We start from the raw sequence: 72,089 nt of genomic DNA, 5'->3' as shown, positions 1-72,089 counted from the left end.
TTAGGGTATTAAGGTCTCTGGTGCCTTTACCGCATCTTTTGCCTGAAGAAAAAGCCAGTCGAAAGCTTGCATGAAATGTTTTGCCAATAAAAGTATGGCTGTTTTGTGGGTTTTGTTTTAGCTCATTATTTGAATAGAAATGTATCTCTGAATGTCCAGCAGGTGGCAGCAGATACAAAGGAAGATGCCATTGTGTGTTTATGTGCTGGTCATCTGCCTATTTATGACTACCCTATGCATTTCATAGGGTTTGTTGGTTTTGTTTTGTGTTTTAGCAAGGAATATTTAGAGATGCCACTTTCTTCCTCTGAAAAATAGCCTACATCACCCAGTGTTTGTTGGTAGGCTCCCATCCAACCAGGGTTGCCCCTCCTTAGCTCCCAATATCAGACAGGATCTGGTGGCTTTGGGGTATTTAGGGCATTTAACCAAGATAATAAAATAATAATAAAATTTATTTATATTTCCCGCTTCTCCCTTCGGATCAATTGCTTGGTTAAAAAGTGTGGTTGTGGTGGTCCAATAGAATGCTCCCAAGTCTTGGATATGGTGAAATGGTTATTGTGAAAGATGACGAGATCATTCCACCCCTTAATTACACATAAAACTTGTTGCCCTCCAGGTCTGTAGGACTGCAACTCCCAGATTATCTTGGCGCAGGAAATAACATCAACAATCTGAGATGTGTGGGCTACAGAGGGACGAGAGAATAATGCGAGAGAAACTAGAAGGAAATAAGTGGGTAAGGTAAGAGATTTTTGGATAGAAAGGAACTGAATAAAATATTTAATAAAATATTTTAAAATTAAAACAAAGAAAATAAATTGAAATAGTTAAAGAATTCCCCTACCTTGCATCAAACATTGATCAGAATGGAGACTAGTCAGGAAATCAGAGACTGTGAATGGGAAGGGCAGCTATGAACGACCTAGACAAGATCATAAAGAGTAAAGATATACAACTGAACATGAAAGTTAGAATCATCCAATCCATTGTATTTCCTATTACCATGTACAGAGGGACAGTGAAGAAAGCAGATAAGAAAAATCAATTCATTGGAGATGAGGGACCGGAGAAGAGTGCTGAGGAAACCGTGGATGTTCAAAAAGACAAACAAATGGCTCCTTGAGCAGATTAAGCCTGAACTCTCTCTGGAAGACAAGACGATTAAAGTGAGGCTGTTTGTAGTTTAGCCACATCATGAGAAGGCATGACTCATTAGAAAAAAAACAATAATGCTAAGGAGTTTATCACACAAAGATTGGGAGTTTATTCCGTGAATATCCTGGAAAAATTATGCAAAACAATTTCACATGACATCGCACAAAACCTGCCATTAAAGTGGCCACAAAGAAACATTAACATGCATCTTTTTACTTTCGGGATTTCAGTGACAATGCATTTCCAATATCATTTATTTGCATAATTGCGTGTGATAATCATTCTCTCAATTGCCTGCCATTTTTGTTTTATTTGCAGGATGCTTTTGATGTGCTTCAATCTCTCTTTAATGCCAAAATTAGCCCCAGTCTGATAAACTCCTAAGAAACATTGAAAGCAGCAGAAAGAGAGGTAGACCACACGCTAGATGGACATACTTAATTAGGGAGGTCATGGGTATGAATTTACCAGACTTAAGCAGAGCAATGGAGGACAGGGAGTCTTGGAGATGTCTCATCCACCGGGTCACCATGAATCAGGGTTAACTCGAAGGCCACTAACAACAAGAACAAAAGGACCTACAGTGGGAGTGTAGTGCAGAACATCTGGAGAGCATCATGTTGCCCATGCTTAAAGCTTGAAAGTTCATAATCAGTTGTAGGAGATTTGGGGAAAGATGCTTTTCTTGCATGCCTGTATTACTGACAAACATCTCCTCATTTTAATAAATCCTCCATCACATGCTGCAATGTGGACATTCCTGAAAAGGTTACATCACTGGAAAAGTAAATTGAAGTGCCAAGTTAAAGCTGCAGGCATGCTATCTAAAACAAGGTTAATGTTTAGCTTCATAATGTGTAAATGAAGGACAGGGTCAGGCTACACTGCTCTCTGGTTGGCAGTGGTTGTCAGAATTTCTGTTTCCTGGCAAAGAAAAGCTGGGTTAGATGTGTCCAATCTGATCCATCACCACTGAAAAAATATGGTGATATTTGTTTCAATTGTGGATCCTTATCTTTTGTTGATAATGTTTGTTTTTAATCCTTGTCTAATTGTATTTTGTGGCTTTAGTTTGGTTGTACTCTGCCTTGGATAATTTATAGATCTCTGAAATATGAGTACTGGAACATAAGCTTATCAATATCCAAGGCCAGGGGGTGCCAGGAGTTTACACTGCACCAGGTGACATCCTAAGTGGGGTGTGTATGTGACACCACTGCTCCTCAAACATCTGCCCTTTGGCAGAAAGGAGCTGTGGCATTTGCCTGTTAAAATGCTGTAAGAGATGGTGTGAGTGGTGTGAGGCTCAGTGAGAGGAGAAAGGAGAGTCCCCAGGGTTTTTTTAAAAATTATTATTAAATTAAAATTTCAAATTTCAATATATATATATATATTATTTTTTAAATTAAATTTTCTTTAAAAACATCACATTTTACTAAAATTTTACTTTAACCACATGGGACTATATATATGTAAGCACATTTATGCTGTGCATATGATATTGGGATTTAAAGGTATAATTTTAATTTTGCTAGTTGTTTATGTCACAGCTATTACCACGGCATTCAGTGATATATGGGAATTACAATTTATGAGTAAATTAGTATGAAAAATATGATTAAAGATTTTTTATGGGTGTAGTATGAGAAGAGGTCAATGATGTTTGTGTGTAAGACACCATGAATTACTGTCCCAGGTGACACCAACCCTAGTGATGTCACTGTTTAGGACAACTGCCAATGATAGTCAAGCAGGTAGTAATAATATCAGGGTGGACATGTCAAAGCATCATTATCAAATTTGCAGATGACATCAAATTAGGAGAGGTAGCTAATGCCTCAGAGGAGAGGGTCAACATTCAAAGTGACTTTAATGGATTAGAAAGCAGGGCCCAAACTAACAAAGTGAATTTCAACAGGGAAGATATTACACTTAGGCAGAAAAAAAATGAAACCTACAGATATAGGATTGGGGGATATCTGGCTTGACAAGAGTACATGTGAAAGGGATCCAGGAATCCTAGTAGACCACAAGTTGAAAAGTTGAGTCAACAGTTCAATAACATCAAAAATCCACCAAACAGTGTTACATTTTTTACACCAACCAAAATGCACAATATACATGTTGCAAACTATCAAAGCTTTCAAACTGGCCTCTTCATCAAGCAAGGTGTTAAAACCATACAGGAGAGAAACAAGTAAAGATATTAGTCATAAGCCTGTATTTTGCTGTTTTTGTTCTTAGTTGAGATGGTATGGAGGGGGGTATCTCTTGCAGGCTCATAACTCCTCCTTCTGGCCATGTGGCTACTGGGAGATTCTCAGTCCAGAAATTGTAACATCCATTCGCAACTTCCTTTGCAATCCAGTATGTCTCCATCAGTTCAGTATGTTTCCTGGAGTCAACAGTGCGATGTAGCAGCTAAAAAAGCCAATGTGATTTTAGGCTGCATCAATAGAAGTAATTCTGCTCTGGTCAAGGCCCACCTGGAATCCTGTGTCCAGTTCTGGGCACCACAATTAAAAAAGGACATTGAGAAACTGGAGCGTGTCCAAAGGAGGGTGACTAAAATGGTGAAGGGTCTGGAAACCATGTCCTATAAAGAACGACTTAGGGAGCTGGGGATGTTTAATCTGATGAAAAGAAGGTTAAGAAGGGACATGACAGCTCTGTTTAAATATCTGAAGTGATCACAGACTGAAGATGAAGCAAACTTGTTTTCTGTAGCTCCAAATAGGACCTGCAATCCAATATCATATCATAAAATCATAGACTTGGAAGAGACCACCTGCATGTAGAGTTTTTCTGTGCCAATGTGAACCAGTGGCAAGTGTGAGCCATTGGCTGCTGGTCCACAGAGAGAAATTCCAGTTGTAGCCAATGGGCAGAAATCTAGTACTGGTCCATATCACATTAGGAAACCCCCCAGAAAAAACTGCTGGTCCCCTATATTAGATAGTATGAGAAACACTGCTCTATCCATCATAGCTAATGTAGGGCAAGGGGAGACACATGCACCACTAGTCTGGGTCAGTTTTCTCTTATGTAAAGGAGGACTATGCGTAGACATTGGCACATGTATAAAACCCTTTTTTCACTCTGTTCAGCCCAGAGCTGGAGGTTGAACACTTGCAAATAATAATTATTTTTTTAATGTAAGGAATTGTACTGCAGATCGGATGTGCCATGCTAAAAGTAGCAATGCCATGTCTGGGGAAGAGGGAGTAGAAGAAAAAGCTTTTTTTGGATTGAGCCATCTGTGACAAATCAATGCACCACTTATAAGGAGAGAAAGAGCTCTTTAAAAAGCTATTGTTTGTTCAATATGCAAATTGTATTAAATGGGATGACTGCTCTAGCGTGTGCTGTATTTGATTAAACTTTGATTTACATTGCTAACCTATTTAAGTAAGTACAACTTTTCAAACTTCAAAGGGGATGATTGTGTAAAATATTAACATGTTTTACTGGCTGCACTCCACAAAAGCTTAAGCCAAAGAAAAGTGTGAGTTTCTGAGATGCCACAAAATGCTTTGTTTTTTGGCATCACAGCTTTAAAATTACTTATTGATGAGCAGTTTTGTCTGTTGAGGAGTCACCCCATATATACAAAGGCTATAGCTTGTGAAACCTTAAGTTGGAAGGAACTGGTTAGTCTTAAAGATGGCACAAGACCCCTCACCATTTCATTTTTTGTATACTGAAAGAAGCTCTCATGGCTATCCCTTTGAAAAATGGCTATTTATAAGCATTATGTATCACCAGTGGTACAGTGGTTTGAGTGCTAGATGACAACTCTGGAGAACAGGGTTCGAATCCTCACTCAGCCATGAAACCAACTGGGTGCCCTTGGGCAAGTCACACACTCTCTCAGCCTCAGAGGATGGCAATGGCAAGCCCCCTCTGAAGAAACTTACAAACCCATGATAGGTTTGCCTTGAGGTTGCCATAGGTCGGAAATGACTGAAGGCACACAACAACAGTCACTTTATAATTTAACAAAGATCAACACCATCTTGCCTAAGAAAACGCTATGAAAGTCGTGGGGCTGCCATAAATCGACATGTGCACACATGCGCGTGCGCACGCTGCGCACACACACACAGCCAAATAAGCTGAAAATGTGGTTTAAAAGAAGCCATTTGGGGAAACAAAATCCCAGTCCATCAGCATGGCATCAAACTGGGCCCTTTGAAATGTGTGAAGAAGCAAAGCAGGGTACTCTTTCAGTTGTCACAGAAGGGGATCAGCATTAAAAAAAAAAAAAACAGGAACAACAAGCGTTGTTGTTGTGTGTTTTCAATTAGTTTCTGAATTATGGTTGCCCTCTCATCATCCTTAATTTCCCATCACCATGTATGGATGTGAGAGCTGGGCAGTGAAGAAGATTGATAAAAAGGAAATCAATTAATTTGAGGTGTGATGATGAGGATACCGTAGATTGCCAAAAAGGCAGACAAATTAGTCCTTGATCAGATCAAGCCGAACTCTGCCTGGAAGCCAAGATGATCAAACTGAGGCTGCCGTACTTTGGCCACATCATGAGAAAGCACGACTCATTGGAAAAGACAATAAAGCTAGGAAAGGCGGAAGGAGATAAAGACCGCATGACAGATGGTTAGACTCAATCAGGGAGGTCACCAGCCAGAACCTGCAGGACCTGAGTAGAGCGTCTTATTTATAGGGCCACCATGAGTTGAAGGCAGTTAACAACACAATCATCCTCCATACCCTAAAGCAGTTGTTCTCAAACTTTCATTCTTCAGATGTTTTGGACCTCTGGACCGCCCAGAATCCCCGATTGTTGGCTAAACTGGCTAGGATTTCTGGGAGTTGAACATATGGAGGCCCAAAGTTTGGGAAAAGTAACCAGAGTTTGCCTGATCTTGGGAGCTGAGCAGGGTCAGACCTGGTTAGTACTTGAATGGGAGACCTCCAACGATTCCCAGGTGCTGTATGCTATATTACAGAGGAAGGAACTAACAAAAGCATCCTAGAGTATTCCTTGCCCATGAAATCCTTATGAACTTCATGGGGTTGCTATGAGTTAGAGCAGCAATTTCCAAACTTTGGTCCTCCAGATGCTTTTGACTTCAGCCCCCAGAATCCTTAACTATTGACCAAGCTGGCAGGGGCTTCTGGGAGCTATAGTCCAAAACCCCTGGAGGCCCGAGTTTGGGAGTCACTTAGAGGCACAAACATATACAACCAATACTCTGTGGGTGAAAGAACTGAGGAAGAAACAACTGAACCAGGGATTCAGCAGCCAGTTGGAGCTTCAGCCATATCGATCAATCAATGATGTTTGATTCTGCAGTATCTAATCATGTAGGCTCTTTCCAATTTCAAGGATCCAGTCAAAGACCCCACTTCTAGTTATGTGCTCTTGCATGTCTTTAAGTTATTCACCTAATCTCGTTGCTGTTTTCAGTTGAGGAATGTCCGGTTATTACGTCCGAACACTTGCTGCTGTTTTGGGCAGTTTTGTGCTTTAAAATCAAGCACAGCGATCTTCCTGGCCTGTTTTCTGGGAGGCAAGCCCCACTAAATTCTTGCTTCCAAGATTGCTGTCAAAACTATTCCCAGCCCAAAGGCACAAGGCCAAGGTCAGAAAACACCAAAATCGGATTAAAATGCTCCTTTATTTTCTACTATCTCATTTTAGAAAAATACGTTGGCCAAGAAATGCTTGGGGGAGTTTGACCCAAGCCATCCTCTCTAAGAGGCAATCATTTCACCCTGTGTTCTGCTTTGTTGCTGGATAGACCAAGGCTGCATCCACACTGCAGAAATAATCCAGTTTGATACCATATTCACTGCCATGGCTTAATGTTATGGGATCGTGGGAACTGTAATTTTTTGTGGCACCAGTGCCCCTGATAGTAAAGGCTAAATGTCTCACAAAGCTACAATTCCCAGAATTTCAAAGCCTAGAAATATGGCAGTGAAAGTGGTGTCAGCCAGGATTATTTCTGCAATGTGGATGCAGCTCTAGTTCCCACACATGAATACTTACTGGTAGGGAACTTTTGCAAAGTACCAGGCTTCTAGTTTTCTCTGGTCAGCTATACTGTAACGATATATTTCTATGCAAAGGGATCTTGTAGCACCTTTGAGACTAAGGCTGCATCTGCACTGCAGAATTAATGCAATTTGGCACTGCTTTAACTGCCAGGGCTCAATGCTATGGACTCCTGGGATCTGTAGCTTTATGAGATATTTAACCATCACTGTCAGAGAGGACTGGGGCTACAAGAAACTACAAATCCCAGCATTTCATACTATTGACCCATGGCAGTTAAAGGGGTGTCAAACCACATTATTTTTACAGTGCAGAATGCAACTTAACCCAGCTATGAAAGAGGTTGCAGTATAAACTTTAGTAGACTTAAGCCTACTTCCTCAGATGCATCTGAGAAAGTAGACAAAATCTATTTTTCTTTTTTCTCCTTTCTCAGGATGATGAGACATCCTCCTTTTCCAGGACATGTCCTCCATTTCAACCTTCTGTCCAGGAGGAATGTCCTCCTTTGTAGTTTAGGATCTGTAACATCTTTGCCTCGTGGAGCTTTGAGAATCATATATTTGGTGCATTTTGGGATATCACTGCCATCTTTGGTATCACTGTTCTGTGGATGCTGGATGTTATTGTACTTTGCTATATGACCAACCCATCTGGATATTCTTTTGCACAGTACAGTCCAAAACATACTAGAAAAATAATCCAGTCTGAGGCCACTTTAACTGCCCTGGCTCAAGGCTAGGGGATCCTGGGAATTGTAGTTTATTGTGGCTATATAGCTCTCTCTGAAAGAGAAGGCTAAATGTCTCACAAAACTACAGTTCCCAGAATTCCTTAGCACTGAGCCTGGACAGTTAAAGTGGTCTCAAACTGTATTATTTCTCCAGTGTGTTTTGGGCCATAGTCACTCTCAAAGGTGGTACAAGACTCCCTCTGCATATTGATATTCTCAATAGTTTCCAAACAATTGGACTTCAGCTCCCAGAATTCCTCACTGCTGGCCAAGCTAAGTGGGGTTTCTGGGAGTTGAAGTCCAAAACCCCTGGAGCAGCAAAGGTTTGGGAAGCACTGTAACTATCTAAAGCAGTGGTCCCCAAAGTGTGCCCTTTAAGAGATTTGGGACTTCAGCTCCCAGAAGCCTCAGCCATGTTGGCCAATAGTGTGGGATTCTGGGAGCTGAAGTCCAAAACCCCTTAAAGAGTCTGTGAACCACTGATACAGAGTAACAAAGGGTCTAAGCCTAGCTATATATAATTTTAAAAAGTTTTTTTATAAATAAAAATATGTAGATATATAAATTAAAAATATATAAATAAAATAAAATAAAGTTTTATAGCACAGCTGTGTTTCTGATACATTTCTGGAAATAGGAAACAAAACAATGTGTCCTTCGAGCCGGAATCGAACCAGCGACCTAAGGATGGCTTGGAAAGCATTTCCTCTACAGTCCTCCGCTCTACCAGCTGAGCTATCGAAGGAGCGTGGCTCCCCAGCCTTGAGTCATGGTGAACAACTCTCTTTCCAAGGCTTGCATTCCTGCAGGCTTGCATTCAGCCTTGCCAGCCCTGATCTGCCAAACAGACTGGTTTAAAAAGGAAAAAAGACAACCATCTTGCTTTGTAGACCAAAGGTACAGAGCAAGTTTTATGTGTAAATAGATCCCCTGCCTGGTTTATTTGCAAGTTCCTCTACTACTCCCAGGTGTAGGTGCATGCTTAGGATGGCCATTTGGTCACTTGGTTTAAATTAGAGGGGAGCAAGGAAGGCTGGAAGAGAGGGAGGAATCAAAGACCCAGCAATGCAAAGTATTGCAAAGGGATCAGCACTGAAAGAGAAAAGCTGGGAGCATGAGCTTTGCTAGACTTGAACCCACTTCCTCAGATGCATGGAGAAAGAGAAAAAAGGCAAGCCCACCCAACATGAGACCCAGGGGAGGAAGCTGTTGTTGCTGTGTGCCTTCTTCAAGTCGCTTCCTACTTAGGGCGACCCCAAGGCAACCCTACCATGGGGTTTTCTTGGTAGTTTTTTCTTCAGAGGGGGTTTACCTTTTGCCTTCCCCTGAGGCTGAGAGAGTGTGACTTGCCCAAGATCACCCAGTGGGTTTCATGGAGGAAATACAGGCCTTGGCTCCAAGCAAAAATAGTTTAAAACATAATAGTGAGAAACTGGGAACAACATTGACTCCTTAGTTCCTGCAAGAACCATTTCAAGTCAGGTGCTTGGGCTGCATCCACACTGCAGACATGATCCGGTTTGACACCACTTTGACACCACTTGGTTCAATGCTGTGAAATTCTGGGATTTGTAGCATGTTGTGGCACCAGAGCTCTCTGACAAAGGAAGCTAAATGTGTCAGAAAATAGTTTTGCGAGGCACCAGCACTCTTGGGCAGAGAAGGCTAAGGACCTAGTAAAGCTAGTAATCCCAGGATTCCCATAGGATGGAACTACACAATTTAGAGTACTGTCAAACTGCATCATTTCTGCAGAGTAGGTGCACCTTAAGACAATGCTTCCGAGTAAAACATTAGACCACCAGCCATCTTTAGCACATTTCATTGCCTACTGAGAAGGGTCAAACTTCATTTTTAATGCAGAAGATGGACGCAGGGTTCATTATTAATTGTTGACTTATTTGGAGTATCTATAACCCATCCTTCAACCAAAAGCTTTCAAAGCCCACTGACTTCTTTGTCAGGAAAAGATGTTAAAAGCCATGCAAGGGAATAAAAATGAGGTTGCTAGAACCTTAGGTCTGGATACCCTACAACTTTTCATAGATGACAACCAGGGCACACATGGACAAGTAACATCAGAGTAGAATCAAGATGGCAAAGTTACTAATGCGGGAGAACAGAGAAGCTAGGAGAGGCTGCAGTGGCTTGCCTTTGCCTGAGCCTACAGGGAAGAGTAAGATTCCACTCCTTCTTGTCTTCTCCTTCCTATTGAGTCAATTGAGTGCAAACTACTTTTGCCCTTTGAACTCAATTTGCAGAAGTTGAAGTAGGCCAAGGACAAAAGTGGGAGGATGAGGGAGAAACTGGGACATTTTAAAAGCAGTTGAAATAATGGGATTGTAGAGGATTAATTGGGAATGTCCCTGCCAAATTGGGACAGTTGGAAGTTATATGGACATGGCACACATGGACACTTGTCTCATAGCCTTTCTGGGGAAAATAGGACATGAATTCTCTGGCTCTCTATAGCACTCCCTCCTAATATTGCAAGAAAGTAAGATGCAGACCTGTGACACACACTACCAATGTCATTTTTCTACCCTGGAAAGCAGGCATAGTATAGTGGTGTGAGCATTGGACTACGTCTCTGAAGACCACGGTTTGAATTCCCTCTGTGCCATAGAAACCCAGTGAGTGGCCTTGGACAAGTTACACCCTCTCAGCCTCAGAAGGCAAAGGCTCCCTCTGAACAAATCTTGCCAAGAAAACCCCATGATAGGTTCACTCTAGGGTCATCATAAATCGGAAACAACCTGTCGGCACACAACATCATTTCCCCCTCAACCATTGTTGCCAGAAGGCTTTGAAAGCTAACGTCATGCATTGCGTGCCTTCTGGCTGTCCTAATAAAAGTATCACCACAATGCGTACTTCATATTCCTTGTTTAAATATTACATTTTTTTTAGATGCAAGGAAGCTTGGTGGAGCTTTGCTTTAGTTTTGCTTGCCGTTTGGATTAAACTATGCAAACTCACATGGATTGGCTTATTTTGCATAAGCTCCAGGATTACAAAGAATAGAATGCGGTTGTGTTTTTGCTTTGCTTCTTTGCTGGAAAAGAAGAGGGAAAGAGCAGTACTGAATGTTCTAGAGCAAGGATTATATTATAGGCCCGTTTCCCATCTACCATTTTTGAGTAAGGTGATCGAGAGGACTGGAGCTCTTCAGCTCCAAGTGGTCTTGGATGAGGCCGATTTTCTAGATCCATTTCAAACTGGCTTCAGGATGGGATATGGGGTGGAGACTGCCATGGTCGCCTTAACTGATGACCTTCGTCTAGGCATTGACAGAGGAAGCGTATTTGACACAATAGACCACGACATTCTCTTGGAACGCCTGAGAGAGTTAGGAATTGAAGGCACTGCGTTGCAGTGGTTCTGTTCCTTCCTCTTGGGCAGGTTCCAGAGGGTGATGCTCGGGGACAGTTGCTCTTCAAAAACAGAGCTTAATTGTGGCGTTCCTCAAGGCGCCATCCTGTCCCCGATGCTACAGTATTTAACATCTATATGAAGCTGCTGGGAGAAATCATCTGTGGATATGGGGCTGGGTGTTATCAGTATGCTGATGACACCCAAATATAGTTCTCCATGTCTCGGTCATCAGCAACAACGACAGATGGCCTCTCTCCCCTCAACCAGTGTCTTCAGGCAGTAATGGATTGGATGAGGGAAAAGAAGCTCAAGTTGAATCCAGACAAAACGGAGGTACTTACGGTCAGGGCCCCCAAATCAGGTATTGGGCTGCAACCTCCAGTCCTAGAGGGGTTCACGCTCTCCTCGAAGGACTGTGTTCGCAGTCTGGGGGTGCTTCTTGCCCTGTCGCTTCAGATGAGAAATCAGGTGAATGCAACGGTCAAGAGTGCCTGTTATCAGCTCCGGCTGATACGTCAGCTGCGCCCTTTCCTGGAGCCGGGTTACCTCGAAACTGTAGTACATTCACTTGTAACCTCAAGACTTGATTTTTGCAATGCACTCTACATAGGGCTACCCTTGTGCCTAGTCCAGAAACTTCAACTGGTACAGAATATGGTAGCCAGATTGATTACAGGAACGAGTGACCATATTACATCTATATTGAAATTACTCCACTGGCTGCCTATTCGTTTCCGGGCACAGTACAAGGTGTTCATTACCTTTAAAGCCCTCCATGGCTTGGGCCCAACCTACTTAAGGGATCACCTCCTTCCGTACAATCCGCCCCGTACCCTCAGATCCTCTGGGAGGAATTTGTTGCAGTCCACAAAGACCAGATTGACGGCGACCTCCCAGAGGACTTTTTCCGCAATCGCTCCCACTTTATGGAATGGCCTGTCGGACAAGATCTGTCAAATTGCCAACCTAGAGAGCTTCAAGAAAGCTGTCAAGACGGATCTCTTCCGGCAGGCCTTCCCGGAATAGATCCTGGCCGCATAAAGATCCCCCCAGAAACATATATAAGTGAAGGTTCTGCCCACCGTTATTTTATTATTGTAGTATTGTTTTTAGATTTTATTATCTGTAATTTTAATGGTTAGAATTGTTTTATCCTTTTTTAAGGTGTGTGGAAATTGTATATATTGTTGTATTTTTAAAAGGTTGTACACAGATTTGATTGTGGTAACAAAAAGCGGGATATAAATAAAAGTTTTATTATATTATTATTATTATTATTATTATTTATAAGATGAGGAGAGTGTGGTTCATGGAGCCCAGTTTTGGATCCCTTTAAGCCACTTGAACCTTTAAGCCCCAAATAGGTCAATTTTTCCGAATCGCAAGAATGTGAGAGTTGGCATTTAGTAATAGAAAACATATGTGCAAAGTGATACACAGATACTCCATGCCAAAAGCCATATTGCTCTGATACCATTATTGCGCCAATGAAAAGAGTACAAAAATATGTGTAAGCTCTAGGGATTTCTAGTAACTTTGTGTAAGGTGTTCCAAAATGCATTTCATTTCATTTCACGCTGTCTGAATTTAAAAGAGTATTAAAGACCAGTCTCTTCCAGCAGGCTTATGCAGATGATTTTTGAATTGCAAATGTTACATTGTGAATTTTACATGCGGGATTGTTTTAATATGTGTACACTTTATTTGCACTTTTATATTGATGTGTATTTTAACTGATGTTGTCTGTTCTTATTGTTCCCCACCTTGATCCATGAGAAGAGGCAGGTAAGAAGAAATAATAATAATAATAATAATAATAATAATAATAATAATAATCATGGAGTAACAGAGAGAAGTAGGAAAGCTTTCCTATGAGCCTTTAGCAGAAGATGTGTGAGATTTTGGTTTCATGTAGAACTTCATCACACAGTCTTTGGTCTTGCTGCAATTGTGTTATTAAAAGAGAATGAAAACTATCCTTGGCGCTTTTATTAATACACTTCTCTTCAAGAGCGTGATGAGGGTTTTTGCACCATCAGTGATCCCAGTACTCTCTCTCTCACTCCCGCTCAACTCGCCTCCCTGCCCTATGTCCTACCAAGTTTGCCTTTATTATTATTTTTTAATTTTAATTTGTATTTGTTAGTCAAATCTGGGTTTTTTCCTTTGGCAAAGTGTTGGGTGGGGAGATGCCAGCTGTACCCCTCTGCACCTGCCAAAAACAAATGAGTGTACTGTATTTCATTTATTACAGCAAATAGCCAGCATAGGATGCAAATGCCTTGTGTGATAATCTCCTTAGAGTAACCCTAGGAAGACTGTATTTGACAATACAAAAATCAGCTCTAAACTCAAAACTTTTTTTCATCTTGGGAGAGGAAATAATCTCCTTTATTAGTGGGTAAAAGAAAGAAAGGGGCCAACTGGGGCCAACACAGAGGATTGTCCCTCTCACTTGATCTAAAAGGGTCTTGACCGGGGCAAGCAACTGCAGTGGGGGTCATTCCTCCCAGCAGGTTGCACCATTGCATTTCACTCCACCAGAAATGACATTATGTCACCTCTAGTTGCCATTTTGCATGGTTTCCCGCTATTTATTGTGGGGGCTCTGGGAGGAGAGAGATCTGTGGCTGGTTTTCAGCTGAATAATCACCTCCAAATCAGTACATTTTTTAACAAATGGATCTTGGGCAGTCTGGGTGGCTTTAGGGGCAACACTTTGGCGTCCCAGAAGCCTCACTTTGCTTGTGCTTGCTATTGACCAATCGGAAAAGATAGTTTACTTGTTCCCTCTAGTGGAAGGATGATCCTTTAATTAGCTCCCGCGTCTTGCAAGAAAGCTAGGAGCAGTTCCTCTACCGAGGGAGACAGATAGTAGAAATCTGGAAAGGTAACTACAGTGAGGCCTCGGTATCTGTGGACTTGCCATCTGTGGATAGCAAGCCCACACTGTCCCCAATAGTGGCACATGGCTCCACTGCCACTAGGGACAGCCCCTGTTGACCATAGTGGCAATGCATCTACACGGCCACACTACCATTAGGAACAATGGGACGTCACCTGGCATATTAGTACAATGGGACCTCGGTATCCACGGGAGATCCATTCCAGTCCAGTCAGCATTTTGGTGCCCACAGGGGGGTTCGGAATGGATCCCCCGCGGATACCGAGGTCCCACTGCATTAATATGCCAGAATCAACAAGAAACAAAGGGGGGGGGGGGGGAACAAACTTTTTTTTTAGATTTGTTTTTACAACTAAAATGCTGGAATAAACATATCCCTTCAGAACAAGGTGGTATGGAGGCTATGAATGGAAAAAGGGTGCCTTTGACTGCAACAGTGAAGGCCAAGATCGCTTTCACACACTAAGTACCAACAAAGCTTTCTCCGGGCAGAAGACCTCCTTTACTGGTTTGTTGGTCCAACAGTCAGATCTACCTTTGTCTTTTGAGGGAGTTGAAGAAAATTGAATTTAGTAACTCAAGGAGTGAACTTCTATAATGGAGGAAATTTTCACAAATTTCCTGTGCCTTTTGACGCCTTGTATTCCGATACCTCGTTCTTTCAATGCTTGCAAATTGCAGGCAGGTTCCATTAATTTGACAAGGGTTCTGCTCTTTCTTCTACATGGCTTGATTGGGACCATTCACCTGCACATACGCATGTGTGAATGCATGCATGCAAATAGGTTGTTTGTTTTATCCGAAATTCCAAAATTCAAAATATTCCTAAAGCTGAAGGGTGGGGTATAAATACTGTAAATAAATAAATAAATAAATCCAAAATTGCCCATATCAGCAGCTGAGTTAGTGACACCTTTGCTTTCCGATGGTTCAGTATACACTAAATTTGTTTCATGCACAAAATTATTAAAATGTTGGATATAAAATTACCTTCAGGTGATATGTATAAGGTGTATACAAATCATAAATAAATTTAATGTTTAGACTTGAGTCCCATCTCCAAGATTATGTGTATGCAAATATTACAAAATCTGAAAAACTCCAAAATCCCAAACACATCTGGTTCCAAATATTTTGGGTAAGGGAGACTCAACCTGTGTGTGTACTGTTAATTTAGCTTTTACATGCATTCAAAAGTGATATACAGTGTGTTGTTTACATTTTCAGTGGCCAAAATGCATCTGAAAGCTTTAAAAAGCCTGGATTCCACTTTCCAACCAATTCCACTTTATGACAGTCTTCCAGTCCCTAATCCATCAGATATACTTCCTGTGTATGACCTGAAGCTGGTGCTTTGCTCTTTAAGGATTTCATCCTTTTTGGTCATTATGGTTTCCAATGACTTTAAAAAGTGGGTTAAGTATCTAAAATTAGCTGCTGCTGCTCTTTAAATATGGAGCAGAGGTAGTTAAAAACGCAACCCTGTAGATTCTGATCGTCTCACATCATTCATAGGCATCAGTGGCGGTGTGGCATGTTGGGAGGGCCAATTCCCACTCTTGTGGTAATGCCTCATTTGAATGTCTGTAGGCCTTACACACCCATCACCATGCCATTTCAGATCAAGGCTAAGATCACACAGCCACCATGACTTCGTTAGCAAGTGAGGGCCTGAACAGACAGGTCAAAATAAAGCTGCTTCAGGTCACTTTTGAGGTATGCTGTTTAAATGACATGGACATCTTAAGAGGCCAGAAGCTGGAACATGGCTTTAGCACAGCTTCCAGCCTCTTAGGATGCAAGCAGCATTTAAACAGCATACTTCCAAATTGACCCGAAGCAGCTTTATTTTGGTCTGTCTGTTCCAGCACTGTGTTTCTTCCTTTTCCCACCTTGCCTGCCTTTTGTAGCATCTTGCCACCTGATGAAGACATTCAGAGATCTTGAAAGCTTGTACACATTTGTGTCATTTTTGTTGCCCTAATAATAATCCATATTAATGTAAATAGCCTATTCTCCTGTGGCCAACATGCTTTCCTTTGGTTTTTAAATGGCAGATGATCAACATCTTGACTTACCCCTCTGAAACCTGAGCAGTCTGCTTAACAGCTTCTGAAATTGCCCACTTATCTAAACTGAATGTTCAGCCATATGGGCTTTAAAACTGTAGTTTCAATCCTGTGATTTGTGGAATATTGGTGCTCCACCACATTTTATGCATACCAGCACCAATTAGATATACAGTATCTACAGCCTGAAGGATGTTTGGCCACGAGAACAGTGTGAGTTGGATATCTTATATTTTAAAATATAAGGACACACACTATAATGGGTCTGTGTGCTCAGATTTTAGAGAAGTTGATGGCCACAGACATAAGACGCAAAATAGAATATTAAGGAAAGGAAGTTAAAATCTAGCACAAAGGTATCAGTTTAGCTGTTTATAGCATTTTCTACTACCAGGAAAATAGCTAGAGGAAATTACTCAGACACCACAATTTAGTTCATGAACAAAACAAAGCATTTTTTTAGCTGATTTATGTGACATATCTAAGAAGTCACTAAAAGATCTGAGAACATAGTGTGTTTAATGGTTATTAAAATAAAAAGTCACACAAGCAACTTGTGTCCAGGCCAGTGGTCAAGTGTGGTTGGTAGTGCAGTTGACACACTTCACATTAAGAAGTACCACCAATGAAATCTTAATTATGTAATAAACAAGAATGATAGTGTGTGTGTCCAAGAGAAAATATTACATAAGGATATTGTGCCCTTTGGGTGCTGTTCTTTCTTTGAGATCCCACTGTTGGTAGTGCATTGTAATATAAGCCTAAACTAGGATGAGTTTTGTGGCCTTCCAGATGTTGGACTGACTCCCAATAACTTTACCCAACGAAAAAGCTGCATCCAACAACAGCTGAAAGGGTGCCTGTTCCCATCCTTGCTCTAGCACTTCGCATACCACAGTAAATATTTCTTTGTTCTAGGTTGAAGATCTTAATGAGCTATAAATTATTGCTATGAAAGAGCTGTTCTATGGATCCTTAGAGAAAAACAGATAATCCAGACCTTTAAAGTACAAGTAGGAAGTGTGGGTGCAAGCTACAGGAAAAGAGCTTCCACCTCAACATTAGGAGGAACTTCCTGACAGTAAGGGCTGTTTGACAGTGGAACACACTCCTTCCTTGGAGTGTAGTGGAATCTCCTTCTTTACAAGTTTTTAAACAGAGGCTGGATGGCCACCTGTCGGGGATGCTTTGATTTAGTTTTCCTGCATGGCAGGGGGGTTGGACTAGATGGCCCTTGCGGTCTCTTCCAACATATCCAACATATTCTATGACTTAGTTTAAAATGACTCTTGGTAGCAATGATAATTCAATACATAAAGTCTGCATTTAAAGTAGAATAAATATTCCTGTTGTTTGCTCCCTAAGGTCCCAATCAATGCTGAAAATGATCAAAAGGGGAAAGGCAGGCATGACTCATTACTATGTTCTGCTTGTGAGCTGCCCAAGAACAGCTAGCTAGCCACTTACAACACACATTTATATAAATCTCTGGCTGGTATGAAAAGAGCAATGTTGACTTCTTTTGTTGTCCTTGACATTAGTCTGGCTGGACTTAACAATGACTAACAGACACTAAATGACGCAATGAGACCAAAGATGGAGGCCGTCTGAAAAGGACCAGTTTATTTTATTGTGGAAAATAAGTTTTTGCATCTCTAAACTTTTTTTTTTCACCAATTGTACTCTGGACATAAAAACATCATCTCTCCATCGAACACAATTCTATAGCTCCCATTTTGCACCCAGCATTATTTTCAGTTCAAATTTAAAAACCGTCTTCCATGTGTGGAAGGAGAATGGGGGGGGGGGGAGTGACAGGGATAGAGAGGAGGGGACTGTAGCTGCTGGTGGACTCTCCCTGACACAAACCCTTAGTCCTGCCACTGAGATCTCAGCTGGGCTCCTTCTGTTCCCTTAGCTTAGTTCATTCTCCAGAACGGAAAGGGAAGCAGTAGCCCTGTGAATGTGGGCAAAACACAAAAACAGATGACATGCTTTGGAAAGAAACAATTCAGGCAACAAGTGGTTACACACCTGTTAGAGACAGCTATGGCATACAAGCAAGGGATAGGGCAGAGACAAGGATTGGGGGGGGGGGGGGGAGGGAATCCTCAAGTTAGACTGTTTGTTCAGGACATTAAGGTTAGTTCTTTAAAATACTCTCCATCCACTGGGAGTGGGAATAGGTGGGCAGGTGGATGAAATCTTCAGAGATGTACAGATGAGTAATCCTGACTCCTGCCTTGATGAGAGGAAGAAGGGCAGAGATACAGGCAAATACAGAGCACTTAGGAGAGGGAAAAAAATAATGTGTCACCAATATTGCTCTCTCCCCTTTCCACTCCAGTAGCTTTGGCCCTTTGCCAGTGACCAAGAGGGCAAAAAAGGAAAGCAGAAGGGGAAAAATATGGTCCCTTCTTCCCTCCCTGCAAAATTCACTAGCACTTCCACTAGAAGGAGTGGAAGGTGCTCTTGTCAAAGATGTTTCTTTATCTCCAATGATCAGTCTGAGCCAAGAGACATGTCAAAACTGATGGCACCCCATACTTGCCTTTTCCTCAGATGTCACAGTTTCCAACCTCCAATTCAAAATCAGGCAGTTTTTAAATCAGACAGTTTTCAAAATCAAGGGATAGAGCCAGATGAATGTGCCAAAAAATCCAATGCACCATCCACATGTGCTCTTCTGCCAATTTCCTAAGGCCTAGGACATCTGTTCTCAACCTCTGGCCCTCCAACTGGATTGGTTTTCCAACTTCCAAATGACCCAGGGAACAGTCAGAGAACTGGAAGAAGTCCTAAACATCTGGAGGACCAAAAGCTGAAAACTTCACGTATAAGAGATCTTTTCAACACATACAGCCAGGGACAGGGGCAAGGAAAGTACGGCCCATGAGTCACATATAGCACCCAGGCCCAACCAGAAGTCAAAAAGGATTCCCCCCCAAATAACCTCTGGGTCATTTTAGGCCCGAGGAGAGACCTTTTAAAAAAACGGGAAGGTAGTGAGAGTTCCAGGTCACATCCTGTTGCAAAAAAGAAAGAAAAAGGCCACTCTGGGGTCTAAAATGGTCCAGCCTCCTGCCCCCATGGCAAAAAGGCCTTCAAGATTCTAGAAGGGATTTGGAGGCAAAAAAACTCAATTTCTTCCAAGGACTGAGCTCCCTAGCTTCTGTAAGCAACTCACCATGGTGAAGGGGAAATTGAGGCTGGCTGCTTTTCCTGGACCAATCAATATCCCATAAATTCTAGTCCTTCCTTATTCCCATTTCCAATACATCCCATTTCCCAGGAACTGTACAAATTATGTCTTCCCTCATAGAGGAACCTCCTCTGACAGAATCCAAAACAGTTCACTTGGGGAAAAAATAACAGCAAAACCTCAAAGTGGGAATCATCAGCAGAACAGTTCTCCTCTCCTCTAAAGGCTCTGTTGCAATACTGCTGTTTTACAGAACATAATAAAGCAGACACATCAGATCATTCAATTTCAGGCAAGGCACCATCTCCTATCATCCCATCCGCAGTGACTAGAAAGAGAGAGATATGGAAGGAAGGCCTCCCATTACCTATTTCACTGAATTTGACCCAGGAGGGAAATGCTTAACTGAAATCAGCAGAGATCATTGTTCTTTCTCCACTCCCCCAAGGAGAGAATATTATGTTTTTGTTTTTTTCCCATTTTTTTTAAAAAAGGACACACAAAAGTAATACAGCATCCAAACAAACAAAATGCTACCCTTTGGTGTGGTCTGAATTTTGGCCATATGAGGTCTGAAGTCCTTTCTCAATGCCCACCGCGAATGAAGTGGTTGTAGAGCAGCTCTGCAGCACCTCCGAGAGGCAAGAATGGGGAAGTGAACTTCTGCACCACTGAGTAAGGCTGGGCTCCTTTTTAGGAAAGCCCCTTCTGTGGTGCTTTCTGGGGCTGCCTCAGGAATTCTCCCCATCCTGCCCATTCCTCCCAGATGTGGCGGCATCCATTTCTAATATGGCAGCAGCAAGCAGATGCTACATCTAGAAAAAAAAAATTTTTGGGACTACAATCTCCCATGGCCAGGCTGACTGGCTAGGAGATTCTTGGACTTGTGATAAAAAAATTTAAATTTTCCATGTTCTGGGAAATGCCACTGAGGAGGCAGCTTGTTCTGAAGATCTAATTTAGGAAGGAGAAAGCCCCGCTCCCAGGAGAATTAAGGCAGCCTGAGAGGGGTGTGTGTGTGAAGTACTCACCTGGGAAGAAAGATCATATCATCTCTAGCAAGCCATGAATAAGCTAGTCTATACTCTCAAAATATCATACAGCAGTGGGCTGTCAGACACAGAACTGATGTGGAGAAGCTCCAGATGAGCCAGCTGCATCTTGGTGAACTCCAGATATGTTAAACTGCAACTCCTTGCTGTAGAGGATAGGAGCAGTAGTCTAATACAGCTGGAGAAGGCTGCTCCACCTGAAGCATCCATGACTGAGTCGATACCATTTCCATCTGCAAAGCAAGGCTCAAAATACACCAGTCAGCTGCCTTTGCACCACTATGCAGGTTTTGCAAATGCAAGGAGATTTCCATGCCAGTGGTGTGTGTGTGTATGCTTCCAGACATAATTGTCCAACTGCAGCTTAAGATCAGCCCCCCTCAGCCTGGTATCCCCCAGTGGTGCTAGACTACAAATCCCATCATCTGGAGCTTACAAAAAGGGCCAGCTGACAGGGAGTAGTTTGGTGAGTGCTGGGAGGTGATGTGCAAGGCAAGAATCATGTGTCTCTCCTAACTAGATGAGCCAATGAAAATGTCTACTATTCTCCAAGACTTCATTTAAGCTCTACAGAAGAAAAATCACTTTCTGAACTACAATTCCCCAAACCCCTTGCCATCATGGGCTGAGGATTTCTGCAAACTGTCATTCAAAAAAGTGACTTTTCTGAGCACCTTATTACTAGGTCTCACCATTTAGCTGTAATAAGACAAAATATTTTCATGTACTTCTTCCTCTCCTTTACCTTTCTGTCCCAGTAAAAGCAGACATAAACTCTTACTTTCCCTCATCGCCTCCCTTGGGTGACTCTCATGTTACATGGATCAGCACATGCATCTTAGCCCCACTGTCCCATCTACTAGGGCTCAAGAGAGAGGTTATCTAAGAGACACAAGTTAAAAAAAGGCCAATATGGTCAATAAAGATGGTCCACCTGAATGGGCCCACTGCTCATTTACAGTACCTTCCGCTTTTCTGGGCTCGGCCAGGTGAGAACAGAACAGGCAAGCCAAGAGGTGAAAAAAAGCTGGTATTTCTTCCCTGTACTTTGAATCTGCAGAAACTGTGACCCACCAGGCTGAATGTAGTACACCAGCTATATGCAGTGAGCTATTAGGAGCTCAGTAAGTCTCCCATTGTCACTTGCCTGAAAGCACATATAGAAAGAAGCAGGTGAGTTATTGTGCCCCTAGCAGACCACACAGTGGAACTGATGAACTGCATCCTGCATGTTGATTCACAAGCAGTCCAGAGCCTGTGATAGCTCAATAAACCTGGGAAAACCTCAGTGGGTTTGTGCTGCTTTGGTTTCAAAATGCACCCATTTGGAGAAGCCACCAAAGAGACAACTGAGTGGACACACCACCACATCAAGGAGAATAGGCACTGGGGAGATTGAACTGGGAAAGCTCAGAATGCTCCACCTCAACCCATCTGTTGGGGCATCAGAATAAACCCCACAACAGACCCCTCCAACCCCCATATTTTAAGTGCACAAATCAACCATCGTCCCTGGAATGCACTCGAATGCCACACAGGAAAAAAATACAGTTTTGTCCTACCCACCCCACCCCACCCCGCCCCCAGCACCCTTTCCCTGTAGGGTCCAGCATGCTTAAGGATCAACAGCTGCTAACTCCAGCTGGGGTCGTAACCTGTCCAGTCTGAAGGAGGCGCTAAGTAAACACGACGGCCTCGATAAAGGAAGCTGACAATGCCCTGGTAGCCAGCACGGGGCACTCCTGACTTGAGGTCATCCATGACGCCCAGGGCTTTTGCAAAGGCCTTGAAAGAGTCACGAGTGGTGTACTGCACACGGACAGTGCCCAAGTCCCGGCGCTGGTTACCCTGTAGCTCTTCTACGTGCAGCTCAGGTGTCCCATAGACCTGGGCCAGGAATGAGCGCTCATACTCCTCCTTCTTGAGGTAAGAAAGGTCCATCTGGGTGAAAGGCACGAAGCGGTCATTGAGCTTGATGAATTTCAGGTACTGGTCAAAGAATTGACCGTGACTCACACCCTTGCGGCCAAAAGTCATAGTGCGGGATACCTCGGGCCTGATGCATGAACGGCCCTGCCGTTGTTCAGGCTGCCGCATCCAATCATCCCAGAAGGCTTTGGGCCACTTGGGCTCCAGCTCATCCCATAGGTCAGAGAGTAGAAGCCAGCCAAGACCAGGGAAAAAATCTGTACGGTAAAGCAGCTCCGGGTGGGCAACATCTACCATCTGTTCCTTACCATTATCGTTCCAGGCAGAGATACACCAAAGACCTGGGTCAGCTAGCAGGAGTGGAAAGGTCGCTTGGAAGTATTCAAAGAAATCTGGTGCTACTTCTAAGTCATCCTCCACCACAATGGCCGCTTGGTACTTGAAGGTCCGGAAGACCTGGCTCAGAGCCCAGCGATAGTGCCGAGCAATCTTGTAATAGCCCTGGAACTTGCGGTGGTCAGTGGGCACAGGGATATCGCTCAGGTTGGGCTGTTTGATGTGCATGATAGCGTCTCCATAGGAGGCGATGACCCTGGCCGTCTCCTCGTGTCCGCAGTCCTGGCTCACAATGATGGGGAACCGCTCCTTTGAAGGACGGTAATGTAACAGCTTGTCTAGGCAACGGCGGACTGTGCTGCGGTCACAGGCAATTACTATCACAGGTAAAACCGCATCTGGAGAGATCTGGCTACGATGGGACAAGGGAGCAGCTGTTGAAGGCTTGGCAGATGCTGCAGCAGCTGAAAGGTGGAGCCTTTTGGCTTCATTAGCCTTCCTCCTGTTCCAAAGGGTACTGTAATGGTAAATCTGACGCAAGAGGTCCTTCTGGCGCTCCAGTTCCACCTCAGCATCCTGGGCCAGTCGGATTACCTCTTCAGTCAGGTGGCTGGGGTCTGAGAAAGACTGAGGCCGTGTCCACAAGAAGAAGAGGATCAGGGCATTCCAGGCCACAAAAAGCACCACGCCCCAGAGAACCAGGCTGCTTTTCTTCAGCATCCTTCACAGGCACAGGCCCCAATGCTGTCTTCTTGTCCTCTCCCCTCTGATGGGTGTCAGACCATCACATCAATCTGGAAAAAGAGTGGAAAATCAGATTGTTAATGGAAACCCCAAATATAAGAAGTTGTCTCATCTGTTTCTCCAATCCCTCCTGCCCCAATCCCCATCACACTGGTTTCTTTTAAAGAAGACTTACACAGAATTCTGTTTCTTGTTACTTTTTTTTAACTTTATTTATACCACAGGTAGGTTTTGCTAGAGGATACAGAATTCCAACAGAAGATGCAACTCAGCAGTAACTTACTAGGGAGACCCATGGGCCTCCTTTCTCAATGGTTCCCAGATATTTTAACAACAAAAGCCATCTAGATATTGTTTGTCTGGATTCATAAGCCAAGCATTGGTTGCACATTCACTTGAAAGTCCACTTAGTCCTGTGTTTCACAATCCATTTTGGAAATATCACTGGAAGCAAAGAAAAAACTCTATGATTCCATGAAGTCAGTGGAGAAATGGAAGTGGAAGGGCTACAGAGCCCCCCCCGGCCCCCCCCTCAAACATTTATTCTATGAAAAGGAAACAAAGTTGTTTTATGTCACAGAAGAAAATGAACAGTATCAGAATCAATATGGAATCAAAAGAGTCAACTTACATAAGAAGCTTATACTGCTTAGTTTGTTTGCACTTGGCACGTTTGTTGTTGTTAACCACCCTCAAGTCGATCTCGATTCATGGCGACCTTGTGGATGAGACATCTCCAAAACCCCCTATCCTCCTCTACTTTCCCCAGTTTCTGCAAATTCATACCCGTGACCTCCTCAATTGAGTCCCCATCCATCTAACATGTGGTCTTCCTCTCTTTCTAATTTCCTCCACTTTCCCCATAATCATAATGCCTTTTCTAATGAGTCATGTCTTCTCATGATGTGGCCAACATATGACTTTATGGCACATACAAGATCATAATTATTCATATGAAAATATCTGCTGGGGAATTGACCTACCAGTTCAGGGTCATTTTATGACCAATCCTTTGAGGACTATCAATCCATAGGGAGAAAGGTTGAGGGAAAGATCTTGTGCCCAGTTCAAACCATCTGTGTAAGTAGGCTCACAAAAGCTAAATATCTTTTGACCACCCTGTCTACCTCAGTTATTTGTCAATAAGAGGTTTTCTAACCAAATTTTAGAAGGTACCACACACATACACACCTCCATTCAAACACAGGGTCAAAAAAGACTGAATTAAGGGCTCCTATTATTCTTTACAGACTGCCAGCTCCATTTACACTTAAGCATTATGAACACAATTTCTTGGCTGGATAGGCGAGAAGAATAAGGAGGAGAAGCCAATACCCCAGGTTCCAATCATCATCATATAAGGGTTTGAGGGTGTTGTAAAAGACAAAAAACTGATCATTCTTCCCACAATTTTAAACTGATTGATTGTGCAAGAGAGATTAAAATCTTGAGGAAGGATTACTTTCCCCATCTCTAGTTTGTTGTTAGAATCATAGGCGGGATACAGACGGGCAAAAAGGGGTGTGTTCATGACGTCATGAAGGTATAGCCTTCAGACGGCCCTTACCTGAATGCCGCCATGAACACGCCGCCTGCACGCCCCAAGCGGGAAGAAGCGGCATTAAAAAGGTGCTGCTTTTCCCCGCTTCTTTTCTATATACTGCGCAGCTGCGCATCTCCGTCTGTAAGCAGCTGCACCGGTACGCCAGAATTGTTACGCCGCTAATTTAAGTTGCCCATTTAAAAGCTCAGTGTCTGCTGCGTCGCATAATGAGTCGGGGTCCTGGAACATGCACAGTTTGCACCGAGGCTCTAATTAGAGCATCAGATGCCATGCAGATGTGGAAGCTGCAGCACAGCTGCACTCTATTTTAATGCTCGTAACCCTAACCCTAGAGCAACATGTACGCATGCGCTGCTAGAATTGGGGAAAGTTTGGAATTTAAAGTGAACCCCTACACACATTCCTGTGCCATTTTCACCTAACAATAAAAAACCCCTAAAACTTTAAATATTTACATATGTACAAGGGAGGTGATGGGGGATGGCAGGGGGACAGCGGTGGCAGCGGCGACAGCTGTGGTTGTGCATTGCAGATTCAGCAAGAGCGCGGGGACCAAAGGAGAGGAGGCATCCATGATGCTGGTGACACTACCAACGTGCAAGCGGACAAGGATGCCAACACCAGCTGATCACCAGCTGGCAGGAGACCACCATTGTTCTTGGGCAGGGCGAGGGAAAAAGTTTAAAGGGGCCTGAGCGCTTTAAATGTGCACATAGGCTTTCTGCCGCCGGTGCATCCGCCAGCCGGCAAAAGAAAAAAAAAGTCCCGTTTTTGGCCGCCCATGCAGAAGCTGCCTCTCTCTTTGCAGCGTCCTCTGAGGCGGCGGTATGGAAACTGCGGGTCAGAAACGGCCCCAGGTGAGGCGTCTTCACTGCCCCCCATGTGGAAGCCCCACACACCTGAGCCACGCCCCCGGGGCGGGCGGTCTGGAGGCTCCGTATTCAGCAGAATACACCTCCAAGACGTCTTTCCCTGCCCGTCTGTACTCCGCCATAGAATCATAGAGTTGAAAGAGACCCCAAGGGTCATCCAGTTCAACCTCCTGCCATGCAGGAACTCACAATCAAAGCACTCTCTACAATTGGCCATCCACTCTGAGGGATTGTGCTCCACTGTTGAACACCTCTCCCTGTCAGGACGTTCTTCCTAATGTTGAGGTGGACTCTCTTTTCCTGTAGTTTGAATCCACTGCTTCTTGTCCTAGTCTCTGGAGCAGCAGGAAACAAGCTTGTTCCATCCTCAATAGGATATCCCTTCAAATATTTAAGCATGGCTACCATAACACTTCTTAACCTCCTCTTCTCCAGGCTAAATGCACCCAGATTCTGAAGCCACTTATCATAGGACATGGTCCACCTTGCCAACAGCCTTCTTTATTTGTGGTGACCAGAACTGAATACCATATTCCAGGTGAGGTCTGACCAAAGCAGAATAGAGTGGCGTTACTTCCCTTGATCCAGACACTATACTCCTTTTGTTGCAGCCTAGAATTGCATTGGCTTTCTTAGCTGCTACATCACATTGCTGACTTGTTCTGTCCTTTCAAGTTGTTTCCAATACATGGAGACCCTAAGGTGCACCTATTATGAGATTTTCTTGGCAAGATTTCTCTGGAGGTGGTGGTGATTGCCTTTGCCTTCCTCTGGGGCTGTGTGTGTGACATACCCAAGGTCACCCCATAGGTTTTCATGGCTGAGCAGGGATTTGAACCCTGGTCTCCAGGATTGTTGTCCCAACGCTCAACCCATACACCATGTTGGTTCTCTCCCATCTCTAATAGGCTTTCCAAATAAGAAAGTCTCCCTGATCCCTGCTCACAAAAAAGAAACACTTCTTTGTTGAGTGATGCATTGCAGAATGTATTCTGTGCATCACTGTGTACATTTTTTAGGGGGGGTGCACATGGAATTTCGTGCCCCCTCTCAATGCAGTCATCATGTCACCACACTCAATGACAGCCATTTTTACTAGACTTCTCTCTACAAAACCTCAAGGGCTTATATTCTAAACAAAGAGAGTAACTTGATCAAGGCAATTTTGTATCACTGTCATTTGCATAATTTATTTGGAAAGCAGAACTTGAGCTTTTGGAGGAGTATGAATGGCTCTCCTTTCAGAGCAAGAGTGAGCAGAATTAACTTCTTGAGGACTCCACAAAATGGAGTGATGAATTCTAGACTAGGGCATGAATGGACTGGCACAAAGCCTCACCAATGCTGCTGAAGAGCTGTGGCTATATGGGCCAGGATGAGCTAATGCCGGGCCAGTTAAACTAGAAATAGTTGCTCAGGATACAAGGTCAGGGAACACACTTCTTTCTTTCTGCAGCCCTTGGGATACTAGTGTGCCTCCTTGCCATAAGGAAAGAAAGAGGACACATCCAACCTGGCTTCCTAGGAATGAGCAGTAGTTTTATTCAAAGTGCAGAATATGAAATACAGCAAAGAGCATGGAAGCAATGCATTAAAACTAACAACATTACTCTTACCTTGGAAAAACCATGTCTATTTTTATTACTTTTATATTAGCACTAACATGTGGCAGATTAGGAATAAACAACTAATTTTTGTTTCAGGGTCATAGGAGACATTTGGTCATTTCTATATTTTAACTTTTTTTAAAAAATAAACTTTGAAAAATATGCTCCGTTGTTCCATCTTAAAACACATCACTAAAACCAGTGCTAGCCTGCTGGAATTTTCTTTAGAATCCCCTTTCATCTGAGATTTCAGAAGACAAATTTTAAAATTCACAACGTAAACAACTAAGATAGGCAAGTGAAAAACCGTGCACTGGACAAGAGCAGCATCTGGATGGTAGAGGGCAAACTATTGCCTAGATGGGTCAAATGCCATTAGGAGAAAGAGACTGAAGAAACTACTAGACTACTGTTACACTTTTCCTCCCCATCCCCTTCCACAATCACTACTTCAGTAAAGTGGAAAGGTGGAATATATTATTCTAATACAGCTTAGTGGATATACAGAAAGAAGTCTTGAAAAACATCTGCACAGTACCAAAATTTAGTATATATAATATTTAATATAATATTTTTTATTTTTTTTAATATATAATATTTATTTGTATACCGCCCTCTGGCAAACCAATCCGGGCGGTTAACAACAGTATCCGGGCGGTTAACAACAAAATTTAGGGCTGGAACTATTTTGAGATCAATTGAAACTGAGAGCTGCAAAGTATTTTAGTAAAGCTAATTTGTTTGTTCTACATGCCAGTTTCCCAGGGGATCCCTGTTCTAAGGCTGGCAGCAGTACAAATTATGAAGTACTTCCACTTGTTCATCATCAGAATTCCCCTATCTGTTGGGGGAGTCGGTCTGAGATTTCCTGTACAGTGAAACTGAAAATATTATCAAATACATGTAGTAACAGAGTTTAATCCACTGACAGAGTTGCAGTTTTCAAATATGAGACAGTGCACAAAGGAAACAAGAAAAGGAGAGGTATACATGTATTTCTGAACATGTTCTTTTTCAGTTCTTCAAACTTCAAGCCACGTGGCAGAAGCAAGAATGACCTGTAAATTCCACCTCTCTCACATACACACATCCATTCTGTAAATGACTGCCAGACATAGTCTGTCCCTTAGCATTAATCCATGATCCTCTAATCCTCTTGACTTCCCTTTGGACCCTGTGTCTTATCAGGGGCATCAGTAGCCTTCTTAATCGCCACTTAGGAAGTGCCCTAGTCATATATTTATGATAAATATTTATATTTATCACATATATTTGTACTTGGCTGCCAGAACGTAGTCAAGACTATGCAGTATTTAGTCATTCAGAAGTCTTAAGATCCTCACTTACTGGTTACCTCTACACAACTCTGAATGCAGCTGCTTCCAGTTTTTAGATCAGAGCCACACAACAAAATTGCACCGAAATGTAAACAGTTGTACAGTGGAGTAAGAAGACAGTTACACAAGAACGTTCTATGCAGATCCCTACTAAGTATTACCAGTACTACTATGGTAAAATACATGTGTGCATGCACTTACATGAACATAAACACACAGGCACACAATCTGGCGTCAAACACAGAATGTGGAAGATCCTCAAAAATTCTGGAACACTTACTTAAAAAGAAAACAAGTTTCTAACGATTACCAGGTGCTCTAAGCTATATTACAGAGGAAGAAACTAGGAAAACCTCCTATGAGTATTCCTTGTCTTTAAAAAACCCTATGGAATTAATGAGGCCACCATAAGTCAACAGGCGACTTGAAGGCATACACACATTCCAATCCTTATTTTACGAACAATGTGAAAAAGCCATTAGGGTTCCAAGACTGAGGAAGCTGTTGCTCTTTTCAGTCTTTCCTCAGGGACCTTTACAACAACACTGCTGTCACCGCATAATGATAGTCCCTCAAGATATTCTAAGTGATATCACTCTCTGTTTCATGTCCTGCATATTACTTACAGCACAGCAAAGTATGTACACTATCCAGATATTCATTTCCTACTGTATATTCAGAAATTAGTTAATTCACAATGCATTCTCATACGGAATTTTATTTTGCCTTCTGCATAATTTTACAAAGTATGAAAGCCTTCATACTTGAGCCTCCACCTTATTGCTGGGGCACAGGAACATGCAAGATGAAGCCTCTGTGTCTGACAATAGATGACCTGGGAGAGGTTTCCTTATCAAAATGCATGGGTGTGCATGTCTCAACACCAACTGACAAAGAGAGAAACATAAAAAAAAAGAGATTCAGGAAATATCCCATTAAGTGTTGAAAAGGCAGGACAGGATGCAGTTATTATTCCCATTGGATACCAACCATGAAAACAAATATTGGTTCTAGACAAAGTATTTCCACAGTAAGATTTACTCACCTTCCTCTTTCCACAAACTGCTTTGGGTGCCCCCCCCCTTTTTTTTTTTTTTTTGCCAGAAAGGTGCAGAATAAATTAAAAGCAAATCACTAACATAAGAGGGAAAAATGTCTCCTAGCGCTCAAGTGTATTGAAACAGGCTTGCACTAACCTCAAGAAATTTGTTGGACAGATTTTTGTTCTCATGAAAAGCGTCCAATTCCAAACACCCCTGCTCACCTGAATTTAGCACCATACAGAAGCCGGCAGACTATAGTACCCAGACACGGATGAAATTACCTAGACACACTCAGTTCCTGAAGCCTTTTGGGATCTGAAAGTAAAGGAGAGATGAGGCAGAGGTTTGAAGATCCCAGGGACCAAGGGAAACAAAGGCTGTAGTTTGGGTGTCTCTGCAAGGTCCATCTGCCCTGCTCAGCAGAGCTTTCAAGCAGATTCCTGCAACATCTGTTAAAGTCAAGTTCCTTACATGACCTTGGTAGGGTCATGTATCTTGGTAGGGGTTAGAAAGAGCACAGACAGGCTGACTGGGACCTGTAGACTGGTTGATTCAGAATCCATGCTGCTAGGACAGCTGGGGAGGAGGGGAGAACACAGAAAGGAAAGGTTCTGCCAAGTTCATGGGGGAAGATGGGAAGCAGAGAGATTTAAAAATGATCCTATACTTGAGAGAAATAATTTGGATACCTAGCCATGTTAGTCTGGAATATCAGTATGCTAAAGGATTTTGTAGCACCTCTGAGATTAACTCTGCAAAAGAAGTTGTAGTATAAGCATCTGTAGACAGAGGAAGTAGACTAAGTCTATGAAAGCTTATGCTATAACTTGTTTTGCACAGTTAGTTTCAAGGTTAGTTTTCCTTTGCATACTGAGAAAAAAATGTAAGGCAGATGCTCCAAGGATTTATACTCTGAAGGAAAATCTCTTCATGCACTTTCATCCCTGCCAGAGCTTTTCCCCTCCAGAGTTTGGATGGCTGAAAAGCAAGGCCCAATGGTTCTTTAGGCCATGCAGCCCTGGAGATTCTGTCACCACAGGGTTGCTATCTAAGTGCAATCCACAGGAATTTTAAAAAGAGGTATTTTGGATCAGATCCAAGGCAGATGAGGTAAGGTACAGTACAGTATAAAGATTTTTATATACACCTTATTATGATCCAGATAAGACTGGGTGCTCCCAAGATGGACACTGTCTTCAAAATATTGGAGAAACCACTAAATCATATTCCAATTCTCTAGAGAACTTCAGCAGGCTTTAAATACAATGGGAGACCATTCTAATCTCATGGAACCCTGCAGGGTAATTTCCATGGCCATCACACAAAGGCAGATCCACTGTTACATGGCAAAAAGACCATCCTCAATGAGAAAGGAGAATTAGCAGGATTACTCTCCTGTTGTTTTTCTGGCAGAAGACATCTAGGGTAATCATGGTAGTTTCCTTTACTTAAGGTGGCTGGTTTCACAGACAGGCAAAAACCTGCTGCAGTGGGAAGAGAGAGAGAGGATCACCTCTACCCAAGAGAACGAGCATGGTTGATGTGAAACCAAAACCTGCGTTCTCCAAACAGTTTTTAATGAGGGTCTTTTCCTTTGCCTTTCCATGCAATGGGTTCACACTCTCAAGTATGTGGTAACAGAATGGACAGAAGTAACTTTACAATGTAAAATGCTTTGCATCATAAAGCTCTTAGAATCATCTTGTTAACTTTAAGGTACTTTTCAAAGCAATTTTGAGTGTTGGTGGGAGGGCAGCAGAGAAAACCACCTTGTTCATTCCCAAGCAGCTCAGGATCTCATAGGGCATCTCTCTTTTGTGACAAAGATGAGAACCTTCCCCTTCCCGCCATCACTCATGACCATTTGATCCCTAGCACTGTGCTACCACCATCACTTATACTGGCATAATTACATCAGTCACCAGGCTTGCTGCCTCCACTGCCAATGCTCCAACAGAACAGGTATGGCACATTGCAAACCAATTTTGTTGGAGCTGTTTGGAGTATCTCACAGACTGCAATCTTGCTGCCACCCCAACAGCTTCATTTCCTTCAGCCCTTCAAAAAAACCAAGCCTTTGTTTTAGTCAGCTAAACTGGATACTTAGAAGCAATACTGATAACTGGCCAATATTCCCAAAATTAACTATGGCTCTAAGAAGACAGCTTTCCAGATCTATCAAGAACGTCTTTAAGGAGCAGTCCAGAAAGGTACCTCATCCAGGGGCTTCCACACGCTCTCTGCTTCTGTAGAAACTACAGAGCCCTGCTGTATCAAACCTCTGTTGGTGTCGCTTACAACCAATGGTCACCTGACCCCACAAAAAAACAAATTGAGCATATGACCTGCATAGCGTGTGGGGCCCAAATGGATTGAAATTGGTTGTCCTGAGTTGCACTGGAAAAGAAGATTATTGGTCTCAAGGCGTAACAACACTGGGGTCTGCAAACAGGAAGTCTGCAAGTTCAATTGGAGAGTAGCTTAATAAGTGAGATGGTTGAAACAACAGAAGACTTCAGTCTGCCACTGTAGCTGAAAGCCAGATTAAAAACATCCGATATGGGTCCTTTGCTAGACAAGGTACCTAAAGAGGATGATGGAAGCCTTGCCAGTTCCTCATCAGCATCCATGGGCCCATGCTGAGGCTGTACCAAATATTGTCTGGTTTTAGTTGTGTCATCCAAACAGTTTATTGTGATCCAAGTCTGGCTGGGCCCTTTATATAGGATTAGATCCTGAATTACAGTAATTTTATTTAAGGCTGGTCAAGCTGAACTGGCAATGAGAGTCAGCACCAGTGTAGGAAAGACGGGAAAAGGAGGAGGCAATCATTGCTTGCTGGCTGCTGCTACTCTTTCCCTGTCTCATCCAGCATGCCCATCCACCAGTGCCTTGTGTGCCGCTTCTTCCACTCCTCCTGAACACACAAACAGGACAAGGAATAGCCTTGAGGCCCAGTGGTGCCAAACATGCTAGCAGCCTGAATGATGCCTCTTAAAAATGAGACAGAATTTAAAAAGCAAAATTAGAGAGCATTAAACGAATCAAAAATAAATATATCTCTCCTCTCCCCACCTAGTTAATGTTACTCATTCTCCCAGGCACTCATCATCAAAAGGAAATACATTTTCCCCAACCTCATTAAGCAAGATCCTTACTAAAGAGCCATAGAAGAGGTACTCACTTCCTGGCCTCCCACTAGTTCCTGACATGCCTTCTGCATTTCTATATAACTGCTAGAATTCTAAACTAGTTCTTTACCAGAAGGTAGTTCTATGTAGAAAAATGGAGACAGGTAGAAAATATATCAAGAGGACAGCTCTGGATACAACTGTTGGTTTGCCTCATGAAATCTGACTGGAGGTCAAATGCCTGCCCAGGGAAGTTTGATGCAAAAGAGCTGAGATTTGCTTTTGAACCTTCTCAGAGGGACTGTTTTTCTCCACAAGAAACCCAGGACTGCACTTCCTTCACAGAACAGGAAGTTGTGTATTGTCTATATGCTTTGCAAAACAAAGATTAGATAAGAATTTGGAAGGAAGGGGTTTGCTGACAGAGCATTGTCCTTCTAGAATTTTACAGTACCAATGCCTTTCAGATTCTAAGGGCAATTCAATTCACTAAACTAAGGTGACACAGGCAGTAGCTGAAACAATATGTTGGTCTGCAAAGGATGGTACAGATCATGGTACACATGAGCTGAGTTTAGAAACAGTCACAAGTTTTCAATTTAGTGATGCAGAAGAATAAGAGAAGAATTCCATTTTGGCTCCTCTCAAAAAAATGAAGCCTACAGACCACAAATATATCCTACATTCCACCTGTGGCTGCCAGCAATAACAAAAAGAAACACAAATGTAAGTCTTAGAAAAATTTCCAGTTGCTTGGCAGTATGAACGTCAGAAAAGAAAAGTGAGATGTAGTTGTTACACTTATCACAGTTGCTCAACTTCCTTCCAATCCACCCCATGACAGAACACATTCTCTCAAACTCAGCAAACTCACCTGATCTTAGATTAGAAAACACTTCTGTTTTGAAAGAAAATGGGCTGTCTTGATACAAATGGTTCCTTTAAAACTGAGCACCTGGTGTTTCATCTTAATGAGGACAAAAATGGATGTGGGCACAAGAAAAACATGAAGAAAATCCTAGCATGGTATTAGTCAAGTTGATGTAGAGGGCCAAGTTTTAAGATGGCATAAAGGTACTAAAAATCCTAAGCAGACCCAAAAAAAGCTTCACAAAGAGCTTTCTGTTCTTGAAGAGCAAGATGAATGAGCAGCAGAACAGTAGATGAGATTAGAAGAGCAGATGAGATTCAAAGAGCAATTAACTGTGCATGGGACAAAAATAAATAAATATCCCATCACTCTGTGTATTTATGGGATTGCAACTGGCTGTGTCTAGCCCAGAAAAAAGTAACAGATCATAGTGAAAAAGTCAATGAAGATTTTAGCTTAGTAAATGGTGCCAGTTAAAAGTAAACTAAATGCCACAATTTTTTAGGGAAAGGGCTGAAAATAAGGACACAAGAGTATCATAATTCTGTTATATAAAACACATAATAATGTCAATACTGTAGTTAGGATATTGTACTGATTCTGTGTCAAGTTTCACTTGGCCAAAAGATGGGGAAGCGATAAAACAGATATTTAAAAGTGACAAATGGACTGAAGCATCATCCCTCTGATGAAAGACTAAAGCATTTGGGACTTTTTAAGGTCTAAGGGAGACATACAAAAGATGTCTTGAGACATACCAGATAGAGAGGAATTACATTAAAAAATCATTAATAATATTGGAGAGATGGTATACTGAAAACAGACAAAAGTCCTTTGCATAGAATATAATATTAAAGCATCCTAAAGGATTTGACAAATTTATGGAGGACAGGGCTCTACATGACTATTAGCCATGAGGAGTATATTGTTGTTGTTGTTAACTGCCAACCAGTTGACCCTGACTCCTGACGACCCTGTGTATGAGACATCTCCAAACCCCCCATATCCTCTACTGCTCTACTTAAGTCCTGTACATTCAGGCCCATAGCCTCCCTGACTGAGTCCATATGGCCTTCCGCTCTTTTTACTAACTTCTATCTTTTCTAGCATTAGTCTTTTCCAGTGAGTTTTGCCTTTTCATGATGTGGCCAAAGTATAACAGCCTCAGTTTGATCATCTTGGCTTCCAAGAATTCAGGTGTGATCTCTTCAAGAGCACATTTGTCTTTCTGGCCACCCAAGGTATCCTCAGCACTCTTCTCCAATACCACATTTCAAAAGAGTTGATTTTCTTCTTATCCACTTTCTTAACTGTCTAACTCTCACATCCATACATGGCAATGTGGAATAGAATGGATTGGACGATATTCACTTTAGTGCTCAGTTGTATATCTTTAGGATCCTGTCTAGTTCTCCCATTGATGCTCTTCACAATCTTAGTCTTTTTTTCTCTCTTTGCTTCTTTTCTTAACTGCTTGAAGCAATTCATTTGTTATCCACTGTTTCTTGTCTTTCTTTGGCCAGTGATAGTGTCTTTCTACATTCTTCCTTGATTATGTCCTTAGCTTCTGACCATAGTTGTTCTGGTTCCTGGTCAATTATGCTTAATAGTTCACATCTATTTCTTTCATTGTCTGTGAATTCTGTTGATGTTGTTAAGATCATATGTTGGTATGACAACTGTTTTTGCTTTCTTTTTCAGTTTCACTCTAATTTTTGACAAAAGTAATTCATGATCTGTACCACAGTCTACACCTGGTCTAGTTTTAGGCTGCAAGGATAGAGCTTCTCCATCCTCTGCTTCCCATTATATAGTCTGATTTCTGTATTGACCACTTGGTGATGTACACACACACACACACACACACAATCTCCTTGGTTGTATTAAGCAAGTATTTGCAATGAATAGGTTGTTGGCCTTACAAAATCCAACAGTCGCTCTCCTGCTTCATTTCTTGTACCTAGTCTGAATCTTCCTACTATTTTTGATCCTTCTTTGCCACCTGCTTTAGCATTCCAGTCACCAATGATTAATTTGAAGTCCTGTTTTGGTGTGTGGTCGGTTTCTTCTTGGACTCCTTCATAGAATCTCTCAATTTCTTCTTCCTCTGCCTCTGTGGTTGGTGCATATACTTGGATTATGGTAATATTTTAAAAGTTTTCCCTGAAGCCTTATTGATATGATCCAATCCAACTTTGTGTTGTATCCCTTGACTGCTTTCGTTATATCTCTTAGTATGAACACTATTCCATTTCTTCATGTATTTTCATTTGCTGAGTAGAGCACTGTGTAGCTGCTGCCCAGTAGCTGGTTATCACTCTATATCATGAATATATGCTACTTCCAAGATCAGAGGTAGTGTGTTGCTGAACACTAGGTTGGAAGAACAGCTTGGGAATACAATGACCATCTTCATTAAGGCATTTGGTTGGCCACTGAAGGGAAACTGGATGCAGGACTAAACAGGCCTTTGACCATTCCAGTAAAACCCATCTTGGTGCAAAATGGGCATTAGCCTGTGATGGCTGTTTAAAAGCATTAGATACCATATATACTCGACTATAAGTTGACCTCATGTATATGATGAGGGCAGGATTTGGGGATAAAATTATGGATTTTGATACGACCCATGGATAAGTTGAGGGTAAAACCTAAGGCCATGTAACAAAGGCTCTAAAGCAGTGGTTCCCAACCTGTGGGTCGAGACCCCTTTGGGGGTCGAATGACCCTTTCAAGGGGGTCGCCTAAGACCATTGGAAAACACCTATTTAATTACACTTATGAAGTAGCAACGAAAATAATATGGGTTTGGTTCTCCACAACATGAGGAACTGTATTAAAGGGTCGCAGCATCAGGAAGGTTGGGAACCACTGCTCTAAAGGATGCCAAAGAACTTACAAAATTCCAGCAGGCATAACTGTTTGTGTTCATACTGAAGGTTGGATGGATGAGAGAATAAAGCAGGGGCAGGGGATCACTGCTACCAGGACAGATTACTTTCAACAGGGGATGGTTCCTTTAAAAAAAAAAGAGTTGAAGTACAGTACTGTACATACAATGACCCATGGATGAGTCGACTTGGGTTTTTTGGGTCAATTTTTTGACGAAAATTTATAGACTTATACAGTACAGTCAAGAAAAGGAGTAACAGTATTAGTGATGATGGGGCAATAGTGAAAAAGCGGAAAATAAATAATAATAATAATAATAATAATAATAATAATAATTATTATTATTATTATTATTATTATTATTATTCAACCTATAGGCTCACAGGCAATGCACCGTGTCAGAGCTTCAAAAAGTTAGTTTTTGGACTGTAACACTCAGAATTCTGTAAACTGTATGGTGACTGGGAGTAACAGAGAAAGGATGAAACCTGAGACTTTACTTGGACTTGAGTAATCAGTCTTTTCCCTCTGGTTTCCCACATCAAGCCTCTGAACTGAGCAACCTGTAATTCTCTGGCATATTCCTCCCATAATATTGTTCTTTATGTGCTCTATATACAATTCAGAGATATCAAGATGGAAGAAAAAATAAAAACAGGGCAATCTGACTACAGTAAAAAGACTTCTGTGTCTTTATATATGAGAGGAAACTGATTGTGCATATTTTACAACTGTAAGGAGTACATACTTTGCACATTTTAAAAAGATAATTTAGAATGCTGATTACAAAAGGTAGAGTGAATTAGCCTGGAGAATTAAGCCTATATGTCTAAGGTCTGGCCATCTTAATATTATTGATCCTCAGTTTAAAAAGGACAAAACCTAAATTTTGGAGAGGCTGCTAAGTAAGTAGCCTATTCTTCATGCTGCTTAAGGAACAACAGAAATACAATATTTTCTTATTCTAATAAATAACAAATGATATAACAATTTCATATGGACATGAGGTTGCTTATAGAGTAAATTTTTCATGTAATATGCAATTTATTTTATAAATTAAAGCATTACAACATTAAGTATAAACAATTCAAAAAGAAGAAAAGAGTAAGACTGATAAGACTTTATGAAACAGTTCAAAAGATTCTGGGAATACCCATCTCTGAGTTCAAAGACCTTTATAATTCATTGTCTTTAAGTTCAAAGGACCTTATGCCTCATTTAAAGTTTAATGGACTTTATACATCATATCCAAAATTGTTGGAGTTTATGTTCTGTAAACAGAACACAAATTTGTGTTCTAATTGACATCATTATTGCTGCTTGTATTGTGATTGATTTTGAGTTATTACTATTATAATTGTGGAATTCTTTGCCTTGTTTTGTTTCTGTTGTTTCAATGAGATTGTTATTCTTTTAAAAGTTTTGAAAAATAAGTTCACTGACCCCCTAGTTTTCATATTTATGATATTATCATATAGTTCGTTATTTATTAGAATAAGACAAAATTGGTATTTTTGTATGCAGATACATGTTGTATTGTTTAGCACCAGACTTCCCTATTGTTTCTTAAATGGTACTATAGTTTTTAGAGATTCATTGTGTACAGGCTTCATGCCCATGTTTTCCTTGTTTTTATTGTCTGCCACACACAGAGAATAATCTATTGTACTTTCCCCCTGATCAGGCCGTCCAAAAAAATGCCTGCATACCTGTCTATGTGCCAGTCGGAAGTCATCAGTTATGCCTGCGGTCTTCATCATGAAGGAACCCATGGCCAAGCCCCAACACTACCCACTAGAACAAAAGTCCTCATATTTGGTCTGGTAAACCACCCTACATTAACATCTGTCCCTAGCACAATGAAAACATTCCAAGTACATAAACAAATATTTTGTATTATTTACCAAAAGCAGCAGAGTTGAGACATCCTCCCCCCAAGAACTGGGAACCACTCCCTCTACTCTCCCCGGCCCCCCAAATCATAGGGGAGAACCAGTACCAGCCTAAGAATCTGTTCAACTTATTTGTTCTACTAAAATAAAGCCATGTCAATGAAAGAGAGAGGGCCTTATGTACAAAATGTGACTTCCTCAGTACAGAAATTTCAGATCAGCCAGATCCTTTCCAGTCTTACCATTTGCCTGGGAGACACCTTGAGTAAGCTGTACCTAGTAAAAACAGAGGCCCATTGAACACAGCATGAGTAAATATAGCCAAGCCTCCATTAAACTACCAGGAGCAGAGGCCCAGACAACTATCTCCCACTCCTATGCCTTTTTCCTGGACTAAGCTACACTGAAGCCATCCAAAGCATTTATCAAGCTGTCAGTGAAAAGCTTGTAACCTAACTAGTTTGACTACCTAAACCTGAACCCTGGCCTGGTTTGAAAAGAAAAGATGGAAGGTCAGCCAGTCCCTGTCTCTGTTTAGTCTAGCTCCAGCTCCACCCATAGGAGGAAAACTCTGGTGCCAAAGGGAGCCTACCAACACACACTGATGGGTTTCTGACAAAATGAGTCTTCTTTTGTTCCTTTAGTTCTATGTTAGTTACTACATATTATCTGCAGTACGATATATCAACCACAGTATTTGCTTCTGCACCACTTCATTGCACCAACGCTTTATTTTCATAGATCATGAAGCATTCCAATTTTTTTAAAGACATACACACATGCCTATATACTGGTCCCACTCAGGGCTAGACAACCTAATGCTAGCAGAAGATTTGGACTTTTCCTGATCCCATAAGTCCTGACCATTGGCTATGCTGCCTGGGGCTGTTAGGAGCTATAGTTCAACAATATCTGTGGGGTGCAGTGTTGCCTACCTGTAGCATAACTACATTTTAGATCTGGACATGTGCTTGAAGACTGGTCAATGACTGGAACCATTGTACAGGATCTCATAATATCTGTGATCTTGTATTTACAGTTCTCTCCTATTTGGAGGGTAGGTGGGAAGGGTCCTCCTTACCAACCAGTTTTCTGGGATCTCAGCCCTCTAGATAAAAGGGGCAAACTGTAACAGATACTTCCTGAAGACCAGCCATGGGTAAATCTGTGCTGTTTTCAATGAGTGAGACTGGAGAAGAGAGGTTTGATCTGCTGTTAATAGGGAGATATGCCCCACTCCTGTGCTGGTAGCAGAATAACTTGATTTATCCAAACTTTCATTACATAACATCTCCTTAGGCACCAGAACAGGGAACAGAATGGCCTTTGGCAGTGTAAAGAAAAACTCCTGTTCCATGGAACAGGATTGTTTCCTCCCACCAAGGGAAGCAACATGCAACTATCTTCTTCCAGCAAACAGATTAATGACAGGCACCCCTGGCCTACTACAGCTATTCCAAGCAATGGGTTCTGAGGCGTCAGATCGTAAGACTTTAATCATAAGTTCCAAGAATTCAGTTCACTACCATTACCATTTCAGGGTTAAGAGATGAGACATTTCTGAATTCTAAACTACAAACTAAGATTTATTCTACTGCATTTCTGGGAGGAAATCCTAATTTCAGGGTCAGGGCTAGACAAAGTGATCAAACAGAGGGCAGGGAAATCAGACCTCCCCTCCAAAAAACAAACAAACAAAAAACAACTTACTGAGAACACCAGTGACCTAAAAGGTTAACCAAGGTTATACTCTTTAGGCCTGTGAATATTTTCACTTGAGAAAAACTGGCTTGTGCCTTGATTGAGAGTGCATATCCCTGTGTATAAAGGAGACTGACACAAACTGAAAGATACTACAGTGGACCCTTTTTTATATGCTGGGGTTTGGTTCCAAGATCCCCCATGGATAACAAAATCCGTGGAGGCTCAAGTCCCATTAAATATAATGACATAGCAAAACGGTTTCCCTTATTAAAAAAATGGAAAATCAAGGTTTGATATTGGAAATGTATACTTTTTTTGAACATTTTCAAACCGTGGATGCTTGAATCCGTGTATAATAAATCAGTATATAAGAAGGGCCGACTGTACTCAAGAGTCTCCTTTGTGCCCCTTGCAAGTAGCTCTGTGGAAATTTTGTTTGTACATTGACAACATGTTGAGGAGCTGAGGTAAAAACAGAATCAAATGCATAAATTGAAAAATGGTACAATATGAAGACTTACCGGTAACTCATCCACTGAACCCAAACTGTGTTTCGCATAGCCCAATGGAACATTCTGCACAGATGGAAGATATTTAAGAATTCACTGAGACCTAAAATCTAAGGTAAGAACTATCCTCTTTAAATAAATTTTTATGGTAATGACCTGTAACTGACTACTACAGCCCTGTATAGGACTGCCTGTTCAGAAAAAGTTGCCCCCAGACCTGAATTATAAGATACACCCCAACTGCCACAAAGTTGTTGTTGTTGTTGTTATTATTATTATTATTAAGTCTGTCCAAAACAAAAATAACACCCTCAAATTTTCTAGTCCAGCCAAAACTGAGTACATGTCTCTCTCAAAGGACTATAAAGCCTCTCCAGTATGTATGAGAGCACATAACCAGTATTACTAACATCTTTGGCAGGAACAGGAACACCTAGGTGCATTTTTAACATGCTTGATATGGTGCCTCAAGGCAAATTCTAACTCAGTACAATGCATTAGATGATATTTTGTTAACTTGCTGCCCTGCCTAAAGGAAGTAAATTCTGTTTTCACACTTTTGTGAACCTAAATACACTGAGCTGGCCTTTCAGGAAGTCAGCACAGCTGCAGATTCATGGTTATTGGTATCAGGGTACACAGAACAATGACGGTAACTCCCTCTTCCACCCTGGTTTTTATATTTACAGACATCAGGTCCTGCTTTCTGCTCTGTGCCCTTCTGGGTCTGGAAAGAAGGCAGATCAATTCAGTTTTCCCCAGCTAAAGGTGAGAATGACAGCCTTGCAAACTCTGTAAGGATGCAGAAATTAAAAGCATTACAGACTTTGCCCTGGAACTTTTTAAACTCTAATGTTTATAATGTATTGGATAATGGGAAACAAAACTACCCAAAAATAGAAGATGTAGAGTCCCAAATATTTAGCAAAAGGCAAGCATCAGCCACTAATCACGGGACAGGCTAGCAATCTATCAGTATGTTATCATTTAACCTTGGACTTAGACCTAGTTACAGTGCTTTATACACAGAGACTAGCAAGCTCAGCAGGGCTGTTACAGCCGTGGTTCAGCCACCAAAAATATACCACTTCATGAGATAGTGAGATCTCAAGACAGCCTTGAAATATTTTGAGTGGTATTTTGTAAGAAAGCTACCCTGAAAATCCCACTGGGGACAGAAGACATGGGATGCAATTTTTTTTAAAAAAAAAATCAGTTCCTACTATTTTCAAATCCTTTAGAGGCCAAAAAGCAGTAAGAGAAGACAATCAAAATGATTCTTTTCCCTTGAAACAATTCTAGAAAGAAGCAGTAGCCCATTGTCTGATTTGCTCCTGGAGTTTACTGAAAATAAGGGCTTGCAAGGCACTTCTGCGATCAGCCCTCCATGTCCACAAATTCTTTACCCATAGATTCAACAATCCGTGGTTTGAAAATATGCCAAAAATATATAAATTCCTAAAAGCAAACCTGGATTTTGCAATTTTATATAAGGGATACCATTTTACTCTGCCATTGTACATAATGGACTTGAGGTTTTGGTATCCGAGGGAGGGGGCTGCTGCAACCAAACCCCAGCGGATACCAAGGGCCACTGTATTAGTATAGGTAAAAAGGGGGAATTCTAAGGCCCTGCAATTCAAAGAACACTGTTGGACAGGATGAAATGGGATGAGGGAATGACATATGCATGTATTTGGCACAGCATACATAAATACTACTCCAGAACCAAAAGGGTGATATCTGATAAGATTTCTCTAAATTTTGCACATGTGTATAGGCAGTCATTTCATTAATGGACAAGAAACACACACACACCACAATCAGACACAGACTGTCACACATGTTTTGTGTCTTCAAGTAATTTCTAACTTATGGTGACCCTAAGTCATGGGGTTTTCTTGGCAGAATTAGTTCCTCTGAGGCCGAGAAAGAGTGACTTGCACAAGATCACCCAGTGGGTTTTCCTGCAAAGTTGGGATTCAAAGTCGGATCTCCCAATGTCCTAGTCCAACATTTAAACCACTACACCATGCTGGTTCTCACACATACACACACTTTTTACAGCCACATATACCTTCTATGTGTGACTGTATTCATAGCCGCTGCCTGCCAAGTTCACTACAGGCACACAAATAAACATAGAATTATTGGAAACAAGCTAAAATTTATACATTTATACACTCCAAGGACCTTACCACATTAAAGCTTGACTGCAGTGTTCCTTATATCCCCTCTCTGTATAAGGCCAAAGTTCCAGTCTTTTCAACATTCAACTTGTACTTCCACCACCATTATCTTGCTGCGGTCACATGCTCAGTCCCAGAGCTCCTTCCTCTATCTCACATTTTGAGGAGCCAAAATAGGCATATTGTTGTCCTGAGCCCATTATAAAGTCCAGCTTGGGAAAAACATTCCCTGGCCCATGACAGAGAGATAAGTCCAGCTCAAGAACACTTTGTTCCTGTTAAGCTGTCTTTACTTTCCCCTGTCCCACTTTAGAACTTTCTCCAATCAACAGCCCAAATCCAATGTTACAAACTTGCCTTCTGTCTCTCTGACAGGTTTAACTGCTTAGGGGGGGAAATCTTTCTGCCGAGATCCGATTTCCAACTGTGGGAGGATGGCAAGATTCCTGCACTCTGTCAGACCCGTTTGGCGGCACAAGCTGAGAGAATGGCACACTGCCCCGCTGAAGTTTGAAGCTCTGAGTGATAGTTTCACTCCCTCCCAGATATCTGGGACTGTGGCTCCTCCTTTGTAGGAAGGAGGTGGGCAGGGTCGAAGCAGTTGCTTTCTACCACCATTCAGGAAGCTGGTGGCCCTCTGCTCTCCAATCTGAAGTAGGCAGGCTTAAACCGCATTAGTGCAAATGGAACATTCAGGAGCTAACAAAAGTTTAAAGAGAGACTGCAAATGACAGAACTCGGTCCTCAAGCTTCTCTGTTTTCACTTGGGCCATTGTAAACTTGGAACTGCTACACTGATCAGCATGGGAAAACCGGAGGACTGGATTCTAGCTTCAGTTCCTTGGCATATTCTCCACTCACAAGCAAGGCCCACTGGAGTCAAAGCTTGGATCAGGTTCTCAACTCAGCTGCAAAAGCCAAGCAGCGTTTTATACCTGTGGACAAATACGACCTCTTCTGTGAACAGTGGGGTAGAGCTGGATAAGAATATCTGGGAAGGAGCATGAGCCAAGGTTGAAGGATGGTTGCTAAAATGCTGGGAACAGTCTTTGGAAGAAAAGAGAGGGGAAAGAAAAACAGATTTCCTGGAGATGATTAGCTAGCAAAGCAAGCAACCACCGCAATGAGCTAATTTCTGCTGCCACATTTCCCCACAGAGAAGCGTTAACCATTAACTGTTCTCTTCCCAGCCAGCTGGTTGCCTGTTTTCTGTTGGGGAAGGAAAAGATAAAGAGAGAACTGGCTGAGAGATAAACAGGATACCGAAGGGGAGGGCAGAACCGTGTGGAAAGCAGTGGAAAGACATTAGGCTGCCTATCCCACATTGCATAGTCTTCCTCTCATGGGAAGGGGATTAAGGGAGGAAGAGAAAGCATTAGCAGGCTCCTCACAAGCCTGATGGGGGAAGAAGAGAATAACCAAAGAGACACTTATGGCTGGGTGTAGTTTTGTCTCCTACACAGGTACAATGGGGCTGAAAGAGATGGGAAGAAACTGCTGGGGAGGAAGGAAACGGAGATACAACAATGATATATATCTTGGAGCTTTGTAATGGACAGATTTACATGCAGCTCCTGGTTCTACTACAAATTTTCCTCAACCAAGGCTTTGCTGGGGGATGGGGAAAGGAGAAATCCAATTTACTGCACAGGAAGGCAATGTAGTTTAAAGGACAGAGGTTAAAATCCCTGCTCACTTCCCCAGCTCGCTTGCCCTCCTTGATTTCATGATGCCATTAGGGAAACAAATCAGATTGTAGTAGACTCAGAAGTGCAATATATACAGCACCAACAATAAAAAAGGTTTTATTGGATTATTTGGCTCACAATTGCTTCGGCAGATCAAGGCTGCAACTGAACACAGGGAGAGCCAGACGCCAAAGGAGGACCAGCTCATTCCATCCCATCCTCACCACAGCTGCCTGACCACTAATCAGAAACAGAACAGAATGATGCCTAGTCCTTGCATCATTCTGCAAAAGGGAAGGGAAAGGAACAGAATGGACTCAAACACCAGGACGCCGGCACCAGCAAATCCAGGAGACCAAGAGGAAGTTCTAGTGAATAGTCAGGACCCAGAAAATATGAAAGGAGATAACTGTTGATGTTCAAATGAAAGATGAAATGACTCCCCGTCTTACTTCCACAAAGAAACTTGACATAGTAAACATGGAATTTCAAGAGAGTCTCCCATCCAGACATTGTCAGAACTCACTTTGCTTTAGAATCACAGAATCCTAGACTTGGAAGAGACGTCTAACCCCAGTCTGCCATGCAGGAATACACAATCAAAGCACACTTGATAGATGGCCGTCCACTCTGTTTAAAAACCTTCAAAGGAGGAGACTCCACCACTCTCCCAGGGAGCATGTTCCACTGTTGAACAGCTCTAACTGCCTGGAGGTTCTTCCTATTGTTTAGGTGGAATCAATTTTCCTGTAGTTTGAATCCATTGTTCCGGATCCTATTCTCTGGAGCAGCAGAAAACAAGCTTGCTCCATCCATTTAGCAGCATTACTACATCATATGCCTTATTCACAGCTAGAGCAGATACAACTAGGCAATTATGATCTATTCTTTCTCAAGGTAACATGAATATGATCTAGTAGTTAGAACAGAAAAGTAAGGATGAGATGAGCGCTGGAAACAGCACTCAAACACACAGCAAAAGGCTGCAATTTAAGCCTGCAGATGGTGAGGTATTTTCTCATCCATGCACGGCTAATTTCTAAAAAAAACTCTGAAGGAAAAACAGGCAGAACTCAAGTTGGCCCATAGGGGCTTTCCATCTGGTCTCCAAGACAGGACCTCCTCATTAGGCAGCTCAGTCATTTCCATGGGAATTTCAGATAATGAAAAAGTGCTGTTTAGCACTACCTTGCAGGCCTCTCTCCTTGTGCAAAGAGCAACACAAGGCTTTGGCAGAGTTCTCTGGTACTTCAGCTGCTCACCCCCATCTGCCTGTGTTTTGGCTCTTGCAGGAGAATGTACAGCTGTGACAAATTTCCAAAGTCCATGTTCACACACTGAGAAAGAGAGGGTTAAAGAGTCCCTGGCTTATACCTTGACTTGTTTCGGAGCAAGGCAGAATGCAAAACCAAAACCAGAACTGTTTACACCTCAACTATTGCTCACTTCAAAATGTGGCCTCTGGTAAGAAGCAAAGTGTAAACCAGGTCCCTTGATATTGGAAAGTTACATGTGGACTAAAATTCCCAGATGTCCCCAGCTAACATAGGGAATTCTTGGAACTGTCATTCAAAAATGTAACTTTCCCAAGCTCTGGTTTATCATTCATTCTAGGCAGTAAACAACTCTGATCGCCAAGCTGAAGTTTTTCAGAGCAGGGAAGGCGCCCTTGAAATTAATGCCAAATGAGCTGAGTTCAGCCACAAAATATGGTCTTCATTCCAACAATCGTCCAGTCCAATCTGAGTGCTTGGGAATTGCAAATCTAGGAGTCAAATGAAGGAAGCTATAGCTCGTATCTGCCCCTGCCTTACAATGCAGCAGAATCAAACCACCTCACCTCAGTTTTGCTTGCCAAAATATGATTCAATTCTTAAGGTGAATAATCTTCTAGACAAACTGGATGCTATCAGGAGACCAACTTGAAAGCTCACACAGAACTAAGCAAGCAGCAATGAAATTAGCCTTGTTCACAGGTGTACAAAAACATGCTTTCCCTCGAGACTCAAGGATGGGGATGTTTTTGTCCAGCTGGCATGCTCAGGATGCCAAACTCCCTTCTCTCTGATTATCAGTAGTCCAATCTGGGAAGAGATAAATATAAGATTCTCATAAAAGCAGTAACACTGAGTCTGGATTCTTTTCCATGTAAAAAGTGGTAAGTAATGGTAAGAAATGGAGGAAGAGAATTCACAGGATACATTTTGAAGATTTTTTTTCAAAGTGCTTTGTGGGTTTTTCGGGCTGTGTGGCCATGTTCTAGAAGAGTTTATTCCTGATGTTTCGCCAATATCTGTGACTGGCATCTTCACAGAATGCTGACCTGGAAGTGAGTGGGAATACAGTGTGATCCTGGGTAGGCAGGAATGATTCCCATGTTAATCTGTGTATTGTTTTGAAGATGCCAGCCACAGATGCTGGCGAAATGTCAGGAATAAATTCTTCTAGAACATGGCCACACAGCCCGAAAAACCCACAAAAAACTATGGATGCCGGCCATAAAAGCCTTTGACTTCACACTGCTTTGGCTTGCTTAATGAGTGGCATCAAAGAATACCACACTTTTTGCACTGAATAGGAACACCCCATGGTGGCAAGCAGAAGAAGGGAAAGACTGGGCATTCAACATTGCCTAACCACAAACAACAAGTGTGAGGAGTACTGGTGCTCCTGCTACTAGGATAAAGGAATCCCAGCCATAAGATAGGAAAAGGAAGCTGTGTGGGCAAGAATGATATGCCAACTGGAGACCTCTGGTAAGGCTTTTCCCTATTCACATCTTTTGTTATGTCAGGTTTGAGAATCATGCAGCCCTCCAAATGTTGTCAGACTGCAACTCCCAGCAGCCCTGGCCAGCACAATCAAAGCTGAGTACTGCTGAGATCTGATGTACAACAACATCTGGAAAACCACATTATTCTTACCTCTATTTTAAACCTCCAGTTATCTTAAACTTCCCAGCTAAAGATATCAGAAGCAATAAAAAACTGGATCACTTGGAAAACAGGCAGATACAATTCTCAAACAGCCAAACCTTGTGACAAGTTTTGGGTTGTATGACCATTAGTTGGAATATACATACTCATTCTTTTGCCCTTTTTAAATAAGCACAAAGATCAATCAAGCTTCAGATTGAAAGGGGTGGGCTAAGACGACATCTGAAGAACATGAGCCAGAAAAAGCTTCTTTCATCCTGGCTTTCAGATAGCCTCTTATCACTGAACAGAGCTACTCAACGTAACTTATGGGTCATCTTAGAGACACATAAATCCAGACACTAGATCCTGCATCAAATCCATATGCCAGTGCCAACCACTGTACCCAATATATCTACTCAGAGAATATGATGCCTGGTGGTGCAGTGGTTAAATGCCTGTACTGCAGCCATTCACTCAAAACCACAAGGTTGCGAGTTCAAGACCAGCAAAAGGGCCCAAGCTTGACTCAGGCTTGCATCCTTCCGAGGTCGCTAAAATGAGTATCCAGACTGTTGGGGGCAAATTAGCTTACTTGCTAATTAGCTTACTTGCTGTTCACCGCTATGATCTTTGGAATAGCGGTATATAAATAAAACAAATTATTATTATTATTATTATTATTATTATTATTATTATTATTACGAGACTTGAGGAGCTCTCATCTACTCCAGTGGCTGTAGAGTGAGACTTGTGGATTTTTATCCACACCAGTAGATTTGGTTCATCAAAGACGACACAAAATAATACACATTTGTATATAACAGAAATGTGCTTCTTAATGTACTCCCTTCCCTTTTATGTGCACCTCTTTTGTCCTCAATCCACGATCTCCACTGCCACCCACCTTTCTCTCTTTGATTCCACTGGAACTGCTTCATATACCCCAATGGTGAAGAATATAGGGAATTGGAGTTCAACAACACCTGAAGGGGCACAATCCCACCCCTATCAATAAAGCCATGAACACCAGACTCCACTTTCTCCTTCTGGCACTTTAAGTGGCACTGTCATTGCAAGAATTCTTTCTAACCTGCTGGCTATTGTCTGTAGGCTGTAGCAGGCTGGCAGCAGGTCAATTCATAATTACCACCTAAAGTAGTTAAACATTATACTGTATGGCTACTCTGTTTCTGGCAAGCTATTTTTTTTAAAAAAAAAAATCAGCCACACAAATCTCCCTGTGCAGAGCAGAGAAAAACACACACACACACACACACACACACACACACACACACACACACACACAGGTGAAGAACATTTCCTCTTTAATATTTGTGCATGTGTTTACCTGTATGTGTGTGTACATCCTACATGATAGCTCAAGACTGATAATGATAAATAGTGGAATAGTACTGGATGGTGGCAGGCAGCACAAGCACAGTCTTTCCATCATTGACATACAAAGATTTTCAAAAGTAATAATGGTTTTAGGAGCTGGCATGGTGCAGTGATTTCAGTGTTGGTCTAGAACTTCAGGGGACCAGGGTTTGAATTGCCACAGTGCCATGGGAACTCGCTGAGGAGTCATGGACAAGTTGTACTTTCCTACTTTCAGAGGAAGGTAGTGGCAAACCTCCACTGAATAAATCTTGGCAAGAAAATCCTAGGAAAGGATCACCATGAGTCAGAGTTGACTTGAAGGCACATAACACAACTGAAAATATGAAACTATGTCTGAGAATTCCAAGGGGTGTAATCCTTCCTGACTACAGTGATCAGTCACTGCCTGTCTGATTCCATCCTTTTAGAGCAGCAGAAATCTGGGATCAGAGGAATCTGTAGCAGATTCCACTGCTATCAATATATAGGACTATTTGGATCCTAATTAAGGCTCTGGTCTTCTTTAAAGCTTCTTATGTACATCTGAAAAAGCATCTTCACTCATAATCTTCTTTCACCCATTAAGACTTAAGGGGGAGGCTTTTGAGAAATACCATGAAATAAAGCCTTTCAAGGAGAGAAAACCTTGGGGGAAAAATGTAGCACGCCAGCTATGACATTTTCTTCCTGGGGAGGCTTTCCAGCATTCAGTTCTAGATTCCTAAGAGGGAAGGGAAAATTGTATTCACATGTATGTGCTCACTTACACCATGCCTTTAAAGCTGGGTTTGATTCTATGATTTATTATGTTGTGATCACTCCTTTGTGTGCTTTGTTGGCTAACCTATTTCTACTTTTGGAAAGAAAGGCAAGATTAAAATCCTAGAAATATATAAATAATGAATGCCACAGGCAGAAATCTCTGCCTCTTATTCTGAGAGAATATGATCTGTTGGCTTTTTATCACCCATTGTCTTGCTTCATAGTCTCTCTGTTATCCTTTAAAAGGTCTGGTGACAGATATCTTCCTTAGGCATAATGGGGGCATAATGGGTACTGAAACCAATCTGTCCTGCTTAGGACATTGTGACTCATGTACCAAGAAGAAAAAGGGCTTCAGAGTGGGCAGGAGACGCTAAATCAGACAGAATAAGACACCAAAATGGGTTTCCAACCCTGGCTAAAGACAGCAGTTGAAAAACTAAACTATAAAAATAATTGTGGGGGGATTTTAATCCCATTTTCATCTCACACTGAGAGAGTTCTTCCTCATTAGAACCCTTTAAGCAAAGACGAGACGGCCATCTCATAAAGAAACTGTAGCTGCACCTTTTGAACTTGTGAGCTTGCATTGACTAGATGATCTTCAAAACCATCCCGCCAAATCTATGTATCTGCTGCCTTCTAAGGATCTGCATTTTAAATTTCATTCTAGGACAAATGAAGGAGAGTTCTGATAGCAGCAAGCAGTACAGCCAAACCATCTTCTCTACAAGAGGTCTGTAGACTATCTATATCATTCAGTTTCAAGCGTATTAATAACTGCTTTTTCAAATGTGAAATCTTTCATATAACAGCAGGGAGACCCCTGCTCAGATAATTTTAGAACACTTGAGCTCATGTGTGGAAAAGTTAAAACCACTTGGACAATCCTCCTATGGCATGATTCAATGGAAAATGAGAAGGAAGTCTTAACATTTTTATAAAAGGTCAGCAATTTTTTAAAACTTCCCTACCTCCATAAAAAGAAGTTCCTTGTGATCTTGATGACACAAGCACCCAAAATATGCCATTTAAAATACCATCAGGTTAGTCTTTTCAATACTCATTCCCTTGGTTGCCTGGGGCAAATTAACTCTAGATGGGGGAACTGGAAATATTTTGCAAACAGAAAGAATCATGGTCTCCAGTCTCCCTTTCAGGGATGTTTTTGTCCAGCTGGTATGCCTTTCAGGAAGCCATAAAGGCCCACAGGCATGTGGCACTGAGGTGGCTAGAAAACATGTTGGTGGGCCAGAAACATCTATGAACCTATTGGCAATGCTAGTTTGGCCCATAGACTGTATGTTGCCCATTTCTCCTGAAAGCATTAAAAATATGCTTTATCTTTAACCACCACCACCTGCAGCTTCACTTAACACTGAAAACTGTCTTTGTGATGTGCTGCAAAGCCCCTATAAACCTTGCCAAGGTTTCAAGCAGACAATTAGGTGGTTGTGATAGGGGCTTTTTAAAAGCATCACACAAAAGAATAGGCCCAATTAAAAGACCTGAGACCTTGGTGCTATGTCACAATGTGGTTTATATTCCATTATGTTTTCCACTTGCAGGCTACATCTTTCTCTGTTTTATTCTCTCCACCTTCAACTGTTCTAAGTAAGTCACCAATTCCAGAGAACATTTGAAGATGAACAGAAACATTCACAAAGGACAAGCTTCAAAGAAGATAAAAAAAACACTGTGTCTGACTCTGGTAGAGACAGCAGAGACAGCATCGTGCCATGCAGTAGCTCTCCACTGTGGCAGAAGAGAAATAAAATGGAAGATCAAACTGCAAATGTAGGACAGGATTTTTAGCACACCGTGCTTTTTTTAAAAGGCATGAATAAAGCTGTTCAATATCTTGAGTGGGGTTAAAGATTGAGGCCTAAAGAAATGCAGCCAGGATTCCTTTAAATAGCCACAGAGCTTCTATCTCCAATCTTATCACCAAAACGACAAACATAAGATTTTGTCCTCCCTTTAAAGAAACTGAAACCCAGTTTTTAATATACATAGAACTTAAGAAATTATACAAATGATACACTGTAGGCTTTTTGCTAGTTTGCAGCTCTTAGTTGCATTTAAAAAAAAACCTCTTGTGCAGCATGGGGTGGGGACATTAGTCCTCAATTGGTGTAATACCAATGAAGCAACTCATAATTCTATCAGACATTGTGTGAAAAAGCTTTCTTTGGGGGGTGGAAGCTTCTAATCTAGAAGATAGGAGGTACACAGCAGGCTAAATCATTAAGACATGGCAAACACATTCCTTAAAATACAAGTAAAACCTCTCAAGAAATACATTCAGTTAATTCAAACACAGAAACATTTTTAAAAGAAATTAAAAGCAGAAACAAAGACAACACCTTGACATTCTGTTTGAGATCACCTGCTGAACCGCAGCAGCAGCAACTAAGGGCCCCTGAGCCATCTGACAGTATGCCACAGCCAGGTGACTACACATACTGTAATTATTAACATCTCAGTCTTCAACTCACATTATCTGAACCCAGAAACTCATTTGGAACAAAAGCTGATATACACAAGATTTGGCCTGATTTTAGGTTTGATGGATTAGGAACAGGGTGCTGATCTACTCGAGAGCCAATATGGTGTAGTGGTTTGATTGGTGGACTCTAGAGACCAGGGTTCAATTCCTCGCTCCATCATGGAAAGCCACTGGGTGACCTTAGGTGAATCACATACTCTCAGCCCTAGAAAACTCCATGATAAGTCAGAAACAGCTTGAAGGCACATAGCAACAAGCTGCTCAACTGAAAGATCAACAATGTCAACTGACATCCTACTAGCATGCAAATGTTAAATGTTCCATATTAAAAAGGACACCCATGAAGGACTGGAATCTCATTTTTATGACATGATATAGTCAGCCCTTCTTATTCATGGATTTTTTATCCACAGATTCAAGCATCCACTTCCATATACACATACACACACACACACACACACACACACACACACACACATTCCAGAAAGGACACCTTGATTTTGCCATTTTATATAAGGAGCACCATTTTACAACAACACTGTATAGAATGGAACTTGAGCATCCATGGATTTTGGTATCCAAGGGGGGTCCTGGGGTCAAAGCCCAGCGGATTACAAGGCCCTACTGTAGTTTCGCAGCAGTATTAGGAGTAAAATCTCCAAACTGTTCAGGCCTGCTGCAATCAGGGATGCGTATATAGTCCATGCCACCCTTCCTTAGGTTACTATGAACTTTCAAACTTCCCTACAAACCTCTTTTCAGAGATCCAGCCTTCTTCTCCGTATCAAGTTGCAGGGCCCCACTTCTGTTGGCATCTCTGGGACAAAACTAGGATAGACGGGAAAGCACAAAGCAAATACACCAGGTCTAGTGCTGATAAACAGAATTTATGGGCTTAAATGACTGCCACCATGAGAGGCTATAAATACAGAAAGATCTGGCAGAGCAGTTTCTGTTATTACAGTGCCCATGTGAGATGTTAGTGTAGCACTCACATTTAGGCAGTCAAGGCTTTCTGATGCAAGAAGAAATGCATCCACACCATGATGCTCTGGTTCTTAATCAAGGAAGCTAAGGAACCTGCTAGTCTAATTTCACACACTCCATTTGGAGAAACCACATGAATGGATGTTGGTCTTCCAGATGCATGCAAGTCCCAAATATGGACCAAATCTCTCATTCTCAGCTGAACAGCCATCTCACTCTATGCCACCATTCAGACAAGGGCATTTGCAAGACTACTTTCACAGTAGGTAGGCAGAGAGAAACAGAACACACCATGCAGGTAAGGGGGCTTCTGAACATGTTGTGAACATATCACTATCATCTGAAAGGCTTTTTCTTTTGAAAATTAAGAGGTGTGAGAGGGAAGTCTGTTCATTCTCTCAGGTAATTGGCATCTGTATTTTTTTTAAAGCACAAGATGTATCGTGAGTGTCCAGGAATCCGAACTATCATAAGCTCAGCTGTGTTGGTGGAAAGGAGGAGCCCGTGTATTATTAATTTTTATTCCTTATGGGGACTCAGATCAACATATGTTCTCCTCTCCTTTCTATGCTCCTAATAACCCAGAGAGGTAAAATTAAGCTGAGAAAGAGTGTGATTGCCCCAAGGTGGTAATGGATGAAAAGCAAATATTTGAAGCTGGTCTCCCACTTCTCCATCTAACATTGTCACTGTACTCTGTTCTGATACTGCAAGATTATGTAGGCCTGACATTATTGACTGATCTAAACCAGTCATTCCTTGAACCATCAATTTTAATATTGCTTTAAAATGAATTGCTTGAATAAATGGTACTATTTCACTGAATCTTTTGCCATCAGTCAAACTGTATTGCATTCTGGCAGCAGAGGAAGATAAGATGAGAAAGACACCATTCCACCACACACTCCACCACCACCCCACTTTATTTCCCAATCCATGGGTGGATGTATGGATCTTTTTAGGTTTTGAGCCTAGAGAGACAGCCTTTTTTTGTAACTGGTTGTATACAAATTGTTCTGAGGATCTGATGGATTGAGAAATGGGACACAAATGCTATGACTTCTGGGTGGGGAAAGTGCTCCCAAATGCCACATCTGTCACCCCTGAAGACAACTAGGAATCTCCCAAAGGCCCCCTCTCTCATGTTTGGCATGATTTGGAGACTATTCTTTGTCAAAGAGCTACACCAAATCACTTGCAAAATGTGGTAATTTGCCTTTTCTAACAAATGAAAGCCTGTGTCTTAGACATATATTTGTGACCAGTAGCAATATCACATTATCTTTTGGTGTGCCTGTACATTCTGATGTGGTCTGCATGTGAGAGGCATGGGAGCAGAAACTGCTCCTGCCCTTCTGTTTAGTGTCACCCCTGAATATTCAGCTAAAGAAGTCAGACTCAGCTGACTTTTAAAACCAATAGCTTCAAAGTGTGTGACTGCCAATAGCTAAAGTGTCTTTTTCCCCTAAAGGCTTAACTATTTTAGGGGGGGATATTTTTACCCATAGTTATTAGCCACAATAGCCAATTGGAAACACTGCATGGAGCAGCAGAGCTCTTAATATTAATAACATAAACACACAAAGAAGACCTGTTACTTTCATATCCCGCTTGTGGGTTCCCATAGACAGCTAGCTGACACCTGATGGAAAAAGAATGCTGAATGAGAGAAACCTTGGGTTAACCAGCAAAGCAGTTCTGATGTACTCACAACAGACCAACCTCTTGCCAGGGCTACAAGGACACTGTAGAATGTATTGCAAATATGCAGGTGCGCCACCAATACATTTTAATTGGCAATCTAGCACCAAATACACATTTGTAGTGACTGGGCAGCTCAGAAATTAAACTTGCAGTTCTTTGGTTGTAAGCCTCCCTACAAACAGTTTTGAATGGAACGGCTATCTGCTTCCTTTCTACCCTTAGAACATCACATATCAGGTCCCTCATTTCTTATCAAGTAGCCAAGCACCTGCCCCATTGAGCTGCCTATGTATGTTGCAGAGCCTTTGAATCATAGAATCATAGAGTTGGAAGAGACCCCAAGGACCATCCAGTACAACCGCCCTGCCATGCAATCAACACACACCTGACAGATGGCCATCCAGCCTCTGTTTAAAGACTTCCAAAGGAGACTCCACCACTCTCTAAGACAACATATTCCACTGTCAAACAGCTTTTACTGTCAGGAAGTTTTAATTTCTTTTCCTATAGCTTGAATGCATTGGTCCTGTTCTCTAGAGCAGCAGAAAACAAGCTGCCTTGAGACAAGAATGGCCCTGAGGGTGCATGTAGCACCCAAGACTGTTTGAGATCCCCAACTTCCTCAACTCTGGCAGATTGTCCTTTCTCTGGCAAGAATGGGTGAATTGCCACTTCCAGAAATCTCAAAAAGTGGCAACTCACCTATTAAAACAGGACACAGAACTCTTCCCTCCTGCATTGTCCAACCTGTGTTGTTTTTTTTAAAAACCCTTTTTCAAAACAAAATATGGGTGTGCCTGCCACATCTGAGATTTTTATGCTTGTTTATGGCATTTTTAGTTTGTTTTAGGGCACTCCACACATTACTTGGAAGACCCAGGGGCAGAAAATTGGCTCCAGGACACACTGGGAGTTGCCCATCCCTTCTTTAGAACGTAATTGTATTTTTTCAATGCTTTTTCTCTAGGTCAGTTCCAAAAGACCCAAAATTACACTATGAACAGATGGCATTGCTTACAGATAAAGGAGCAACGGATATAGCCAAACCATCAGTTGCTGAATGATCTTAGCCAAATTTAACCAGAGTTTTATTTGATTTGGGGTAGCACACTAAACAAAATTGGAATTAATTGTCATTTTGGCAACAATTACAGGAGAACCATCAGATGTGGATCACAAAATGAGAACCCCTTGGGTTCTTGTGGATAATGAGCTCTGGTCCCCGCATAACACAGAAGCTGGGCATATAGGTAAGCAAAGCAGGAACACAGTTGATGGAGTGGAGGCATGATTCTCTCCACAAACCACTCCAGTGCTATTGCCAACAAAAATATCATTATTAGGGTAATGTCTGAAGTTTAACTGCCTCGCTCGAATTTATTCAAAGCCATAATAAGCTTAACTGATTGGAGAGAAGAACAGACGTAACTGGGGTTCTTGCTCCATCTCAGTAGTTAATTACTAAGTAAACACAAGCACAGTAATTATTTCAGGTAAACAGAAATGGATGGCATCCAGTACTCGTAGCAAACAGCTGGTGGAGATACTCAATAACAGGGTGTGTCTGGAACGACTAGTCTGTACAACAAGCTTAGCCAAGCATCACTGAAGCAGCTTCAGAATCACTGACCTCATTAGCCAAAAACTTACAAAGACTATTTTGCACAGTTTACTGAAAATTTAACACTGTGATGCATTGAACCTGAACTCAATCAGAACCTGTGCTGACACACTATGGAGGCAGTTTAAGTTGAGTTCTAATAACACTGCCTACTGAGCAAACATAGGGAAGCAACCAATTTGGCCAATCCTTCTCTGTAGCTTTCCTACTCCAAAGGAGTGCAAAACCTGTGCATTCTCTTCTGTAGTTATACACTAGACACATTAGGTCTATTGTTCAGCTAGGATATGCCAGGATGGTGCACTAGCATGTGTGTTGAACTAGGATTTTCAGAGACCAAGTTTGAATCCTGCTCAGCTATGGAAACTCATGGGCTGACCTTGGGCAAATCACACTTTCTCAGCCTCAGAAGAAAGCAATGGCAAACCCCCTCTGAACAAATCTTGTCAAGAAACCCCTAGAATAGGGTCACTGTAAGTCAGAGCTGATTTGAATGCATATTATGAAAAAACAAATATTGACAGTCTCTTTATCCAAATTCAAAATAAAATGAATTTGCATGATAGTTGGCAGCAAAGCGTGATCTTTACAATGGAAACCCCAATTCAACCCTTACAGTCACTGTGAGACTTCCTATACCTCTGCTTAATGCACATATCTCTCATTAACCTGATCAGGATTTTCACAAATTGAGAACGTTTCAAATGAAGCAGGAGGAGGAAGGCAGAGTCTTGGAGTAACCCCAAGGCAAGTAATTATATCTGACATGCATAACTGTCTAACATGACAGTGTGGTGTAGTGATGTAAGCATGGGATTATGACTCTGGAGGCCAGGTCCAGGGTTCAAATTCTGTCTCGGCCACGTAAACCCACTGGGTGACTTGGCCAAATCACAGTTTCTCAGCCTCAGAGGATGGCAATGACAAACTTCCTCTGAAGAAACTTGCCAAGAAAACCTCATGATAGGTTTGCCGTAGGGTCATCATAAGTTGGAAATGACTTGAAGGCAAACAACAACAACAACACAAAGGAAACAATTAATTGGCTCCAAGTACAAGTCCTCTTGCCCCACTGTAATGCATGTTGTGAAGCATCAGTGCAGCAATTCACATCAGGACAACTGAATCATAGTAAAGTGCTCAAGTTAAATGTGGTTAGAGACAGGGAATTGCTAGTGACAGAAAAGTGTGACCGCTCATTCTTCTCCCAACCTTCCTGAGCCCAGTCTCCTCATATATATTTAACTACTGCTCGCAACATCCCCCAATCGACTGGCTACTTGATGGATTATCCATCTCCCAGTGTAAAACTATGGATCTGTCTACATGATTAAAATATTCCTCATTCTAATCAAATAGACTATGATCTGGCCACACAATTTGTAGGAATTCAGGCTTTTTGCTGGGTGGAGGAGGGGTGGACCAGAAAAACTTCCCAAATTCAGCTGAAAAAGGATTCCTGGTTTTTACCGGAGAATCCATGAGGATGTACACTTGTGCGGGAAAGTGAAAATAATTAAGCATCAATACAAATGTGTGAAAATCTGCAGCAATTCACATAATGCACTTATGTATTTGTTCTTGTTGTGTGCCTTCAAGTTGTTTCCAACATATGGCTACTTTAAGACGAACCTATCACAGGATTTTCTTGGCACATTTTGTTCAGTGGGGTTTGCTGTTGCCATCCTCTGAGACTGAGAAAGTGTGACTTGCCCAGAGCCACAAGAAGAAGGGTCTATATACCCTAAAGGCACCAGGTCCCCTCTAATATTGGAAGCTAACCTGTCATCCCTGATTGGAGACCACCAATGAACAGCTGTATGGTGTATTTCAGAGAAGGACTGGCAAAACCACTATGAGTATTCCTTCCCTCAGAAAACCCTATGATATTCATGGAGTCGCCATAAGTTGACAGGCAACTTGAAGGTACATGTGTGGGCACACAAGAGTCGCAAGTGCCACAGCTGACACAAACAAGGGCAAAGGTGCTAGCTACAATAAGGCTTCAAAGACATCACAGAACTGAGCATTTAGTTCCTATGAACTGTAAAACTGTAGCCAAACATTACAGATACCTATTAGAATATATGTGGCCTCAGATGGACATACATCTGAGTCAACGTGCAGTGAATTACAATGCATGTGCCTGAAGTGTGAACTAGAAGTCCTTGGATCAGATCTCTACTCCTACATCTATCAAAAGTTAGACAAAGTATTGCATCTTTGCCTCTCATACTACATCTTCCAGTAGGGGACTGGCACTAGAGATTTTAAAAAATTATGAAATACAGCATGGCCGCATCATACATGCGAACTCGTCATACGTGGACAGTGAGCCCCCGTTTAATGAATGGTATGTGCACCCGCAGGAGCACATTACCATGGAAAACAATGGGACTTGAGGTCCTGCCGTATTCCTTTTATGCGGGGGAGCGGGGCAAAACGGATCCCCCTCGTAAATCAAGGGTCCACTGTATTTTGAAAGCAAAATTAACATATACACTCATGTATATGTTGAAAAAATTATACTACAAAATTGACCCAAAAAACCTGGGTCAATATGGTAATAAAGCGCAGGGAGAACAAGCATTTGCTCCCCAAGCCTCTTCCCAACTGAGCTACCTCCTGAAGGGGCAGCCCAGCTGGGAAGGCGCAGGCAGAGCAAGCAAAATAGCCTTTACATTCTTGGTCACACGCCCTTAAGTTTTACCCTCGACTTATCCATGGGTCATATAAAAATCCACAATTTTGGGCACAAAACCTACCCTCGACTTACACATGAGATTGACCTATACACAAGTATATACAGCAGGTCCAGAACACACTGCATTAATATTCCAATTTGAGACCGCTTTAACTGCCCTGGCTCAGTGCTAGGGAATCCTGGGAATTGTAGTTTATTGTAGCACCAGAGCTCCCTGACAGAGACGGCTAAATGTCTCACAAACACTACAGTTCACAGAATTCCCTAGCATTGAGTCAGGGCAGTTAAAGCAGTCTCAAACTGGATTATTTTTGCAGTGTGTTTCAGACCCTACTTTGCCAATACTGATATTATCACAACCACTGGAGCATTGATACTATAACAGAAAATAGGAAAGATCTCCTAAAAAAATATCACCCAATAAGCAGGCCAAACTATATGAGCCTCATAGCCATCCTAAATGAAAATGTCCACCAAAATCACTGCAAAACACACACAAAACTACTATACTATCAAGGTCCATCAATATGCTGCAGATAGTTTACTACCCATGCTGACCCCATGAATTTCCCCCCACCCCAGAAATGCACATCCCATTCCAGTACATTCAAATTCGTCTGTGCAGTGATTGCTTTTGGCTTTGATTTGTCAAGGCCTTACAAGTCACATATCTACAGCTTACAGATGCTGCCAGCCCCTGAATTATTACATTCGACTGGTACAGAGATGTTCACAGATCCAGCATTCAGAAGACTCTCACATGCTTTTTTTGACAAGAAGATTCAAATATTTAGAGCAGGGTGGTGTGCACCATGTTCACTGCAAATCATCACCAAGAATAAATCACGACATTCAAACAGATACACACAAGTCTACATAACTTACCTTTATTTACTGCAAAAGAAATAAAGTACCAGGGAGAAGAACAACTGGAAACTGCAGAGGGAAGCATACCTCATGCCCACAGATCTTGCCAAGTCTTCAGAGACTTTACCATCATAGTTGGAAATGTGGGGTCCAGTCCATTTGTTTCATACTTACGTGCCACTCTACATGTATTGTGCATAACACTGGAACTCTCAAAGATTAAGTGGAAGAATACTGCAGTGTGTAACAAATGTAACACCTCCAGTATATCTAGCCCCTTCACAAAATAATCGATCTCACCTGGTAGATGTCACCTCTCCACAGATGTATGGCAGCCAGCCTAAGGATTTCTTCTGGGGGAGGGGGGTCTCTTGGCACCCCCCTCCCCCTTCAAAGACCCCACTCTGAAGAATCAGTGCAAATGGGTAAACCAGAATGTGTCTTTGTTTCCTTAACTGCCTTGTGCAGCTCCTGTTATACTAGAAGGTGAGGGGAGCGGTATCCCTTTCACGCCTGCCACTACTATCAAGAATAGGAGCTTGGTCTTCTGATCCTAGGATGATTCCCATCATGTCTTTAAGGCTCTTGCAGAATCTTCCATCTCACAGAAGGGGATGTCCAGCATTCACCACCAAAAACGTAGGCTGTGACGCTCCATTGTCGTTAATGTCCAGCTGTGCTCCTCAGACGACGTCCTGAAGTCCAGCGCCACATCTCTCAGTGAAGTAGTCCTTTCCAACAGCTTCTCTCACGGATCTATACCATCTTGACAGGAATGGAGCCAACTGTTCTTCCGGTCTCAGCCACTGTGCCCCTGCAGAACACGTAAATCTGGATTAGGAACCATCTACTGATCTGCAAGCCAGTCATCCCCACACGGCCTTGGTCACTCTTGCTATTACTATAACTTCACACCAACTCTGCCCTGAGGCAGCAGTCATCTCTGGCAACCCCAGCCCCACTCTGAGAACGTGAAATGCCCCCATACTCCACAGGTGTGCTGACCCAAATACAGAACCAAACAAGTTACCCTAAAATGCAAGCTCCTCCCTGCCTGAAGGCAAAGAGGAGAGGAAGGGCCTATATAAAAATGCATCAGGACAAGGATTAGAAGCACATCTCTTCTGGGGTTCCCATACTACCCCCCTCCCGATATCCATTCATCTGGTTACCTAGTATCCTTGGCTTCAACGACCCCCTTCCTCCTCCTGCCTCTGTGAACCTGCCGCCTCATCTCCATTCCCATAACGTTCTGGGTTTCAGTGGACATCCTTGCCATTTCAACTGACATTCTGGCTCATGCGAGTCTGCCTCTGGACTCTGCGCCCCAGGCACCTCAGGAAGTAGCTCAAGTCTCTGAAAAGCTCATGCTCCCAGCTTCTCCCTTTCAGTTAAGTCTCAAAGGTGCTGCAAGGTCCCTCTGCAGACTGATTTTAAGGCTTTCTCTGGGTCAAGGCTATGGCATTCTGGGAGTTGGAGTTTGTTGTGGGGCCCAGAGCGGAGCTTTGCTTTGCTCCGCTCTGGGCCCACAACAAACTCCAACTCCCAGAATGCCATAGCCTTGAACCGATGTCGCCCGTTCCCTCCTCCCTCTCCTTCTCCCCCTTCGCTTCCACTAACCGGCGGCAACCGACACCAACCGTCAACCAGCGCCAGAATTCCAGCCACTTCCGCCTGGCATCGCCGGAAGCGAACCCATGGCAACCCTAAGTCCCGCCCACCTTCCTATCCAGGCCGCGCGCGCTCCCTTTCCGGTTTTTTCCGTCGAAGCCACGCCCCTCTCGACCGAGGGCTCCTTTGGCAATGGAATGGAGTATTCAAACAGCTGTGTAGCCACGCCACGCTTTTCCAAGAATGACGTCACTTTTCCCGCCTCCTCAGTGGAAGCCACGCCCTTCCTCAATCACCGAAGATACCCGCTTCTCCAAGATTGACGTTCTCAAATACGTCACTCCTTCCGCCTTCTCAGTGGAAACCACGCCCCTGCTCTCGTCTCCTGCCAACCACAGAAGACGCTTCTGGTGAATATTCAAATAGCTGTATAGCCACGCCCCGCTTCTCCAAGACTGACGTCACTCGTTCTGCCTCCTCAGTGGAAGCCACGCCTCTCCTCCCAACCACAGAAGACGCTTCTTGCGAAAGAATGGAAATATTCAAATAGCTGTCTAGCCACGCCTCGCTTCTCCACGACTGACGTCACTCCCGCCTCAATGGAAACCACGCCCCTCCCCAATCAATGGCAAACTGCAAAGACGCTATAGGCGAAGGAATGGAAATATTCAAATAGCTGTATAGCCACGCCCCCATCTCCAAGACTGACGTTCTTCAATACGTCACTGCTTCTTCGTAGAAGCCATGCCCCTCCTCTCCTCCCAACCACAGATGACGCTTCTGGCAAAGGAATTTTCAATAGCTGTCTAGCCACGCCCCCACGTCTCCAGGACTGACGTTCTTAAAACGTCATCTCCTCCGTGAGGTGAGTGCGATGCTTTTCGTCTTCGTGAGGGGGGTGCCCTAGGTAGATTGCTCCGCCTCCTCCTGCCTGGAAGCCCCGCCCGTTTCCCGAAACTCCTCCCCCGTAGCGTTTCTTACTCGTCTGCCGCCGAGTTCCTAGAGCGAGAGTTTCTCTGTGTCTCTCTCTCGCCCTCTGGCGGCGGAAAGCTAGGATTGATTGTAATTGTTGTCAAGAAATAAAGCACTTGTTGTTGTTGTTGTTGTTGTTGTTGTCTTCCTTCCGGTCGTTTCTGACTTCTGACGACGACCCTAAGGCTGGGTTTTCTTGACAAGTTTCTTCAGAAGGGGTTTGCCCTTGCCATCGATGCTCTGAGGCTGAGAGAGTGTGACTTGCCCAAGGTCACCCAGTTGGGCTTAAATGGCCCAGTCAGAATTGGAACCCTGGTCTCCAGAGTCATCATAGTCCAATGCTCAAGCCACTCCAACTCTATAACTACTATGACTCCATGCTATGGAATTATGGGATTTGTAGTTTTTGTGAGATACTTAGCCTCCCGCGTCAGAGAGCTCTGGGGCCACAACAAACTACAGCTCCTAGGATTTCATGGGATGGAGCCACGGCATTTAAAGCGGTGTCAAAGAGAGCTCTGGCGCCGCAGTGAACTACAGATCCCAGGATTCCGTGGGATGTCGCCATGGCAGTCAAAGTGCTTCAGATGACATGATTTCTGCCGTGTGGCAGCAGCGTTTGAACATGGACACATGGGCTGAAAAACCCACAAAAAACTATGGATGCTGGCCATGAAAGCCTTTGACTTCACACAAATATAAATGTCAAGTCAGGCTTCTTAGTCATGCTCAGAATGGAAAACATTTTGGAATTGCTCCTGGACAGAAGGTGGAAATGTAGGGCATATCCTGGAAAAGGAGGACGCCTGGTCACCCTGCTGCCTCCAAGTCACCTTACTGTCAACAGCCCTGCTCAGGACTTGCACAACTCAAGGCTGTGGCTTCCTTGAGTGAGTCTATCCATCTGGAATACAGTGGACCCTTGTTATACGCTGGGGTTTGGTTCCAAGATCCCCCGTGTATAACAAAATCCGTGTATGCTCAAGTCCCATTAAGTATAATGACATAGCAAAATGGTGTCCCTTATAAAAAATGGAACATCGAGGTAAATTTATACTTTTTTGAAACATTTTCAAACCGTGTATGCTTAAATCTGTGTATAAAAAATCCGTGTATAAGAAGGGCCGACTGTACAGTGTTCCTCTTTTCCTACTCCCCTCGACCTTAAGCACCTCATCTCAAACGAATTGATTTTCTTCCTATCAGCTTTCTTCACTGTCCAGCTTTCACGATCATACATAGAAATTGGAAAATTGATGACATGGACCATCCTAACATTATTGATTATATTTCTTTCCACTTCTGGATCTTCTCTAATTCCTTCCAAATCCTAGCGTTCGTCTTATTTTTTGACTGCAGGCTCCATTCTGATTAATGACTGAGCCAAGGCATGGGAAACCTTCAATTTCTCCATATTCTGGACTAACACTCACCTCTTGTCCTGAGTTCAGGTTACCCATCAGGGCAATCAAATATTGTAGCACACCCATTTCTTTAAGAGTGATCCACACGTTTTCATCATCAACACAAAGGCTTTGCTATACTCTGTGAAGCACAGGCTGATTTTCTTATGGAATTCCCTGGTGGGCTCCATTATCCAGCATGTGTTTGCAGTATGACCCCTATTGCCTTTTCCTTTCCTTTACCTACCTTGGACATCTGGCATTTCTCACTCCATACATGGAAAAAAGGTGTTTGTTGTAGAATTTTGAGCATCACTTTTCTTGCATGAGAAATTAATGCAATCGTTATTTGGATAATGCAACCCCTAGTAACTCCTTTCTTGGGGATTGGAATGTATATTGAGTTTGCAACCTGTGAGCTATTCTTTTGTTTTCCATATTTGTTGATAGATTTTAGTTAGAACTAGAGTAATTTCGGTCTCTGGAGCTTGAAACAGCTCTGTTGGTATGCCATCTGTTCCTGGCGGTTAATTTCTCCCAAGTGTCTTGAGTGCAGCTTCCACATCATTTTCTAAAATTGTAGATTCATCTTCATATGGTTCTTCAGTCAAATAAATCTGTCAGCCTTTCATCTCTTCAAAGTGCAAAAGTAGTTTGCATTCAATTAACTCAGAGGGAAGAGAGGGTGAAATCCCAACCTTCCCTGCAAGCACAGGCAAGAGCAAATTATTGCAGGCTCTTCTTCCTTGTGTGTTCTATCTCATTACTAACTTTTGCCATATTGACCACACTCTGATGTTATTTGACCACACACATGCCCTTTTTGTTATCTGTGAAATGTTGGAGGGTATGGCTTCTGCAGCCACTTAATCCATTCTTTGGATTTTAGGGCTGTTGTAGCAATTCCTGGATATGGGCTAGGGCTGTTCCAATGGTTAAAAACAACAACTCAGACATGGTTTGCTGAGGTTGTCCTTGGATTTGAAGGGCAAATTTTCTTCTCTGAGGCTGCATCCACACTGCAGAAATAATCCATTCTGACACCACTTAAACTGCAATGGCTCGATGCAATGGAATCATGAGAATTGTAGTTTGTTGTGGCACCAGACCTCTCTAGAGAAGGCTAAACGCCCTACAAAACTACAATTCCCAGGATTCCATAGCATTGAGCCATGGCAGTTAACATGGTTTCTGCAGTGTAGATGCAGCCCGAATTTTGAAACAAAAGTTACTTAGGGTTATAGTTTAATTAAAAAGAGAAAGGAGGAGAAGAGAAGAGTACTGTATTTTTTGTTCTAGCATGTCTTGGGATTAAAAAGACATCCACCCAAGGATGGCAACAATTGCTGCAGCTGATGCTGGAAATTGTTAGAAAATAGAAATGTCATTTTGATTTTGTAAAAAATAAATAAAATGGAATGATAGCAACAAATTCTGCAACTGTGGTGTGTATTTATTTTTACTGGGATGCCAGGTTTGTGTCATTTATTTATTGTGTTAGAGTATTAGAGTGTGAGGTAAGCAGCTGTTGGGAAGGGCAGAGAAAGGATTGTTGGACTAAATGCTGATGGGTGGAATCAAGGAAGGAATCCGCCTGATTCTGCAAAAATTGAGAAGAATAGCTGATGGCCAGAGCTCTTGGAAGCCTCTCGGTCATAGAATCATAGAGATGGAGGAGACCCCAAAAGGTCATCCAGTCCAACCCACTGCCATGCGGGAAGACACAATCAAAGCACTTCCAACAGCTGGCTGGCCTCTGTTTAAAAACTTCATCAAGTCCACTTCGACTTATGGCAAATAACAACAGTGTTCCACAGTTGTATGACATAACAGAACAATAATTCCCTTATGTGTCTTTCCATTTCTTTCAGAAAAAATATTCCTTCTTCAGTTTTTACTTTCCTTCCCCTTCCTCACTTGAATTTTCTTCTGTTTTTGTTCATTAATGTTTACATAATTTCCCAGGACTGGGGATTTCCCAGCCCTCCAAGTGTTGTAGGATTCCATTTCCCAAATGGTCCATACCAGCTTGGCCAATGCCAGGGGTTGATTGAAAAGGTAGTTAACACAACATTTGCAGGGCATCATCATCATCATCATCATCATCATCATCATCATCATCATCATCATCATTTGTGTCCTGCCTTTCTCCTAAAATTGGGAGTCAGGGCATGGTACCATTTTAAAAAAGAACAATATCACTAAAAACATACCAAAGGTGAACATTAAAAAGCTCAGTTTTAAACAACACAGGGCCTCTCCTGATGGTCTCAAGGGCCAGGCAGGCTTGTTTTGGTGCTTGCTATTGTGTGCCTTCAAGTCATTTTCATCTTATGGCAATCCTAAGTGTGTGTGGTAGAGTCTCCTTCTTTGGAGGTTTTTAAGCAGAGGCTGGATGGCCATCTGATAGGGGTGCTTTGATTCTGTGTTCCTGCATGGCAGAATAGGGCTAGACTGGGTAACTCTTGTGATTTCTTCTAACTCTATGGAGATTATCAGATGGGGGGAAATTGGGAAGGGAAAAAAAGCATACTCCTGGCAAAGTCACACAAAGTTGTGAATGGTTTGTTGCTGGAGCATTCCTGGATCTTCATGGGTTAAGTCCTGGATAACTGCAATGTGTCTGAAAATCTTCAGCACGATTGCACGACTTTGCAGGGAGTGTGTTTTTACTCCCGGCATCCCCCCCTCTGCCTGATAATCACCTATGATCAGGGACGTAGCCAAGGGGGGGGGGTTCTTGAGGTCCGGACCCCCCCTTCCATTAGAAAAATGAATGGTGTGTGCTGCTGCGCTGCCGCACTCAAGCTCCATTATAATGGTGGCACTTAGTCTGGACCCCCCCCCCTTCCCAAAATCCTAGCTACGTCCCTGCTATGATTCTATAGCAAACTTATCACAGGGTTTTCTGGGGCTGAGAGTGTGTGACCAGGGACGTAGCCAGGATTTTGGGAAGGGAGGGTTCCAGACTAAGTGCCATCATTGTAATGGGGCTTTGGTGTGGCAGCGTGGTGGCACGCACCATTCAATGTATCTAATGGAATGGGGGGACCAGACCCCACGGGCACTCCCCCCCTTGGCTACATCCCTGGTGTGACTTGCACAAAGTCACTTAATGGGTTTCATGTCTGAGTGGGGAATCGAACACAGGTCTCCAGAGTCATAGTCCAACGCTTAAGACACTATGCCACACCATGTCATCTTTCCAACCTTTTGGTAGAAGACAGCAATTGTACTGTTTTTAAGAACAGACTACAAAGATGGCAGAGATTTTTATTCACATGTGGGTGGCAGGATCTAACAGAACTACTGGGCTGTACTTAAAGTGGTTGAACATCTGATAGTGGAAGCTTCAGGGGTACACAGAAGTCAAGCTATTATTCTATATATAGTATATATACTATTTACGCTTCCTGCCTTCCATGTATATAACGTCACACACCCAGCAAAAGCTGCCAACGCAAATTCAAAGCATCTTCAGATATGAAGACCACAAGCCATTTAACAAACAGGTCAGTTTATTCTAAGTCAAGTGTTTAACCAGCAGGGCGGTACAGGAGGTAATGAACCCTGAAGCCAAAATCTTACCTCTCACAAAGCCTTTGTATTCAATAACAGTGTCCTTTTCTGGGCATGTTTTGTCAAGCTGTTTGATCAAGCTTCCTTTTGATCAAGGGGTTACAGTGGCTTTTGGGTTTGGGAACTTTTTTGTTTGAGCAGAAAAGACAACAAAGGTGGAGTAGATGAGCCAGAGGCGGCTTTGTAAAACTGATGAAAGGTTGCGGAAAGATGGAGAAAGTGGGCTTTCCCCTTTCCTTCCTTCCAAACAAGAGAATGTGAAATCCCCCAAGGAAGCTGGACAAAAAGAAAACCATGGGAAAGTTGTTTTTTGGACCACAACTCATAGAAGCCCCTTGCTAATATGGCCACTGGCCCTGCTGGCTAGAGATTTTGGGAACTCGAATCCTGATGACTGTTCACATACTTGATTTTTGCAAAAGGTGGGACCTTTTTAAATGGCATCTGGGTCTTTCAAAATACAGTCAGCTCTCCATTTTTGTGGGGGATCTGTTCTGGACCCCCTCGCAAAAACAGAGACCTGCCTATATTCAAGCCCCATTGGCTTGAATGGGGCATGTGCCCATGAGCGTGCACAGGGTGTGTGCCACGGGTGCACCCCATTGAAAATAACAGAGGTTGCCCCTCTGTGAATATTTAAGACCGTGGACCTCAAGTCTGCAAGATCATATATGATACCAGAAAAATTTGATAAAATGCTGGAAGTGCAATGAGAAGATTGCACTTTCTACCGTATATGGTGGACGTGCCCAATTGCAAATAAATATTGGAAAGAAATTCATAATTTGTTTTTCAAGATGACAAGTAAAGAAATTCCTTAGAACCAGAGTTATACTTGTCAAATAAGACAGTGGGCTCAGGCCCATGGTCTCCCTAACCGAGTATATCCATCTGGCCTGTGGTCTTCCTCTCTTTCTATCTACCTTCCCCAGTATCACCACCTTTTCCAATGAGTCTTTCCTTCTTGTGACGTGGCTGAAGTATGGCAGCCTACCACTATGCCACTGTACCCATCCATTTGGTAATGTCATCTGAGAGTGCCCACCACACACCCTAGAGCTTAGATGGTGGGCTATTTGGGGGTGGCCTCTGGAGAGGGAACATTGTTACTGAGGAAATGTGCCTGGCATCGGTATTACTTTCTTTATGTCAACAGATGAAGATTTTGTTTTTCTTTCAAGCCTTTTGTACATCTGTGCTGTTTTAATCCTTAGTGGTGGCTGGTAGCTTTAACTTCTACCTTATTTTTGGCTAGTTTTCATGTCTTCTTTTTAAATCTTAGAGCCAGTGTGGTGTAGTGGTTTGAGCATTGCACTATGACTCTGGAGACTAGGGCTCAAATCCCCACTCAGCCATGAAAACCCACTAGGAGACTTAGGACAAGGCATACTCTCTCAGCCTCAGAGGAAAGCAAAGGCAAACCCTTTCTGAACAAATTTTGCCAACAAAATCCCATGATAGAATCGGCTTGGGATCACCATAATTCGGAAGTGACTTGAAGGCACACAACAGCAACTCTGTCTGCTTTTACATTTTTAGATCTTTTTAGTTGTTACTTTTATATTTTTCCTGTTTATAGTAGATGTCTAAATAATTTGCTTTATATTCATCATTTAAACATTAAAGGATAGATAAATCAACTGTGGGATTTATAATCTAACAACATTGGGGTTTGCTGTGGAGTTTAGTAGTTGTACAGAAGATATAATTTTACTTTGTTCACTTTGGTCCAAAACACACTGCAGAAATAATCCAGCTTGAAACCTGGCTCAGGGGTAGGGAATCCTGGAAAATGTAGTTTGTTGTGGCACTATAGAGGGCAAAATGTCTCACAGAACTACAGTTCCTGGAATTCCCTAGCATAGAGCCAGGGCAGTTATGTTAAAGTGATCTCAAACTGGATTATTTCTTCAGTGTGGATTTATGTCAGGCAGGGACAAGAAAAGCTGAACTTGGTGAGATTTCCTCTTCCAAAATAGTGATTATACATACAACGGCTTTGTCTTCTATTGCACCTGGTATCCCTGTTTCCTATTCTTCTGCTAGCTAGAGGCCTAAGTTTTACATTTTCTTTTTTAAGACAACACAAAGGTGGGTACATGATTGAAGGCTTTATAAATATGACCCCACCCTGTGTGCTCTTTTTTCTTTTTCTTTTTGATGACACTGTAACTCAGCACCACTTAATAAACTGACTGACTAGGAGATCCAGGGCAAACAAATGAAATCATTACATGACAAACAGGCGGGTTGTTCCCACTTAAGATTTGAAACGATTTAAAATACAACGTTTTTAATAAAATCGATTCAAAATAACACTGTTCTTATCCCGCCATCCGAATCGCTTTGTTCATCGTTCCCATCTGTTTGTTTAAATCGAAGTTTTTACCTGCAAGTGTTCCTACTTGGCATGAAATCGGTGTTTAAATAAAGCGATTCTTCTCCTCCATACCTTATTTGGAGCTGTCAATCAATAGTACGTCAGAATGACGTAACGTTAATCCGGAATATTTGGAAGCGATTTATCTTTTGGCATCGTTTCCATTTCATTGACAGCCAGGGAGAATCCCTTCAGAGAGCACAGAGATCAATGAAGAGGCTGCTGGCAAAAAGCGAAGCTCTTTCCAGAGGAACTATGGGATAGGTTTTGGAGGGCAGCATCCTGTCTCCCAAGACAGCCAGGGAGAATCCCTTCAGAGAGCACAGAGATCAATGAAGGAGGCTGCTGGAAAAGCAGGGAGGGAGCACTCTTCCCAAAGATTCTCTTTCCAGGGTTGGAGGAGAAGGCAGATTCCATTTGAGAAATGGAGGGAGAAAGGCTCTATCCCCCCCCCCCCCATTGATCAGAGCCCTTCCTTGCCTGGGCGAGATCAGAGCCCAAGCGGGCAGGGAATGCCTCTTTGAGAGGAGCCTTCCCTTCCTGCCTCTCCTCCGTTAGAAATGGGCTCTCCCCACACAGAGGGGAGGTTGCAATCCACCGGCAGATGCAGGCGTTTGAGCAGCCGGGACTTCAGGCCGTTTCTCCTTCCCTCCCCGCCTTCCCAAACCGAAGGCATCGCTGCCTTGGGTCTGAGATGGCAAGGAGGGAAGGAGAACTTGGCTCAGGCCATTTCTCTTTCCCTCCTTGCCTTCCCAAACCGAAGGCAACGCTGCCTTGGGTCTGAGATGGCAAGGAGGGAAGGAGAAGTTGGCTCAGGCCATTTCTCTTTCCCTCCTTGCCTTCCCAAACCGCAGGCATCGCTGCCTTGGGTCTGAGATGGCAAGGAGGGAAGGAGAAGTTGGCTCAGGCCATTTCTCTTTCCCTCCTTGCCTTCCCAAACCGAAGGCATCGCTGCCTTGGGTCTGAGATGGCAAGGAGGGAAGGAGAAGTTGGCTCAGGCCATTTCTCTTTCCCTCCTTGCCTTCCCAAACCGAAGGCATCGCTGCCTTGGGTCTGAGATGGCAAGGAGGGAAGGAGAAGTTGGCTCGGGCCATTTCTCTTTCCCTCCCCGCCTTCCCAAACCGAAGGCATCGCTGCCTTGGGTCTGAGATGGCAAGGAGGGAAGGAGAACTTGGCTCGGGCCATTTCTCTTTCCCTCCCCGCCTTCCCAAACCGAAGGCATCGCTGCCTTGGGTCTGAGATGGCAAGGAGGGAAGGAGAACTTGGCTCGGGCCATTTCTCTTTCCCTCCTTGCCTTCCCAAACCGAAGGCATCGCTGCCTTGGGTCTGAGATGGCAAGGAGGGAAGGAGAACTTGGCTCGGGCCATTTCTCTTTCCCTCCTTGCCTTCCCAAACCGAAGGCATCGCTGCCTTGGGTCTGAGATGGCAAGGAGGGAAGGAGAAGTTGGCTCAGGCCATTTCTCTTTCCCTCCTTGCCTTCCCAAACCGAAGGCATCGCTGCCTTGGGTCTGAGATGGCAAGGAGGGAAGGAGAAGTTGGCTCGGGCCATTTCTCTTTCCCTCCTTGCCTTCCCAAACCGAAGGCATCGCTGCCTTGGGTCTGAGATGGCAAGGAGGGAAGGAGAAGTTGGCTCGGGTCATTTCTCTTTCCCTCCTTGCCTTCCCAAACCGAAGGCATCGCTGCCTTGGGTCTGAGATGGCAAGGAGGGAAGGAGAAGTTGGCTCGGGTCATTTCTCTTTCCCTCCTTGCCTTCCCAAACCGAAGGCAACGCTGCCTTGGGTCTGAGATGGCAAGGAGGGAAGGAGAAGAGTCATAATCCAGCACTCAAACCCACACGCTGGCGATTACTATGCTATGAGAAAGAG

General features: G+C 42.7%; 1 protein-coding gene and 1 non-coding gene across 8 annotated transcripts; both read right to left on the bottom strand.

Moving 5' to 3' along the window:
- Nucleotides 1–8,569: 8,569 nt before the first annotated feature.
- Nucleotides 8,570–8,661, bottom strand: TRNAY-GUA (transfer RNA tyrosine (anticodon GUA)). Its single transcript is given in 2 exon segments — nucleotides 8,570–8,605; nucleotides 8,625–8,661. It is a non-coding gene; the product is annotated as a tRNA-Tyr (tRNA).
- Nucleotides 8,662–17,873: 9,212 nt separating this feature from the next.
- Nucleotides 17,874–61,725, bottom strand: MGAT1 (alpha-1,3-mannosyl-glycoprotein 2-beta-N-acetylglucosaminyltransferase). Of its 7 annotated transcripts, none has more exons than XM_089516112.1 (5): nucleotides 61,452–61,725; nucleotides 60,580–61,093; nucleotides 30,105–30,266; nucleotides 29,673–29,795; nucleotides 17,874–23,578 (listed from the first exon to the last, which is right to left on the bottom strand). In XM_089516112.1, exon 5 carries the CDS (start codon nucleotides 23,502–23,504, stop codon nucleotides 22,152–22,154), a length of 1,353 nt encoding a protein of 450 aa, XP_089372238.1. In that variant the 5' UTR covers nucleotides 23,505–23,578; nucleotides 29,673–29,795; nucleotides 30,105–30,266; nucleotides 60,580–61,093; nucleotides 61,452–61,725; the 3' UTR covers nucleotides 17,874–22,151. The 7 variants fall into 7 exon arrangements, with proteins under 7 accessions (XP_089372238.1, XP_089372247.1, XP_089372265.1 ...); XM_089516121.1 differs by having other exon boundaries at nucleotides 30,173–30,266; XM_089516139.1 differs by lacking the exon at nucleotides 29,673–29,795.
- Nucleotides 61,726–72,089: the final 10,364 nt, after the last annotated feature.

The sequence above is a fragment of the Sceloporus occidentalis genome, unplaced genomic scaffold (assembly GCF_023333645.1).
Source record: "Sceloporus occidentalis isolate IW3139 unplaced genomic scaffold, rSceOcc1.0.p SCAF_1, whole genome shotgun sequence".
Classification (NCBI taxonomy): domain Eukaryota; kingdom Metazoa; phylum Chordata; class Lepidosauria; order Squamata; family Phrynosomatidae; genus Sceloporus; species Sceloporus occidentalis.
Note: the sequence above shows the minus strand (reverse complement) of the source record. Positions and strands in the feature narration are given on the sequence as shown.

What these genes read in the sequence shown, in the direction of transcription:
- MGAT1 (XM_089516112.1), bottom strand. Translation starts at nt 23,504, where the DNA reads ATGCTGAAGAAAAGCAGCCTGGTTCTCTGGGGCGTGGTGCTTTTTGTG.